We start from the raw sequence: 72,089 nt of genomic DNA, 5'->3' as shown, positions 1-72,089 counted from the left end.
GAGGTAAATGGAGTTTGTAAGCTACGGGACCAATCCTGGCTAGGATTTCGAAAGGTCCTATGTACCTTGGGTTAAGTTTTCCACGCTTTCCGAAGCGTATCATTCCCTTCCAGGGTGAGACTTTCAACAAGACACGGTCTCCAACCTGTAATTCCAAGGGTTTTCGTCGTTTATCGGCGTAGCTCTTTTGTCTATCTCGGGAGGCCTTAAGTCGTTCTCGGATTTGTAAGATCTTTTCGGTGGTTTCGCGGATGATTTCTGGACCAGTGAGAGTGCTGTCAGGGACTTGTCCCTTGACCAGCTGCGTGTCACCCAACTCAGCCCAGCACAGAGGGGATCTGCACTTGCGGCCATAGAGGGCTTCGAACGGCGCAGCCTTAATGCTGGTATGGTAGCTGTTGTTATAAGAAAATTCAACCAAAGGAAGATGAGTATCCCATGACGCGCCGAAGTCGATGACGCAGGCTCTCAACATGTCTTCCAAGGTTTGGATGGTTCTCTCACTCTGTCCATCTGTTTGAGGATGGTAAGCTGTGCTCATATCCAGCTTAGTTCCAAGAGCCTTCTGTAGTGACTGCCAGAACCTAGAAGTGAACCTGCTATCCCGATCGGAAATGATGGACACAGGTACACCGTGCAGTCGGACCACCTCTTGGATGTAGATTCGCGTGAGTTTTTCCATTTTGAAGTTTTCCTTGATAGGAAGGAAGTGAGCAGATTTGGTCAGTCGGTCGACAATTACCCAAATGGTGTCGTACCCACTCGGAGATTTGGGTAACTTGGTAATGAAATCCATAGTAATCATTTCCCATTTCCATTCAGGTATTTCGGGTTGTTGGAGTAGGCCGGAGGGTTTTTGATATTCGACCTTCACTTTGGCGCAAGTCAGGCACTTGCCCACGAAGGTAGCGATTTCGGCCTTCATATTTGGCCACCAATACAGTTTCTTGAGATCCAAGTACATCTTATCCGAACCTGGTTGTACGGAGTATTTAGTATTATGGGCTTCGTTCATGACAACCTCTCTGAAACCTCCGAACTTTGGGGTCCAGATTCGGTCCATGAAACAATAGACTCCGTCGTTCCTGATCTCAAGATTCTTATCCATTCCTCTCAGGGCTTCGCCTGACACATTTTCTGGTCTTAAGGCTTCCAGCTGAGCCTCTTTGATTTGCGCGGATAAGTGGGAATGGATAGTCATAGTCGAACCTTCAATCAAATCACTCACATAAGGTGAGTTCATACCCCTACAATTTACCTTTTTAAATGCTTTTAGGGGGGAATACAAGTAGAACACAATAGAATTGTGTTAACATTTACATGTGAAAACAAACAAACAAATGATTTCTTATGCTTTTTATAAGTTGTTAAAATCATTTCAAAAACTCTTTTAAACTATTTTAGATTGTTTTTTAATTAACAAAATCGTATTCACTTATATATTTATGTATAAGTATGCTTTAATGGACTTAGGACTATTGCTAAATACCCTGACTCCTGTTCCTTCTTTGGTTGTGGGCTTAGGGTAGGATCACTAGTCCGACTGTCGGCTAAATCATAGTTATACTTGCTAAATATATACATAAATATTAAACCCCATTTTCAAAGTACATACTTAACTCAGTTGCAAACATTGGGCAATTGAGTCTTTTCTCCAAATCATATACAGTTCAAACAAAATGCTAATAAACTACAATAGGTACAGTTTAGAGGAACAATACATGAATCAATACATACTAATTTCTAAAACAGAGGAACAATACATGAATCAATACATACTAATTTCTAAAACAGAGGAACAATACATGAATCAATACATACATACTATTACTATTCATTACAAAGTGTACAATTCATTTACAAGAACAGAAAGGAACTTACATACTATAACAAGAACAAGATAACTAAAATATGAGATACTATTTCATGGCATAGCAATATCCTTGCTATGTCACGTTTTATAACCAGAGTCTCCTGGAGGGAGAGCGTGAGTTTGTGTATAGATCTATACGGGATTGACCATCCTACACCTTGTTGCTAGCTACAGTGGGACCTGCAGGTCTACGGGTGACAAATGTCATACCATTTTTGACGCCTGAAGAACGTTGTGTTTTATACAAGTCGATCAAGCATGGTTATAACCTTATCACATTTTAACCTTAATTAACCAGTTTGGTTTCAATGTAGTTAATGCATCAGTAGTGTATTTTATACAATACTACTGTAAATCTTTATTTTCCATTACATTCTTACAATGATATTCTCACATGAGAAATGCATACTATTTTTCTAGTAAAGATAGCCTTACAAATATGGAAAACATACATTTATAGTATTTCAAGTACAAACATACATTTTACACTATTTTCAAGAGAACAGAACATACAAACAGTTGAGTCTTGGTAGAAGACTACTTTTCATTTAAGCAGAAAATATATGATTTTCTGGGAAGTATACAAACAATTTCACTAGCAAATACAAACTTTTCACTAGACAGATACAAACACTTTCACTAAACAATTACAAACATTTTCATGAAACAAATGCAAAAATTTGGCACTAAAATACTTATGAACTCACAAACTTAAATGTTGATACTCTCTTTCAAAATAACTTGTATTCTCAGGGAACCAGTAGGCAGGTACACTGGATCAGGTTTTGAGAAGACGGAGCATGTTCAAGACTCGTCTTATATTTTGTTATATACATTTTTGGTGTCCTACAACGATTCACATAACACACATGTATTAGCTATTCTATTAATGCAATGGATGTTGTTGCTTGTTTTACTATTGTGCATTGTTATGATACTGTACATGACGTCCTCCGTCCCCGAACGTTTCCGCCATTCTCGGTTTGGGGGTGTGACAGTTTCATCGAAGGAAAATAGAATCGTTAGAAGCGAAGCGCTGCCCGAGTTTAGAATCATCACTTTAACAAGTGAGTGCCTAGTTACTTTCATCTTACACATAGATATGAAGTATTTTATATAAATTACGTGCTATGTGTGCATATTATCTGTTCACTTGATATCTATGCTAGATGAACGATCTTATACATGTTTTAAATGATTTAAACTGTATATGTATTTTATATCTACAAAATATGTTGGGTAAAACATGGGTAGATGACTGATAAGGGATGAAAGCTGATATAGAGGAACATTAGCAGTTGTGGACATAGTGCCCTATAGGTGAACATTGGCAGCAATGGACTTAGTACCCTATAGATGAGCATTGGCAGCTGTGCCACAACCTGTAGATGTTTTGATCTACGATGTACTCTAAACAGCCTAGCAGCTACGCTCAAAGGACAATATCGCCAGCTGCGCCTAATAGAGAACATCATAACCCTGACAGTTGCGCCCAAAGGACAATATCGGCAGTTGCGCCTAATAAAAAATGTCATAATTCCGGCAGCTGCGCCTAAATGATAATATTGGCAGTTGTGCTTAATATATAATATTGACAGCTATGTCATTAGGAAAATGATGGACTTCGTGCCTATTCCTTAAGACAATCCTTAGGAATGAATGAGTGAATGATAAATGATTCTTAGGATAGATCTTTAAGAAATAAAAAAGATGATGTGGATGGATAATTGGGTTGATTGTTTAATGATTAAATATAATTATATTATTGTGGGTTGAAAACCCTATGTACTCACTAGGTTTCCCAACCTGACCCACTCAAGCTTAGTTGTATCACAGGTGTCGATACGAAGCTACTTTACACTGAGAGATTAAGGAGATGTAGATCACTAGTGTAAATGAATGTAAGGTTTGTTTATGTTTATGTTTCTGTATTGACGATGACATCCCAAAGTTTTAAAAGAAATGAAATATATTTCTTCAGAAATGCTTTGATAACACATTTATCATGTTTTTATAGGAACAAACTCCGCAACATTTTTATAAAAAGGGTACTCTGATTTTTAAATAAAGCATAAACAAATTGGTCTTTTTTGGCCGTGAAAATGGAGATGTCACAAGCATCATACAAACCATTGCAAGCAAATATGAATTACATCAATATCATTAATAAAGAACTTGACAGGCTCCATTCTATTCTCTATCTCTTAACTTCTAATTTCCATTTACCATCTTTACTCCTTAAGTACAACCTGGGATACATGACATTAAAAACAAATACTTAAGATAATAATGTCTCGTGAGATATGTGGTTTTCTAACCCAAAACATTTATCATATTTTCATCAAAAACATTTCAATGCATTTTCATGAAATCCATTTCATACGAACATAACATATTATATTGTATCATATCATACATAGCATAACATATCATCCCATTTGATTTCTTTTTCCATTTCCACGGCTAATGTGGAAATAACAATCAATCCACCAAGGCATCATAACTGACCAAGGTGGACAAAACCAAATCAGTCCACCAAGTTATCACAGATGGCCAATGTGAACAAAACCAAATCAGTCAACCAAGGTATCATAGTTGGCCAAGGTGAACATAACCAAATTAGTCTATCTAGGTATCATAGTAAGACATCTACTTCGCGATAGGGAAGGTATCACCCCAGTAGATTCTTCTAGTGCCTCTTATGAGGTAACATGGAACAGACATTTTTCAATATTTCTTTGCTTTCTTTCCTTTGACTTTCTTTTTTTTTCTTTCACTTTTCACATTATCAATACTCATATCATAATTTATAATAACATACGTTACAAGTAATATATAATTTGAAAATTCACATTTCACATATCAAACTATGACATCCTCTAATTTTCAGAACCAATTAAAACTTTTCTTTACACTTTTAAAATTTTATTTGTTGGGTTTTGAGCATCCTAACACTCCTATGGTGTACATGCAACCCTAGAAACCTTGGATCTATGTTTTACTATGAATACATGCAAATTTGTTTTTCTAAGGTTCATAACCTATCTAGCATGGCATGGGGAACTTTAACCATAAAAGCTAGAAGAATTACATATCTTTCAATAGTGAGTTGATTCCTTGGAGTTTGAGAGCCAAGCACCAATAATGTGGATGCCTCAAATGGAAATCACAAATCACCACAAACTTTGGAAAAACTGTGAGAGTGTATGTTTGCTTGTAGAAATCGGTCACCTTCTTACACACACACAACTAGCGCCATTTCAAGCATCATAAGCTCCTTTATATAGTGTGGAGGATTAGGGTTACATCCATGTAAACCCTAATACCCATGACTCTTCCTTTCCAAGGATCCATGGGTTAAAAGCTCCATGGACTATCCATGGACTCCCATGCATGCCAAACCCATTCCAAATGAGTATTAGCCCACACTTATATAAATACAAGAGCCCATATTTAATTAGCCACTTTTTTGATCACCAAATTAATTCTAAATTAATTTATGATCAAATACTAATTAAATAATATGATTTCATATTAATATATTATAACTTATAATATATTAACAAATCATAAACATACAATTCTCAAAGGTTTAACCACACAAATAGTTCGGGTGAAGTGCAACCCAAATGGACCATGCCGGGTCGGGTCAAGTATATACCAAATAGAGTTATGGACTTAGACACCTTATCCAACATTATTATCATTGATGTGGAAATTCCCAGTACATTTGAGAAGGTGATTGTCTCAATTTAATAAAACCCTAAGGATGTCATAATCGATACAGAAACATAAGTTACGTCGTAAAGACCTAATGGTCATGAACTCTATTGCAGACGTTCTCTTAATCATTCAACATCCTAATAAAGTTCTAGTAGCTTAAGTCTTGATACATGTGATGCATATAAATTGAGTGGGCTAGGTTGGGAAACCTGATGAGATACATAGAGATTTCAATCCCATACTATTTTCATGATAATATTCCTTAATTATTAGACGTGCAAAACTAATGGTTACCAAATAATATAGATAAGGTTTAAATTTCTATAGAACCCTCTACTCATCATTATTGGTCCTCACAGATCCTACTCCACGATTATCAGGAAGTTTTAGCTTACTTGATGAACCGTTTAAAGGGTCTGACTACACAGCTAAGGGTTTCCTTTTCAGTGTAACTCCTAAAGGCACATGATGTCATGATCCATTAGAGTATTTTGATAAACAGGATATTACCTTTCATCTACGTCTGTAGGTTATGAGCCTACACTAGCAACGTAATTCACCAGACTGCCTAGAATGGTCAAGTGTTGTCATCCTACATTAAGGGAGAAAGAAAGTATACCTTGAGCCACTTGATTTCTTAACAACTTGCACCAAATGAACCAATAAGGCTTGAGATCGACTCTTAGGGTTTCTTTTGAGCTTGAATCGCCATTTCACTTACTCCTTCATGCAAAAAACGACTGATATGAGTGAGGGAAGTAAGTGTTTATCTTATTTCCTTCATTTTTCACATGTAGTCCCTCTAGTTTGATTATTTTGTCAATTTCCACAATAAACTCATATTTATGATTTTAGCTTAAGTTTTGGCATATTAAGTCATTCTCCATCCATTATGTAACTTTTATAGTCCATTTTATTAATTGAGTCAACCCTTTGGTCAATTCACTTTGCCAACTTGACACTTTTGGCCCTTTAACTTTAATTTTTTTTTTTCACTTCTAACTTCATAAACTTCATATCAACTAATGATATAATAACCCCTTAACGATTTAACTATATAATTCATTTTTCATTTTTTTTTTATTAATTTAAGAATATAGTCTTAAATTTTAGGATGTTACACTACGGTAAATTTTTTTAGAAAAACGGCCTATGTGTAGATTTTTTTTCTTACAAAAACAGTAATTATGTTTAATAATTTTGTATGCTAGCAAATTTGGCCATTCTATATAAAATAAATTACAAAAATTATCCTTGTATTTTACAATAAACATCCCTGGTCATTTTGGTAAATAAATATACACATTGACGTTTTTTTGTAAATTACATGGACAATTTTTGTAATTCATTTTCTACACGCTGACCAAACCTGCCAACATACGAAAATCTTAAACATATTGATTGTTTATGTAAAAAAATGCACAAGGACCTTTGTAACACCCGCAAATTAGGGTAGTCAATTTGACTATTATAAGCGTTACAATTGACTCTTTGATAGAAGATTATTTAGGATAAATAATCTTCGCCAAAGTTATAGTATATATGACGAGGATTTCGTACATATAAACGCCCAAATCAGACTTCGAGTGAAGAAGTTACGACCTTCCGAAGTTTCGCGTTCGAACCATATGTCGTAAATAATAAAACAGAGATAGGTTGCTTTTTATCCCAAGTGATCCAAACAAAAGCCGTAGTAGTCATTAAACCAAGAGCGTGCATATAAAAAATGTCTAAATCTGACATCGTAAGAGTAAGTTAGGATTTTCACAAGTTTCAGTGCAGCAGTATACGGCTCAAAAACTAAAGTAGAGATCGGTTGATTATTAGTAAAATAATCTAAAAGAGAGTTGAAGATATAGTCGTCATGATTTCGTCAATATAAAGACAGTCGAGAACGGATATCATATGAGAGAGTTATGAATTTTTTACGAACTTTAACAGTCTAAGCCTGTTAAAAATATAGCTTTAAAAATAAAGTCAAAACTAGTTGACGGAGTCTAAATAAAAGTTGTAGATCTCATCGATGGCTACACGTGGATATAAAACCCATCGAAAACGGACTTCGTATGAAGAAGATATGAACTTTGTAGGGAATATAAATTCTTCGAGTGCACCTGCGCGCAACGACAAAGTGTGCCGCGTGCACTGACACTCTACCCAGAATGCGATACGTGGCACCATGCAGAAATTGACACGTCGTCACTTCCGACCAAATGTGCGGCGCGCAGGGGACCATGTGCGCGACGTGTAGTCCAAAATCAGCTATAAATAGGAATCAAAATTCAGTCCATTCTCACACCCTTCAAACATATCTCTCTTGATTTCTCTCGATTTTAAGTCCTTTCTCCCTTAAGTTCTTAGTCGGTGAAGCCATGAGGTGTCAGATAGTCGGTGAATAGAAGCTCCCGAATCAAAGTTTTGGCCGCATAATTCCCGGTTTTCATTAGAGTACTCTGTAAGTTAAGCTACACTTATTTCATTCAAGTGTAACTTTTGATTATAGTCATAGTCGTTATTATGAACCTATAATTAAGATTTATTGGTAATTCCAAGTCATTATACTGATTGATCTACTTACGGGAATGAGGTATAGCTTGGATTTAGAGAGGTGTTTAAAGTGAGATTTCCAAACAGTATGCTTTGTATACTAAACAAACCCTACCTCCGATATGATCATACTTGGTTGTTCCTTACTTGATAGATCTTGATGTAAAAATTGGGATTAGTGAGGAATATAGACTATCATTAGTCGCCAGGAATATTAAGCTAAGACTTAGTGACATTCGTAATTAGGTCACATTAGAAGAAAATTCAAGGAGTTTGGCGGAGCACTGCCGAATTCTCTAGTCATTCACCTAAGTCATGTGAGTACATAGTTACCTTCAACTTACATACACACACACAGATATATATATATATATATATATATATATATATATATATATATATATCAATTATTTAATTTGTCTAAATGCTTTATGTGCTTATTATCTGAGTTTATGATATCTGTGTTACATGAGATAATGATTTTTCTAAAATATCATATATGTATTTTACCGTATTCATAATGTATTGGGTAGGACGGGTAGAAAGAGATAAGAGAAATGAGATAATAGTTAAGGACAACAAGAGTAAAGATAACGGTGATAGACCATAAGAGAAAAGAGATAACGGTGATAAACCATAAGAAATATAGAATATTGGTGAGAGATCATGCCAGAGTTAGGGCAAAGAGACTATGCCCAACAAATATTAGTCATCAAGCAGAGTATTGATGGCGACCACAGACTATTCTAGACAGTCCAGTGGAACACTAGCAGACTTGCAATCTGTAGGTGTTAATGAAATCACACAAGCCTATAGTATGGATTGTGGATTCATTTAAGTACTCTATTTTTCCTTGATTACCTTACCAACATGTAACCCTTAGGGTAGAACCCGAGACAGAGAGAGAGAGAGAGAGAGAGAGAGAGAGAGAGAGAAAGAAAATAGTAACGGGAATAGGTAATCGGGTTAACTGTCTAGTGTGAGTTATATAAAGAGATAAATTATATTAGTATGGGTTGAAAACCCTATGTACTCATCAGGTTTCCCAACTTGACCCACTCAGTTTATTGTATCACATGTAATTATATATGATGATATAAGTATCTGCCGAGAGATTCAAAGGACATATAGACTATTAGTATAAATAGATGTTGTAAGTCTTCATTTATGCTTATGTTCATTGTATTGACAATGCATCCCGAGTTTTATGAATAAAATACATTTATTGGATATGTCTTGATAATATTATTATCATATTTTTGGGACAAATTCCGCAAAGTAAATCTTTTTAAAAGGATACTCTTATTTAATAAGCATAAACAAATTGGGCTTTTCTGGCCGTAAAAATGGGGATGTCACAGTTGGTAAGAAATGATTGTGAGGAGAGCGTTAAGCAAACTAGGAATTTTAGGAAATTTTTAGACTTAAACTTATAATGCTAAGAAATGATTGTGAGGAGAGCGTCTATTTTATTTTAGGTAGTATACCTAAATAGACACGAGGGCTAGAATACTTTAGGGAATGTGTATTAAGTGTTATTATGTGCTAAATGATTTATAGAATTTCTTAGGCTGCCTATGTAAGTTGCTATTATTAGGTAGAATTTAAGGTTTGTTGCCGACCTGGGAATTAGGAAATTTTATGTGTTCAGGTTTCTAAACGTTTAAAGTATTACAATTGGCATATAACTTTTCGGAGTGATAAGGAGAATCATGTGTCAAAACCTTCCTTATCTATATTCTCGTCTCGGTACACCAAATGTCTGCTTTGGTGTATAGAAATTCATGGTAAAGACTAGTAGCAGACTAAGCAAATGGAGGAAATGAGAGGGCTTATGATAGTGAATGATACCTATCGGAAGAATATCGTAGGTAATACCTATAGAGTGATATCTTGCCTTTAGAATACATAACAGTACGATGCGTCTGAATTACACCTTCGATTGGCGGGATGGTAGAACTTTTGGTGTGATTCTCGAAGTCATCCCATCATCTGGCATTTCCACCACCAACCGAGTTTGAGTAGAATTACTATTAAAGATACGTCTGAAAGAAGTCCTACTGGAGTCTAGGAAATTTTTTATGATTTCTTGGACACATTCGTATGTGTTAAATTGTTTTGTAATTTTAGAGCTTGGGGACTATGAGACAAATTTTAGGACATGTATGACTAAGTGTGGAAGGTAATATGGGCCCGTACTACTGGAACACAAGATTCATACTTAAACCAAGATAATTCACAAAGTTACTAAAGCACAAGTGATTGACTTTGGTTTGTTCATGTATGTCGTTACCATCATTTTGGTAATGACTAAGAGGATGAATGTATTCCGACCCTAGTAGTCATATCGAATCGAGTCTGACTTGAGAAAAAAGTTTGCAGAGTAAGTTAATTGGTTCAGAGAACCATGATCGGGGTAGCATCCTACTTAAGTCAAGAGATTGAAGGAAACAATAATAAAAGAGATCGATAGAGGTATCATAGTAATCGTTGAGATAAAGCAACCTATAGCTAGAAGTATCATAGTCATCATTGAGATCAAACAACCTGTAGCTAGAAGTGATACACGCTAGAATGTGATTATATCACATTAGAACATAAAGGAAGGTATCTTTCATTCTGGAGTCTGACTTAAAGAGACCGGAGTCTAACCGTTGCAATGTACGATAAGAGGACATTAGAACATGACCCATCGGTCTGTTACGATAATCAAAGTAGATGGAGCAGGAGTTTCCGATGAAGATCAAACTTAGAGCATGTGCAAGATTGAGCACCGCCAATAGTCAAAAGTCTAAGAGTTGGAAACTCTATAGAAAAGAAATAAGAATTACGGTTATTACCTAGGATGGAAAGGTAACGTGCGGATTCATTATACAATCCTTGTTTTGTTGATGAAATCGGGACGTAATCATCCTAAGGGGGAGATAATTGTACAACCCGCAAATTAGGGCTAGTCAATTTGACTATTATAAGTGTTAAAATTTACTTTTTGATAAAGGATTATTTGTGACATCCCCAATTTCACGGCCTAGAAAAAGACCGATTTTTTATGCTTATTTAAATCAGAGTATTCTTTTCAAAAGAGTAATAATGCGGAATTTGTTCCAAAAAATATGGCAATGTCATTATCAAAGTATTTCCGAGGAAATGTATTTCATTTATATTTAAAAACCTTGGGATGTCATGGTCAATACAGCAACATAAGCATAAACGTAATATTACAGGCCTTACAATAGATTATTATTCTAATGGCCTATTCTCCTTTAAATATCTCTCCAGATTTAAACTCATCACATATGTGCTCTTGTGCCGCTACCTGTGATACAAAGAGACTGAGTGGGTCAGGCTTGGGAAAGCATGGTGAGCACATAGGGTTTTCAACCCACAATAATTAAATTTATTAATTTCATCACATCAATCAACCCGATTACCCGTTCCCGTTATCCTCACTTTCTGTCCCTAAAACATCTAATTTAAGGGACCTAGCCTAAGGATTTTTCATCGGGGTGACAACACTGCGTAGGGGATTCCTCAACACTATATGTCAAAAAGGCAACCATGAGGGGGATGGAGTACATCGGTGAACACATCATTCACAAACACCTACAGGTTGCGAGCCTGCCAGCGTTCCACTAGACTGTCTAGAATAGTCTGTGGTCGTCATCTATACTCCGCTAGATGACTAAGTCAGCTTAAACATTGATGCCTCTCATCATTTTAATTCATCGCTCATCATTTATTTCATCATTTATAACATCTACCCATCTTTACCCATCATAATTATAGGTATAAAATACATATTCATTTTAAATCAAATAAAGAATGTATATTTTGTTCATCAAGAACACAGATAATATGCACACGTAGCACGTAATTTATATTAAATACTTGATATCTATGTGTAAGATGAAATTAACTATGCACTCACCTGACTAGTTAGTGAAAACTAACTGCTATTATGGCTCCAAGCTCAACGCTGCTTGTCAACTTATTATATTGCCTAAAACATCTAATATGTAAGTGATATCCAAAAATAATTTCTTGAAAGACTTTCGTCGATATATGAAAATAATTCAAGATGTTGCTATTTATACTAAAATTCAAACCGCCTATCTCTTATCTTTCGTATGGTTTAAAATGCTTACTCATTTAAAATTATTGACACATATAACTCTAGTTACAATAGTCAATAGAAAAACAAAACACGTATACTTATACTTTTTTATTAAATGAAGTTGTACGATCACATATTTAAACAACACGTGTTATTTTTAATTAATAAAATATTTGTTACATGGTATGTTGTATGTTGGTTTGCAAATCACAAATCAATTATAGTTACATTTATGATCCCTCAATTATTCTTGTATTAACATAATATATCCTTCAAGTTACACTATAGTCCCTGAACTATTTATTAATAAAATCATTATACCCTTTATAATAAAATCTTATCCAAATTTATAATCAATAACTAACGTCGTAAAAAGTACTCGGTCAATTATTATCGAAAAACGGGTATAACGGAAAAATTATCGTTTCACTACTTGGGTTCACCCTTAAATGTATTTAGACCAAATACATCTTATAACATATAATTTGTAATTTTAGGTTCGTTACAACTTTCGTTAAGATTATTTATTTTAAATAATTTTTTTATTTTTAACGTTTGTTTTAGCCATATTTATTAAGTTTTTAAAATAATTTTTTTTACAAAAATATTATATACACATAATATTTGTCAAATGTCCACGCATATAACATATACTCGAATAATTATCTTTCACTTATTCTTAAAAGGTTACAATCGTCGACCGACGTAAATGCATATTTTATAGGATATGCCTAGCAAGAAACGTGAGCGTTACATTATTTATGATAAATAATCTTAGCTAAAGTTATAGTATATATGACGAGGATTTCGTACATATAAACGCCCAAATCAGACTTCAAGTGAAGAAGTTACGACCTTCCGTAGTTTCGCGTTCGAACCATATGTCGTAAATAATGAATCGGAGATAGGTTGCCTTTTAGCCCAAGTGATCTAAACAAAAGTCGTAGTAGTCGTTAAAACCGAGAGCGTGCATATAAAGAACTTCTAAATCTGACTTCGTAAGAGGAAGTTAGGATTTGCACAAGTTTCAGTGCAGCAGTATACGACTCAGAAACTAAAGATCAGTTGATTGTTAGGAAAAACAATCTAAAAGATAGTTGAAGATCACGTCCTCATGATTTCGTCGATATAAAGACAGTCGGGAACGAATATTATATGATAGAGTTATGAATTTTTAACGGGCATAGTCTAAATGAAAGTTGTAGATCTCGTCAATAGCTACACGTGGATATAAACCCATCGAAAACGGAGCTCGCATGAAGAAGATATGAACTTTCTAGGGAACATAAATTCTTCGCGCGCACTGACACTCCACTCAGAATGCGACACATTGCACCACGCAAAAATCGAAACGTCATCACTTTCAACCAAATGTGTGGTACGCAGGACCAGGTGCCCTTTCTCCCTTAAGTTTTTAGTCAATGAATCCCTACGGTGTCAAACTGGTATATAGACAATAAGTTAGCAACAAAATCTTTTCGAAGTCTAGGGTATCGATTTCCATCCAATCGCAAGAAATCAACAATAAAATCGACATTTAAAGGTTTTCATCTCTTTAAATTATACTTATTGCATTGTAGGGTATGTGTTCTTAATGCTTATAAACTAAAAATTTATGGTGGAATATGATTGTTTGGTACTTTGGTATGTATATTACAGAACTATAGAGTTAATTGCATGCCAGAGTGCATTTAAAAGACGTTTTTAAATAATTACGTAATCAATATGTGGCTCTGGTTTGGTACTCTTGAGTGTGTTCTTGTTGATCATGTTAATTTTAAGTTAAAAATGTCATCACAGATTATAAAGAATATTAAAAATTTAAGGCAATTTGTGGCCCTAGTTTAGTAGGTTCAAATTGCTCTCATAGTCCTACACTAAACTATAGCATTCTAACCTAGAAGTGGTTCCAAATTTATCTCCAATTTCATATTTAAGAGACTACTCTACATAAATTAAGGTGCTCTTTAAAACTTTCTATTTCCAACATCTAAAGAAATAAGCAAACAAATGTTTATATATGTTTGAATTTTGATATAAAATGTTTATATATGTTTGAATTTTGATGTTATACGGCATAATTTTTGAGTTTCATTTAAAATAATAATTTTTGACAAACAATGAGATCGTACTCATTAAAACTTTTATGGGCTTGTGTAATTAATTTTGTTGGGCTTGGCAGGCTCATTTTGTTAACAAACTCAACCCGACACTTATTAAGCTCGATTAGGATTGTTTGTCAAATGACCCCCCTAGTGGGGTCTTTACACTTGAGGCTCGGAGCGAGATGCGCTAGAGTTTGAGCTTTATATATGTTATGCGAAAATAAAAATTGTGTTGCTCCTAAATTTTTGTTCTGCTTCGCCCATGTGTATAATAATGAGTTTAAAAATTATAAAAATATTCTTTACCTAATAGAAAGATATTAATTACAACCCCGTAAAACATAGACAATAGAGTAAATTATTGAAATCGTCCCTATGGTTTGGTCAAAATTACACGTTTGGTCCCTAACTTTTATTTTACACTCAAGTCGTCCCTGTGGTTTGATTTTATTGCGTTTTTTGTCCCTTACATACATAAAGTTAGGGACCAAACATGTAATTTTGACCAAACCATAAGGACGAAAAACACAACAAAGTTAAACCACAGGGACGACTTGAGTGCAAAATAAAAGTTAGGGACCAAACGTGCAATTTTGACCAAACCATAGGGATGATTTCAGTAATTTACTGTAGATAATATCTCCCTATTTAACAATAAATAGTTTTCAAAAACGAAATTATAAAAAATTGGCTATTTCTTACCAAACATGAAAGCCAATAAAATTGAAAAAGCAAGTAGAATGAAGTAATTTTGCATCATAAAAAAAAAAAAAAAAAAAAAAAAAAAGGTCGTGAACGTTATGTTTTTAAGAGGGGCGACTAAATATTATGGAAGCGGATCCTTATACAACAAGATTTTGCCATGCACAACAAATTTATGCGAATGGACAATTATACCCTTTCATTATTTTACATTTTTTACCCTTCTACTCTAAAACCCTTCCCTACGTATAACCCATTCTCACGATCACCGATCAGATACAGCTTCAATTCCATCATCGTCCACTGCTTGCTTCACCCCGTCGCCGCCTCCGGCTTGCTCCACCATCGTCGTCGCCTTCGGCTTGCTTCACCGTCTCCGCAGCCTCTGACTTACTCCACCGCCGTCGTTCATCATCTGCTTCAGCCTTCAGGCTTGTTTCATAGGTACGCGCTAATTTTCGTTACAATTGGGATTTTGTTTCTAATTTTGATCGTTTCCCTGTACCAGTGTGTCTCTTATCTTATTTGCAAAAGCACTAAGTTGGAATTGTGAACTAATTTACAATCATTTCTTCTAAAATCATGAACTGATTTTGATTTGGTTAATCATGGATTCAATTTTTTGATCGTTCCCAGTACAACTGCAACCTGTATCAATGTGTCTCTTATCCAGTTTGCAAAAGCACGAATTTGGAACTGTGAACTGATTTCAAATCGTTTCCTATATAATCATGAATTGATTTATAATTGCTTAATCATGATTCTATTTTGTGGTGGTCCCTGTACAATATCAATGTTCTAATTTTTTATAGTTTCTTGCACAATATTGTATCAGTCTTTTGTTATCAAATTGTCTATTATGTATCCAATCTTCAAATCCAAACATCAATGTGAACTGATTTGGAGTGGAGTTCTAGTTCTCTGATCGTTTACTGTACATCTTTGTGGCTTCACAACAAGATAACTTTTGGTTACATTTGAGTTCCATTTGATACCTTCTTGGTTTCATTTGAGTTGAATGTTATTAAATTTCAGTGTATGTGTGATTATCTAGCAGATGGGTTCAATAGAGTCAAAAAAGAAAGAAAAAGAAAGAGAAAAGAAACATATATGGATAAAGAGGTGTTTCCCCACAGCCTAATCCACCTGGAAAGTCTCAAGCGAAAGCCATAAGTAATTCAACAGTATCTTTAGCAGCCAAGTCTGGAAATCTGGAAATGATTGGACTCAGTCCAATACTAGATCTGCAAGGCACATTGCAAGATTATGTCACTGGTTCATATATTTGAGTTGAATGTTCTTAAATTTCATAGTTTTTTTTATTCAAATTGTTGTTTGGTTTTCTATTTAGACGGTTTTTTTATCACATTTTTTTGGTAAAAGCTTTGTGAAATATATACTGTTGTTTTGAATGGCTAGTTAAAAATTTAAATGTTATTATCAAGTGAAATATACTGTTGTGTTTGTATTTTTTAAGTTTATGCATGACAAAAAAATATAGGACAAAAAATATATATTTGTTAGTGATGGGGGGGGGGGGGGGGGGGATAGGGAGGGTAAAAAACTATAATGTTTGGTCAAATAGAGAAAACCTAAAGTTGAAATTTTCCAAAAAAAGAAGTTATATATGGTAGATATAAATATATTTATATAGTCAAGGGGTAAAATGTAAAATTTGGTAAAATAGAAGAAAGGGTAAAATTGTCTATTTATAAAAATTTGTTGTGTCTGGATAAATCTTGTTGTGTACGGATCAGCTCCCAAATATTATTACCCTAAACTCTTAATAGCATAAATAGATTGACCCTTTAACATAATTAAAATAAATAGATTGACCCTTTAACATGGAAACATTAATCCATGACATTTATGATTAACATATCCTTTAATGTCTGTCTTCTCCTCTCAAACTATAATGCACCATATGATAGGTTTTTATTTTTTATTATTATTATTTTTTTTAATACATATGATAGTTTTTATTTATTTTTATTTTTATCTTTAGTCATCTTGTTGTTTTTTTTTCATTCTTTTGTTTTTTTATTGTCTATTTGGTATTTCTTAAGGTGTATTGTTATAATTAAATAATAAAAATATAAATTATTTAAAATAAAAACAAATAATAGTAATAAAGTATAACTTTTTTATAAATTATCTGGTATATCAGCAATGTTTATATTAAATTACTGTATGATCTATTCGATGGAATGTATGTATTTAATTGACTGTTAACAAGACTCGTCAAATATAATATAGTGATATGTGGATACGCCACAATGATAAAACGTTAGACACTGAATGTCTTTCTTGTAAATCAACGTTTACAAACACATGAACATACATAATAATTCCTAAAATTAAAAATACATATATATATATATATATATATATATATATATATATATATATAATACTCTTTTAACTAATAATAATTAAAATATATATATAATTAGTAAAAAACTAACAAGAACAATAAAAATAATAATAATAATAATAATAAAACAATAAAAGTACAAATAAAAAAGGTTTATTAGCTAAAAAACACCTAAAAAACATTTAAAAAAATCATATAAATGGGTGTATGAAGAAAGAAGAAAATTATACGTTACATATAGCAAACACTCTTGTATTTTTATTGTTCCCAAAATACTTTAATTGTAAACCTAACTTAATTTGGTATGTGTATAAATTAAAATTTATTTTGTATATGTCTTATCATTGAACTTAACTGTCATTATAACTCATTATTACAAGTTTTATTGTGCACATTAATCTTTTTATTTTGTATATATTTAGTCACTAATCTTTTTTTTTATACATGTTTAGGCTTGGTGAGGGCTTCTTGACAACCCCATTGGCGAGAGCTAGGGTCTATGTGATGCGTGTGTAACAACGAAAGTGGCGAGGCTTAACACTTTTCATTCTCTATAACATTATTATATCGTGTTGTGGAACGTGGACTTATGAAAGTTTGATATGGCTTGTTTCCTTTTGTTGATTATTACCATCATGGATAAATGCATGAATATGTGGAGTTTCTTTGGTGTTAATTATCGAAATGACAATAGCAGACAATGTTATATTTATTAAATTAAAAAAAAATCATATAACACGTTACTAGCGAGACAATTTAATAAAAAATAAAAGATTAAAGTGGTTAATTGTAAAAATAAAAAGAAACAATATGAAAAGAAAATCTTAACATCAAACATCAATAAAACACCAACAATCTCGCTAAATAAACTTATAACGAGATGAAAGACAAACAAACAATAAGTTGCGTCACTATTACTTTTTAGATTGCAAAACTAACTCTTTAAAAACTACATCCACCGATATTGGGGTCGTAACATTAGAATGCATGACCCGTTGTACTCGTTTAAGGACCTTCACCGCTTCTGGTGCTAAGAAACAAAATGTATCAAAAGTCTGGCATACACGAATTCATAAGTGGGATAATCCGAGAACAAAACCAATTCGAATTACATGCCTTTTAGAATTGTGAAACACAAAATACATTTGTTTGATGTGTTGTTTTAAGAGACAGAAAGACTGAATGATCTATTTTCGTTTGTATATGTTCCAACCGAATTTTGGAACTTTGGTCAACATTATATATCAATAGAAAATCGGTTGAAAGTTGGTTTACGGGGTTACATCCATTTTGGCGCAAAAAAATGGTTGAAATATGGTTATTTAGACATAACCGAATCTTACATCATCATGATGTTACAACCTAATTTTGGCGAGAATTTGCATGACTGGATTCTTTTCTGATATAGAAATGCGTTTAGGTTTCGAGGAAATGCTCCTAGACTCCGCCAGGGGCGCTGCCCCTTGGAACCCTGTATCAAGGGACGCTGACCTCAGACCATGTATAAATGAGTTCACGTTAGACTATCTGAGTGTGCACCTCGTACCTCCAATCTCAGAAAACAAAAAGAACTCAACATGTATCACTAGCAATACTAACTACACTAAAACTTGTTGATTATCAATAGAAGCTTTTAAAACAGTTTGTCATGCAGGAAAACCTTCACTTCTCAAACTCATTAGATATGAAACTCCTGTTAGATCCACATATACAAGTTTCTCTCAACCAAAATGTTCACCGTTATGATATAGATTTTCCTTGAAAAAGAAAAGACATTTCGATAAGCGAATGAGAGCACGCGCTTTCTCGTGCGAGTGAAATGTAGCTCAGGTTCAAAGCCATATCCTTTCTTCTAATCTCATAATTCTCGATAGTCTCAATGATAGTAGCCGTGTGATCCATATCATGTATCCACTATTCCTATTGACTGTCACTTCCACAATATCACGGTCCAATAAAACTTCATCCTTTGGATACATTGTGAAATTCTTCCAGGTGGCCTTTTTTAAAGGGTCACAAATCCAATGTTGCCAGCCTGCCACGGGATTTCCATTTCCCGATGTCATCTTTGATATATCAAGATAATAATAGAGTAAAATACAGTTTTGGTCCCTTTCGTTTGGAATGAAGCAAAAACTTTAGGAAAACACAACTCTTGTTTTTTTAATGCGATCAATATATACGATTTTATAATAGGACATGGAATTCGTGGAACAACATTCAGAAATCACATGAGTATTTTATAATATCAGATGAAATTGTGATTATTTTGATATATTAAACTTCCATTTATGGTCATTTTAGCATATACATGTTGTCTTATTTTATAGCAGAAGTTTTGATCCATATAAAAAGCCATAACTTCATATGTTTACATAAAAGCTGGCTAGTGGATATGAACTTAACATCTCAAACTTGTCAATGTTAAGGATATATAATTTGGAATGTCTTTGAATCTTGATAGCTAAATTATAGAAATTGACATTTACGTTTATTTGGGACAAATTAAATCTATTTACGCATTGTGATTTATATTTTAAAAATCAAAATCAATTCAGATATTCCAGCTCACCACGTACCCTAGTAGTGTAACCCAATTATAGACATGCATGTCTAATGCATGTCTTGAACCCAAAATGGATCAAAAATGGGAATTATGACTTAAACTCTATGCATGGCATCCAAAACTTGACTAAAGGCCAGATCCAGGCTACTACAAGGTCATCATGACCTGGAGGTTCATAAAGTTGCAAACTTTATGAGGTCCTTCCATTGCATCATCCAAGAATAAGGAGAAAAATGGACAAAACTCAAGATCTAGCTACATAGAGGAATAAAAATTGGATCTTGGACACATACAAAGGTCCATAAGAGACTCAAACTGAAGATGAGAGCTTCACTTGCTAGATCCTTGTTTCCTTCTTCCAACTTTATTCTTCTTTTGCTTCAAAATGTCACACTAGTTCACAATATGAGAGGGAATGATGATTAGGGTTCACAAGGGTCGATATAAGGGTTTGGAGGCTGATAAAAGATATGCCTTAAGGACTTAAGGAGGTTATATAGGGTGTAAACCCCTAAAATTTAGGGTTTATCATCCAGCCATCAACACGCTGAGTTCCCCTCACCAACTCGCCGTGTTGGTCCATAAAAACATGCGACCCTAAATTCTTTCAACACGCCGTATTGAGGCTACCAACACGCCAAGTTCAAATGGAAAAACATGCTTAAGGAAATAAATCTCATACCTTAAATAAATCTGGATGTTACAGCGGAGTATCTTCCCGGTGAATGCCCATGCACCATCATGCACTCTGACTTCCCTTGTGTGGCTTTCTTCTAAAAGTGATTGTCCTTCGGGTGGGTGATGCACTTTAGCTATGTTATCAGGTATCCTTTTTGTACAATTGTATGTCCCTTACAGCAAATTGTGGGACCTTGACCTAGACCTTCCTAGCCTATACGAGATCATCCAGGAGGACCGCATGTAGGAGGTAGTCTATAAAGGGTCTGATCCAATCTGGAGTTGTTGTTATAACATCTCTCTAGGAGAATCTCAACTAAGACTTCCTTGGTTAGATGATCGAAAGATGTTGAGGCCAGTTTGCATAAAGCATCGGCCCTCGTGTTTTCTCCCTGGGGGATTTGTTTGATTGAGAAGCTTTTGAATGATCGTGCTAACTCTCACACTTTGTCCAAGTACCTTTGCATTCTTTGGTCTTTGGCTTCGTAATGATCCGATTGGTGATGAGGAGGGAATCATTGAGGACTGCAAGGCGTTTCGCTCCGACTTCTCGGGCTAGTCGGAGTCCTGCTAGAAGTGCTTCATACTCAGCCTCATTGTTGGAGACCTGGAAGTTGAATCACAAGGCATACACAATTTCATCACCGTTGGGGTTCTTAAGAGTTAGTCCTTCCCCAAACCCTTCCTTACTTGCAGACCCGTCAGTGTGTAGTTCACAAATGTCTTAGGTGTTTCCAGGAGATATTTGGCCCATTCGTATGTTTCCATCGCACAAGCACTAAATCGACCATCTTGCGTCGCAACTTCTTAGTCTTATGGTCAACGATTGCTTCTGGTTCTTCGATTAACCTCTTGCTTTCATCCAACCTTAATTCAGAAATTGGAATTATGTCGGGAACATCTCCCGTGAACTTCCTCAAATAACACACATGGAAAGTGTTATGAATACCATCTAGTTCTTTTGGTAATTTTAGCTTGTAATCTTGGTTCCCAATCCTATGAAGAACTTTAAACAGTCCAATAAACCTTGGACTCAACTTTCTCCTTTTACCAAATCTTATAAGTCCCTTCCACGACGAGACTTTAAGTAAAATCGAATCTCCAACTTTGAATGTTATCGGTTGTCTTTTCTTGTCAGCATAGCTCTTTTGACGATCTTGAGCTGCTGACATCCTTTCCCTAATCACTTACAACTTTTTAGAAATTTGATGAACTATCTCGGGTCCCATAAACTGCTTTTCCCCAGCTTCAAGCCAACATGACGACGTTCGACACTTTTGTCCATACAAAGCTTGATAAGGTGACATGTTGATGCTCGAGTGAAAACTATTATTGTAGGAAAATTCTACTAGAGGTAAATGTTCATCCCAGTTACCTTGTAATTCCAGGATACATGCTCGTAGCATATCCTCCAATGTTTGAATCGTTCGTTCGCTCTGATACCAACTGTGACATCCCCAAATTTCTCGGCCAGAAAAGACCGATTTAGTTTATGCTTTTAAAATGAAATCAGAGTAATCTTCCAAAAGGTGTTGTGGAATTTGTTCCCAAAACAAAATATAATAAAAATTTATCAAACCATTTCTTAAAGAAATGTATTTTCATTATATAACAAAACCTCGGTATGTCATGTTCCGATACAGACCAAAAGCATAAACAGCACATCATAAGCTGTAGTGGTGTTGATTATGATGGCATGTGCGGAATAATAAAAGATCTAGTGAATCATCATGTAAACTCAAGAACACAAGGAGTAAATAAATTTGTGTAAGCTCATATTAGATCTAGAAAGGATATACAAATGGGTTTGTACAAATTTCTCTCTCTATTCTAACACTCCATAATTATCAACTCTAAATATAAGTGTCACTCACTTCCTATTTATAGGAAAGACAACTCATTTACACATCAATAAGGGTAAATCACAAATACATCCAAGCGTGACTTTGCACCCTAACATTCTCCCCCTCAAAGTTAGGATTGGATGCCCGACTTCAATATCCAACGAGCTCGCGTGATCAAGACTAAACTCCCCCTCGAAGTAACACCGGTCTTCAAATCCGCAAATGAATATCCGACAAACCCGCTACGAATACCCATCATTCTCCCCCTTTTTATAATCAAAAAATGATTATAAAACCCATTAAGGGTGAGAAGCGTCCGAGAAATAAACTTCACAATACTCCCCCTTGATGTGTACCAAAAATATATAACCAAAATCTTGCACGGAAAAACAATCACGAAAAAGCCTCAAAAAATTTCCAATTTGTGAAATTTTTTGACTTTTTGAGTGAAAGTTGCAATATTTTCCAAAATTCGGGTAAAAAATGTAACTTTCTGAATTCTGCAGGGATCCATTGCGCCTAAAACAGCCAAATATGCGAAATTCTCCCCCATTTGCGAAACTGGGTAGAAAATGTTAATTCGCACGAACTGCAGGGATCAGAAATGAACATTCTTCAATTTCTCAGAAAATTAGCCCAATTTCGAAGTTGGGTATTTGTTGCCAACTTTTCGAAACTTCAGGGACTCATTTCAAAACTTCTGCATTCTTCACTTCCAAACTTTCCAAAATAAGTCCAACTTTCGAATATGGGTATAAACTATCAAACTTTCGAAAGTTGCAGGGACCAATTCGAAAATTCTGCCTCCAAACTGTCGAAAATTACCCCAAATGTCGAAATGAGTATAAACTGACAAAGTTTCGAAACTTTAAGGACCAATTTCGAAACTTTTGTTTCTTTCTCTGATTCGTTCCAGATAACGAATGTCTAAAAATCTTCGTTTGTCAAAACCTTCGTTATCAAGAGTATAATTCGTTAGCAAGCTTGTTCCATCGACTTTGATATATCGACTCCAACATTCCAATCGTGAAACATCATCGTTTCGCTACTTGACCATCTACGATTCACACTTCAACTATCGATACCAAAATTGACATCAATCGACAATCCAACTGATTTCAAATACATGCTTCAACCATTCGTTATCAACCATATAACCTCAAGTAGAATCTGATTTCGAAATCAATTACCCCAAGCAACAATCGATTCCAAAATGTTCCTGTTAACCACGAACCCAAAAATGAAATCAAGTTGTTCGCTTTTCATTCAACAGCAACTCAACATCACGAACAAAAATCAAACCCAGACTCCAAGCCTTCGCTTTTTGTTACAGTGACCCCAAAATCCAACAGTTAGCCATCAATTCCAAATTAATGAACATAGACTCCAAGCTTTAGAAATCAACTTATAATCCTTCGTTCATCATTCCAAAATCAACCGTTTGATTTCAACATAGCCTTCAAAATCTCTCCAGTATCCAAAATCGACAGCCATTCTCTCATTCGCTTTTTATCAACAAACCTTCCCAGTGGAAATTCCAAGCAGTCGACTCTTCGCAATTGATTTCCCAAATCCAGTCTATTATCCAAAAGCTAATCATCAAACATCGACTCCGAATCCTCGATTCTTTACTCCATCTCAAACTATTCGAAATTGATACCATGTAAAGGACCCTCATCACACCACAGATGCGAAATCATCCAAAACAAAACGAAATTATTCACAGATGAGAAAGTGATTTCGCCCCAAATCAATTTTCCCAATCGATTATTGTTCATCCCTAAACCATCGACTGTGAACCATTGAAATCAACCCTTCGATTTCAGCACATTGAACACAACACTTTCGATTCGTCAACATCAATCTTTTCAATTCGATTTTGATTCCTTAATTGATTTCGATCGTTACATGTTCGACTTATACCCAGACGTCGTTTCTAGATGCAAACAATCCACTTCAGCAATCGAATCTCAATTCCAAATCAAACGTTGACTCGATTGAACAATGAACACATCCGATTACAGTTGATTCCATTTCCAAATGACGTTTTCAGTATACAAACCAAATCAATTTCCGATTTTAACTTTTTATCTTCGACCATCGGAATGATTCATCGACACACAATGAAATCATCATTCTCAATTCAAAATCAAATCACAATAACCAATCCTTCATTCGACATCCATTATTAAACACTACTAAAAAAAATCGATAGTCCAAAACGAATTTGATTATATGATGCTCAGATGAAGGATCGATGAAGAACATATGCAATTGTACAAACAGACAAAGCAGGTGTACAAGTCAAAATGTGAACAGCTATTGACAAATCGATCGAATGAAAACATTTGTGGATTCACACACAAAAAAAAGATCAATAATCGGATCGTATATGAGATTTTGGGCTCAATCAAGTTGTGAATAGTAACAAATTATTAGAATTGGGCTTCGAATAAGAAAAAAAATCCAAATGGGCTGAATGAATGAACAGTACTCGAAATTAAAAAAAAATGAGTTTGATTATGGTTTTGATCTTAAACAAAAATATAATCGGATCAATCAACGGGGTTGAAACGGATTTGATCCAATGAGGCAAATCGATCAAAAATTGAAAAACGTAAAATATGAATCGAAATCATGAACGTTTTGGAATCCATTTGAGACTTTGAGATACCTTTTTGACGAATCGAGATCCATATGCAACGAACAAATCAAATTTAGAAGATCTTGGTTCTGTTGTTGGAACGAGAAAATCTCCAATTTGAATATTATACCGCCCACTATGCGTGATGTACAACTCGTTCTTCGTGTTCTTCAACGATCCAAGAACATCTTCAAAAGAACCACCAACACTTTTGGGTTTTGACTTCAAATTCAATGCAACACTTGGAGATTGTTGCGTTGGAACCCAAATTTGTTTCACGGATTTCAGATTCACAACAACATTTGACGATTTTTGTGAATAAACTCGTTTGTTCTTCCGTTTAATCTTCTTCTTCTTTTTCTTTCTCATCTTTTTGCATCTTGAAGACTTGATTTCATGAACAAACCCGCTTTCCACAACTTCAACTTTGTGAGTTTAAATCAAATCTTTTGGAGTTTGATACTTGTGAATTTCTTGGATCACCGGCTTCCGATAAGGAATCATTCCTTCAAACGAGTCACAAGAACACAAAATATCATCGGTTTGAACTCCAATATAGCAAAAAACTTTTTCATCATGAGAATCAACTTGAATCTTCTTATCATTAACTTCAAGAACATCAACAACATCACATTGAACTCCATTGTCTTGAACTTCAACAAACTTAAGAGCACGAAGATCATTCGGGTTTTCAATTAGAGAAATGTATTTCTTATTAAACAAATCTCTTTCTTCACATTCCTTTTGATTTCTACTACGAACTAATATGGACAAGGCAATTTTATTCAACCATACAATCTTACAAAGTGGTTCAAAAATCAAGCTTCCATTATCATCCTTCAAATCTCCATAAGAAACCATATTACCCCATGAAATCAATTTGTTTAACACCAACCCATAAAATTGATCTTCATTAACTTTGTATTTGATATATTCAACGATCACAATCCAAGAATCATATGGCAAATCCACCATGATTACAAGATCTTGAAAATTTCTAGAGAGAGAAAGTGATTTTGAATGGGTTTTCTAGAGAGAGAAAGCAAAAATCACTTGAATTCTAGTGAAGAAAATCGAATTTTTAATAGAATCAAAGATGAATTCGATTTCTAGAATCCAAAAACTCTCTAAAACACGAAGATCAAAACTCAAAATGAAGAATCACCAAATGAAGAAAGCCACCATGGATCTATTCTTGATCAAATCAAGAACACCCGCTCTGATACCAATTGTAGTGGTGTTGATTATGATGGCATGTGCGGAATAAGAAAAGATCTAGTGAATCATCATGTAAACTCAAGAACACAAGGAGTAAATAAATCTGTGTAAGCTCATATTAGATCTAGAAATGATATACAAATGGGTTTGTACAAATTTCTCTCTAGTCTAACACTCCAAAATTATCAACTCTAAATATGAGTGTCACTCACTTCCTATTTATATGAAAGACAACTCATTTACACATCAATAAGGGTAAAGCACAAATACATCCAAGCGTGACTTTGCACCATAACATTTATTTACAACAGTTATTTACAACTACTGGCCTATAATCCAAAAATCCCTCTTCATCATCCAAACTATGCTCTGGGTCCACTACCTGTAATATAAAAAACTGAGTGGCTCAGGCTTGGGAGCTTGGTGAGCATATAGGGTTTTCAACCCACAAATAATAAATTTATTAATTTCATTAACCAACAATAAATTTATTAATTTCATCAACCAACAATAACCCTGATTACCCGTTCCCGTTATCCTCACTTTACGTCCCTAAACACCTATCACAAGGGACCTAGCCTAAGGATCATCATCGGGATGGACACTACTGCTAAGAGGATTCCTCAGCCATACATGTCCTTAAGGCAACCATGAGGGGGATGGAGTACACCAACGAACATATAGTTCACCAACACCTACAGGTTGCGAGCCTGCTAGCGTTCCACTGGACTGTCTAGAAAGGTCTGTGGTCGTCATCTATACTCCGCTAGATGACTACAATAACAACAACAACAACAACAACATCGAGGTCTCTCATCATTTTAACACACATCAACTATTTCATTTACCCATATTTTACCCAACATATTTGTAGATAAAAATATATATACAGTTTAAAACTTGTATAAAACATCTATTAAACACCCATCTCAAATAAACAAACAATATAATTACACATATCACATATTTTATAGAAAATACTTCATATCTATGTGTAAGATGAAAATGACTACACACTCACTTGATTTAACGATAATCGGGCAACACTTCGTTTCTTAAAACGATCGTTTCCGATGAAACCGAGAGCTTTAATGAAAACCGGGCCTTGTGAGGGTTGAGCTTCAAATCGAAAAGATAAATTTCTCAGGGTCTTCGGACACTTCGGGACGTTCTTCGGGTGTTAGGTATGATCCTGGAGCTTCGGGGAATGTTGGAATAGCTAAAAAATGGATTTAGGGGAAAAAAGTGTGAAATTTCCAAACTAAATCGGGAGGGTTCGCACCTCCCTTTATATAGGGCGAAGCTTCGGACCGAAGGGGGAAGGGACACGCGTCGGATGCGAGGTCGAGGCACGCGTCAGCAACGAAGGCGAGGACACACGTCGGCTTCGGACTGGACCTGCGCTTCGGATGACTCACCTGATCGGACACGGGGCGACTCTCAAGGGAAGGGCGACGTGGCTCGCTTCCGTCATGCTACGGACCGGACACGCGTTTCGCATGCGAAGCTTGTACGTGGCCGAGTCCGAGCCTAGTATGCGAAGCTTCTCGGATTTTGTGCCCCAATTTTCAAAAATTCATAACTTTCGCATACAAGCTCCGTTTTCAATGTTCTTTATATGCACGCATAGGCGAGATTATACTCTACAACTTTCGTTTGGACTCTGTTGGCTAATTTTGACTTTATTTTTAATATTATTATTTTTAATAGACCGGGACAGGAAAATCAGTTAAAAATTCATAACTTCTTCATCCGACGTCCGTTTTCGTCTGTCTTTTTACCGTTGTACTACTATTGACGAGACCTTCAATTCTCGTTTAGGTTGTGTCGGTTAAAAATCACTCGATCTAAAATTCGAGTTTTTAGCTGTTTACTGCTAAGCTGAAACTTAGAAAAATCATAACTTCCTCATACGAAGTCAGATTTTGTCACACCCCCAAACAGAAACGGCGGAAACGTTAGGGTGTGGATGACGTCATATGTAGTATCACAACAATTGCATCATAGTAATCAAAGTAAACACAACCATTACATTGAATATAGATATATATATATATATATATATATATATAAAGGTATTTACATCTGTTTGATTTATATTTATATACATCAAAAGTAATAGAAAGATAAAGACGTGACTCTATTTGCTCCGTCTTCTAAAAAGTCTGCCGAGGTACCTGTCTACTGATTTCCTGAGAATACAAGCGGTTTTGAAAAGAGTATCAGCATTAAGCTGGTGAGTTCATAAGCATGTTTTTGTAATGAAATCCTGTTAATGAATCAGTAAACAAATTTGTATGTTTTCCAAGAAAATCCAATATTTTCTAACATATGTGTTTGTTACAGTGTTCCATGAAGTATTAGTTTGAATGCCTGATTACCACCATATGAATAGTATATTACGGTTTTGAATGTAAAACCCCTTTTTTAGTATGAAAACCCTGGATAACACCAATTTGTATATTAGTCTTATTAATTAAAATAAAACCGTGAATTGAAATTCCTGGAATCCTCCAGTTGTATTATGAAATAGTTCTATTAATGAAAATAAACTAAAGAAGAATGAAATCTCGTAAACAAAAAGATTAGTTTATACTATTGTGAGTCGTAAACCATGCTTGATATGACCTAGAGACCATTACGACGTTCTTCGAGTGTCGGATATATGATATTTGTCACCCCAGGCATGTCTGCCTAACTGTAGCTAGCAGTTCAGGTGTGGGATTGTCAGTCCCAAATAGATCTATTCACCAATATCACGCTCTCCCTTCAGGAGACTCTGGTTATACTATGATAGGATTTAGTTCAGTACACCAAAGGGTAAAATTTTGAAGTAGAGTCTCACAATCCTGTATAATCTAGTTTACGTGTAGTTCTGTATTGATCTATTGTATTTAAACCCGTGTGTATACTTTATAGAGTAATAATTATACTTAAATAATTATGTAATAAAGTATCCTTGTTACCCAAGAATATCATAAACTAAGTCTGTCATAGTTTATATGTTTTACAATGTATAAACTCTGAATTTGTGATGCTGTATTTTGAAACCCCAAACTATACCTATTATAGTTTGCATGAATATTATGTATTTGGTTCATGAATTGATCTGAAAACTATGCAATTTGGCAGTAAGTCGAAAACGTCCGTTATGCTCAACATAATACAAAAGGGATAAAGTATCTAAATATTTTATGAATTGTGGAAACCGTATGACTATATCCATTGCGTCAGTTTTAAGTGTTTTGAAATCTTTTTGTATAAATTCACAAAATCATTTGTGTTTGGCTTGTACTCTCCCCCCTGAAAACATTAAAACCATAAAAGTATAGGGGTATGAACTCACAGTTGGTTGCGTGAAATGTCGGACAACAAAACTGGAAATGAAGACCCTCGGGTTGATGTACGCGGCACTTAACGGGATCCTAATAACAATTAAATACATATATGTATTTTATTAGCGAAACCATTATTTATACTGTTGGAAAAACACTTGCTTTTGGTTTAGGAATGTTACTGGGACTCGATTTAATCGGAGAGAGCGGGTTTTTAGCCAAGTTCACCACTTAGGAAGGTTTGCGGCCGTGAAAGGGATTACGGCCGTGCACTGTTCTCGGCCGTGAATAGCCCCTTGAAGGGTTTACGGCCGTGAACGGTGTTCTTGAAGGTTTGAAGATTTGAAGGATGTACGACCGTGAACTCAAGAACAACTATGTTTGAATCGACGAAAAGGTTGGTGTTAGATGCTCCCAAACGTGTTTTAAGGTGAATGGAGTGTTAGATGAAGAAAAAACTTGAGAAATCTCGGGCTTTTGGGAGGGGGTTTTTAGAGAGAGGAAGTGTGTTCGCAGTCAGAAAAGTGTAAATGAGGGTAGGGGCCACGTATATATAGGGGGTTTCATGGTCGGTGGTGGGATCCACCACCCGTGAACTGGTTTACGGTCGTGAACACCAGTCAGGCCGATTATCGATGATTTTCGAAGGAAACTCGGGTTTCTCGCGCGATTTTTGGTTCCGACTCTTATATAAATTTCAATTATATAACATAAATGGTTTTCCAAACGATAGGAATTTAACGGAATAAATAAAATATGAATTTATTTAACGGAAAACGGTTTACTTTAACGGAAAAAGGTTCGGGTTGTCACATCATCCCCCCGATAGAGGGAATTTCGTCCTGAAATTCAAGCATATAATACAAATCATGGACTCGGAAAAAGTTGAGGATACTTCTGTTTCATTTGATTTTCGCGCTCCCAAGTGAATTCAGGTCCCCGCTTGGCATTCCAGCGGACCTTCACTATCGGTATGCGACTTTGTTTCGTTCTTTTGACTTCTCGATCCATGATTTCGACTGGTTCTTCCACGAAATTAAGGTTCTCGTTGATCTCGATCTCGTCAAGAGGGATCACAAGGGTTTCGTCGGATAAACACTTTTTAAGATTCGAGACGTGGAAGACGGGATGGATATTGCTAAGCTCTTGGGGTAAACAAAGTTTGCATGCTACAGGACCGATCCTAGCGAGGATCTCGAATGGTCCTATGTATCTCGGATTCAGCTTTCCATGCTTTCCAAAGTGTATCATGCCTTTCCAGGGTGAGACCTTCAATAGAACACGGTCACCAACCTGGAACTCCAAGGGTTTTCGTCTCTTATCGGCGTAACTCTTTTGTCTATCTCTTGAAGCCTTTAGTCATTCCCGAATTTGTACGATATTTTCAATGGTTTCACGGATGATTTATGGGCCAGTGAGAGAGCTATCAGGAACTTGACCTCTAGCTAACTACGTGTCACCCACCTTAGCCCAGCACAGAGGGGATCTGCACTTACGGCCATATAGGGCTTCAAACGTCGCAACTTTGATTCTAGTGTGATAGTTGTTGTTGTAGGAGAACTCGACCAAGGGCAAAAAGGTGTCCCATGACTTGCCAAAGTCTATAACACATGATCTCAACATGTCTTACAAGGTCTGAATGGTCCTCTCACTCTGCCCGTCTGTCTGAGGATGGTAAGTTGTGCTCATATCCAGCTTAGTTCCAAGAGCCTTCTGCAGTGACTGCCAAAATCTCGAGGTGAATCTGCTATCCCGATTGGAGATAATGGACACGGGTACACCATGCAGACGAACTATCTCTTGGATGTAGATTCGTGTAAGTCTCTCCATCTTGAATGTCTCTTTGATTGGCAGGAAGTGGACAGATTTAGTCAATCGATCGACAATTACCCAGATTTCATCGTACCCACTCGGAGACTTGGGAAACTTAGTGATGAAATCCATCGTAATCCTTTCCCACTTCCACTAAGGTATTTCCGGTTGCTGAAGTAAACCTGAGGGTTTATGATATTCCACCTTCACCTTGGCGCAAGTCAGGCACTTGCCCACGAAGGTAGCGATCTCTGATTTCATGTTTGGCCACCAATAAAGCTTTTTGAGATCCAGGTACATCTTATTTGAACCTGGGTGAACAGAGTGTCTAGTCTTGTGAGCTTCGTTCATGACAATCTCCCTGTAACTGCCGAACTTTGGGGTCCAGATCTGGTTCATGAAATAGTAAACTCTGTCTCCTCTGATCTCTAAGTTCTTTTCCATTTATCTCAAGGCTTCATCCGACATGTTCTCTGGTTTTAAGGCTTCTAGCTGAGCCTCTCTGATTTGAGCGGACAGATGGGAATGGATGGTCATTGTCAGTGCCTTCACTTTACGACCTGAATATTCCTTCCGGCTGAGGGCATCTGCTACCACATTGGCCTTGTCGGGATGGTAGCGTATTTCACACTCATAATCACTGAGTAACTCTACCCACCGTCGTTGCCTCATGTTCAACTCTTTCTGATCGAATATATGTTGCAGGCTTTTATAGTCGGTGAAGACAGTACACTTGGTTCCATAGAGATAATGTCTCCAAATCTTTAACACAAAGACCACTGCTCCCAACTCTAGATCATGAGTTGTATAATTGATTTTGTGTGCTTTCAGTTGTTTCGAGGCATAGGCAATAACCTTTCCTCGCTGCATGAGCACACAACCTAGGCCCTGAATGGACGCATCGCAGTAGACAACGAAGTCCTCCGTCCCTTCAGGCAGAGACAAGATAGATATGCTGCATAGGGTCTGCTTCAATTTTGAAACACAGTGTCTTGCTTTTCTCCCCAACTAAAGGGTACACCTTTCTGAGTTAGGGTGGTTAAAGGCTTAGCAATCCTGGAGAAATTTTGTATAAACCTGCGATAGTAGCCAGCGAGACCCAAGAATTGACGGATTTCTGTGGATGTCTTCGGTGCTGACCAATTCTCAATCGCCTTGATTTTGGAAGGGTCCACGTGTATGCCTTCCTCGCTAACCACGTGACTAAGGAAAATTACTTTTCTTATCTAGAATTCACACTTTGAAAATTTTGCATAAAGTTTCTCCGCCCTTAGAGTTTCTAGCACTACCCTCAAGTGTTGTCTATGATCTTCCTCACTCCGAGAGTAGACAAGTATATCATCAATGAACACTATTACGAACTTGTCTAGGAAAGGGCGGCACACCCGATTCATCAGATCCATGAATACTGCGGGTGCGTTGGTTAGACCAAAGGGCATAACTATAATTGATGGTACCCTGATCGCAGGTCTATTTTTGAGAAATAGCCGGCTCCTTCAAGTTGATCGAAGAGATTGTCAATTCTGGGAAGAGGGTAACGGTTTTTGATGGTAAGCTTGTTCAGTTCATGATAATCTATGCACATCCGAAAGGAACCATCTTTCTTTTTCACAAACAAGACCGGGGCTCCCCAGGGCGAGGAACTTGGTTTGATGAATCCCTTGCTAAGTAGTTCATTGAGCTGGCTGGATAACTCTTGCATTTCTGTCGGTGCTAGACGACATGGGGATTTAGCTACGGGGGTAGCTCTAGGAATTAAGTCGATTCGGAACTCGACTTGACGCTCGGGAGGGATTCCGGGAAGATCTTCGGGGAAGACATCAGGAAAGTTGCAGACTTCGGGGATGCTCTCGAGGTCTTTAACTTCCTATTTCTCATTAATGACATGGGCTAGGAATGCATGGCACTCCTTTCGCAAATATTTCTGGGCTTTGATGCATGAAATGATACAAAAGTTTGAGCTGAGTTTATCACCGTAGACTATGAGGGCTTCGCCTGAGGGCAGATTGAGGCAAATGGATTTTTCATAACAAATGATATCAACACGATTGGGGTTCAACCAATCCATGCCGATGATGACGTCAAAGCTTTTTACGGAAACTGGCATAAGGTCGATTGGAAAGGAATGGTCGTTTAGGGTAAGGGTACAACCGATGAATACGTCGTTAGTGCTCTCTTTCTTTCCGTTAGCCTTCTCGACGGTAAATGTTTCGGTTAGATGTTGGGGTTTATGCTGGAGTAGATGCTTAAATGTATGACTAACAAAACTTCTCTCCGCACCAGAATCGAAAAGAATGCATGCATAAGAGTTGTCGAGGAGGAACGTTGTGACATCCCCATTTTTATGGCCATAAAAGACCGATTTAGTTTATGCTTTTTTTTAATAAAAATCAGAGTAACTTCTCAAGAAAAGTGGTGCGGAATTTTGTTCCTAGAAAAAACATGATAAATATGTTATCAAAGCATTTCCGAAGAAAAATATTTTTATTCTTTTTAAAACCTTGGGATGTCAACGTCAATACAAAAACATAAGCATAAACAGAACTTACATTCATTTACACTAGTGATCTACATCTCTTTAATCCCTTGGTGTAGTGTAACTTTATATCGACACCTGTGATACAAATAAACTAAGTGGGTCAGGTTGGGAAACCTGGTGACTACATAGGATTTTCAACCCACAATAATAAAGTTATTATGTTTTATCATCAAACAATTAACCAAACTACCAATCCCCATTATCTTCTTTAATTCCTAGGGATCTACCCTAAGAATCATCTATCACTCATTCCTAAGGGTTTTCCTAAGGAATAGGCACGAAGTCCATCGTTGCCAAGTTTTATACAACAGGCAATAAATCCATAGCTGCCAGGGTTCATCCAACGGGTGCTAAGTCCATACCTCTCATTTATCGACAGTATTATCTGCGGGAGTCCACCTGCAATACATGTCAATGGGTTTTTAGAGTACACCGGGTGAACATATCGTTCACAACACCTACAGGTAGCGAGCCTGCTAGTGTTCCACATCTCATAATCTATATCACCTTTTATCTCATCCTCTAACACATCTTTCATCACACACCAACTATTTCATCTACCTATATTTTACCCAACATATTTGTAGATATAAAATACATATACAGTCCAGATCTGAAGAAATAGTTTAGATCTGTAAAGAAAATACATAAACGGTTCAGATCTGAAGAAAAAGGTCTAGATCTGAAAAACAAAGTTTAAATCTTTCATCATAACTTTCAAAGCATAAAATACATATACAATCTAGATCTGAAGAAAAGTTCAAATCTGGAGAGATTGAAGTTTAGATCTTTCATCCAGAACAGATCTCAAGTACAAAATACATATATACAGTTTAGGTCTAAAAAGTTTAGATCTGAAGTGAGAAAGTTTAGATCTAAAGGGAAAAGTTTCAGATCCAAGAGAAAAAGTTTAGATCTGGAAGATAAAGTTCAGATCTGAAAAGAAAGAAGTATAAATCTTCATCCAACATACATCTCAGGTAAATAGGTAGAATATATATACACATAGCACGTAATTTATATAAAATATTTCATATCTATGTGTAAAATGAAAGTGACTATGCACTCACCTGATAAGGAGTGATTCGGACAACACTTCGCTTCTTAAAATAATCTCCTTTGACGAAACCGTGAGCTTTGCTTGAAAACCGGGCTCTGCGCGGGCAGAGTTTCAAACCGAAAAACTCATTTTCTCGGAGACTCCGGACTCTCCTAGGCTTTCTTCTAGTGCTAGGAGGTTTTCCTAGGCTTTTTGGGGGTTTGGGGGGGGGGGGGGTGTTAGAGAGTGTTTAGAGAGAGAAAGAACTGGGAAAATGTGTGAGGAATGAGGCAGGCCCTGCACCTCTATTTATAGGCTTCCTGGAGCGACTCCACGCCATGGTGCCTCTCTCCACGTCGTGGTTTCGCGTAGGCTCCAAGGCTTCGCCTGGTGCTGACACGTGGCGCCGAACACAACAGGTAAAACAACCAATCTTTAAAAATTCATAACTTTCGCATACGAGCTCCGTTTTTGACGTTCTTTATATTCACACGTAGGTAAATACAAGATCTAAAACTTTCCTTTTGACTCCATTGGCTAATTCTCGACCGATTTTAAATTTAACAGCATGAGAAGATTATAGTCATTATACTGTTAAATGACTGCGTAAGATTCATAACTTCTACATACGGACTCCGTTTTCGTCTGTCTTTTTATAGTTGAGATCCTATTAATGAGATATTCAATTCCCATTTAGGTTGCATTGGCCAAAAATAGATCGATATAAAATTCAAATTCCAGATTGTGCAATGCTATGCCAAATCTTAGAAAAATCATAACTCCTCATACGAAGTCAGATTTGGGCGTTCTTTTTATGCACGCTCTCGGTTTAATGTATACTACAACTTTCATTTAGATTCCTAAGGCCAAAAAGTAGTTTATCAAAAGTTCACTTTTTACGTTACGAGTGTCGTGCCGGTTCTGTCCCGAAACTTCGACAAGCCATAACTTCTTCGTTATAACTCAGATTTCGGCATTCTTTATATATCCGGAATCCTTAGCACGACCACTACAACTTTCTTCATCGATATCGGGCTTATCTAACATTTTATTTTTGATGCTTATTTTTATCCTTTATTTTTTATATTATTATAAACCAGTAATAAGCACACAAAAGCACATAATTCAGATAATATTCAAATAATCCATCTTTATTACTTTAAAACGAGTTACAATGGTTGACCTAGACTATTACAACATCATTAGTGCTTAGCCCAGAAACACGGACGTTACAAATATACCCGTAACAACGGTGGGATCAACAACTGCCTCTTCCTGGCCCATCGCTAGCACTCTCCCTATGTTGCCAACTGTTGTTGCTTTTGGGCAATTCCTCTTGAAGTCCCTGTGTTGCTTTTGGACTTGTGTCTTGCAGAAACGAGCTGTGTGCCCCTTCTTGCCACAACTGTTGCACAAAAATTCACGGCACGGTCCGTGATGGTGGAAATTGCACTTGTCGCACCTTGGAAGAGTACCAGCATATCTACTTGCAGGTGCTTGGGCGGTTGGAACAGCAGCAGGAGTGGTAGTAGCATGAACTGCCACCGTTTGTTGTTTCTTGGAGGGCTCCTGTGAAGACTGTCCCTTACGCTTGTTCCAAAACTTTTTCTTCCCACCACTCACCTTTGGTGGTTCGGGAACGGCTGCCACTGCATCAAGATCAACCCCGCGATCTATAAGAGTTTGCGCTAAACACTTGGCGCTGTTGAATGTGAGAGGTTTAGCAGCCAAAACATTTCCTTGAGTTGGGGGCGTCAATCCACAAATGTACCTCTCTATTTTCTTGCTTTCCGGGGTGACCATCCCCGGACAGAGAAGAACCAGATCGCAGAATCTAGCTGTATAGGTAGCGATGTCGGAACCCTTCATCTTCAGGTTCCAAAGCTCGTGCTCCAACTTATGCATTTCGCCTCTTGGGTAGTACTCAGCAAGCATAAGTTCCTTTAAACTCTCCCAACCCAAGACATTTGCTACCGGCAGAGTTAGGGATTTGACCCGGCTATTCCACCAAGTCAATGCTCTATCGGTGAAGGTGCACGCGACAAACTTCACCTTGCTGGCCTCAGAACAAGCACAAATCTCGAAAATCGATTCGATCTTCTCGAACCACCGGGTTAGGGCAATGACTCCTCCATTGTCGTCGAAGGACTTTGGCTTCGCATTCATGAAATCTTTGTAGGAACACTCCTTCTGGTGTCCCTGACTACCCTCAAGATTTTGGGGATGGGTACCACTTACTGATCCGCTAGAGCCGCCAGAATTTATCTGCGACATCGCGGCAGCCACAACGGATGTAACTGCTGCCTAGAACATGGCAGGATCGAACTGAGGAGGTGGTGGCTGAGGATTTGTCGGAGGGTTACTGCTCTTTTTGTTGAGTCTCTTCCTGGGAGGCATCTTTCTCTAAAAGATACAAGGGGAAGAATGACGATAAGCCTACTATACTGATCAAGAGTTGGATATTTTCGAGCAAGATATATCTAAATCCTACAGCGATAATAGAGATCTACAATAAAGGTTTACTAACATAAACAAGGAATTGCATGTCTTTCATTTATGAGGATTTGTACTACTAGTGATAACTCTGTGCAATGTTATAGACCATAAAATACTCCTATAGTATTTTAACTATGTGCTTGATTTGTATATGATTTGGTGAGTTTTAGACTTGTCGCAACACCACAGTCACTCCCAAACACATGTTGGTCATATCTCGGACAAATATAGTTGATCAGGTTATATTGGCCCCACATATGACTACATAACTATTCAGGTTTAACCGTAGTGTCCAATTTGCCCTAAATACTTTTATGTAGTTCTTACTATGTTATAGCTTCTTGTACATATGTATACTTGTATACTTTTGTAAAATACTTAAAATTTTAAAGTATACTTTTAGTTTCAGAGCGCTTCGTCCCTTTAGTGTTTATAGTTGTATACCATGTAAGGTTCAATATACTTAGTTCACTATTAACAATAGCTCTGATACCAATTTGTCACACCCCCAAAACGAAATTGCGGAAACGTTCGGGGGTGGATGACGTCATATGTAGTATCACAACAATTGCATCATAGTAATCAAAGTAAACACAACCATTACATTGAATATATATATATATATATATATATATATATATATATAAAGGTATTTACATCTGTTTGATTTATATTTATATACATCAAAAGTAATAGAAAGATAAAGACGTGACTCTATTTGCTCCGTCTTCTCAAAAGTCTGCTGAGGTACCTGTCTACTGATTTCTTAAGAATACAAGCGGTTTTGAAAAGAGTATCAGCATTAAGCTGGTGAGTTCATAAGCATGTTTTTGTAATGAAATCATGTTAATGAATTAGTAAACAAATTTGTATGTTTTCCAAGAAAATCCAATATTTTCTAACATATGTGTTTGTTACAGTGTTCCATGAAGTATTAGTTTGAATGCCTGATTACCACCAGATGAATAGTATATTACAGTTTTGAATGTAAAACCCCTTTTTTTTGTATGAAAACCCTGGATAACACCAGTATGTATATTAGTCTTATTAATTAAAATAAAATCGTGAATTAAAATCCCTAGAATCCTCCAGTTGTTTTATGAAATAGTTCTATTAATGAAAATAAACTAAAGAAGAATGAAATCCTGTAAACAAAAAGGTTAGTTTATACTATTTTGAGTCGTAAACCATGCTTGATATGACCTAGAGACCTTTACGACGTTCTTCAAGTGTCGGATATATGACATTTGTCACCCCAGGCATGCCTGCCTAACTGTAGCTAGCAGTTCAGGTGTGGGATTGTCAGTCCCGAATAGATCTATTCACAAATCTCACGTTCTCCCTCCAGGAGACTCTGATTATACTATGATAGGATTTAGTTCAGTACACCAAAGGGTACAATTTTGAAGTAGAGTCTCATAATCCTGTATAATCTAGTTTACGTGTAGTTATGTATTGATCTATTGTATTTAAACCCGTGTGTATCCTTTATAGAGTAGTAATTATACTTAAATAATTATGTAATAAAGTATCCTTGTTACCCGAGAATATCATAAACTAAGTCTGTCATAGTTTATATGTTTTACAATGTATAAACTCTGAATTTATGATTCTGTATTTTGAAACCCCAAACTATACCTATTATAGTTTGCATGAATATTATGTATTTGGTTCATGAATTGATCTGAAAACTATGCAATTTGGCAGTAAGTCGAAAACGTCCCTTATGCTCAGCATAATACAAAAGGGATAAAGTATCTAAATATTTTATGAATTGTGGAAACCGTATGACTATATCCATTGCGTCAGTTTTAAGTGTTTTGAAATCTTTTTGTATAAATTCACAAAATCATTTGTGTTTGGTTTGTACTCTCCCCCTGAAAACATTAAAACCATAAAAGTATAGGGGTATGAACTCACAGTTGGTTGCGTGAAATGTCGGACAACGAAACTGGAAATGAAGACCCTCGGGTTGATGTACGCGGCACTTAACGGGATCCTAATAACAATTAAATACATATATGTATTTTTATTAGCGAAACCATTATTTATAGTGTTGGAAAAAACACTTGCTTTTGGTTTAGGAATGTTACCAGGACTCGATTTAATCGGAGAGAGCGGGTTTTTAGCCAAGTTCACCACTTAGGAAGGTTTGCGGCCGTGAAAGGGATTACGGCCGTGAACTGTTCTCGGTCGTGAACAGCCCATTGAAGGGTTTACGGCCGTGAACGGTGTTCTTGAAGGTTTGAAGATTTGAAGGGTGTACGACCGTGAACTCAAGAACAACTATGTTTGAATCGAGGAAAAGGTTGGTGTTAGATGCTCCTAAACGTGTTTTAAGGTGAATGGAGTGTTAGATGAAGAGAAAACTTGAGAAATCTCGGGTTTTCGGGTGGGGGTTTTTAGAGAGAGGAAGTGTGTTCGTGGTCAGAAAAGTGTAAATGAGGGTAGGGGTCACGTATATATAGGGGGGGTTTCATGGTCGGTGGTGAGATCCACCAGCCGTGAACTGGTTTGCGGCCGTGATCGGGTTTACGGGCGTGATCGGGTTCACGGCCGTGAACACCAATCAGGCCGATTATCGATGATTTTCTAAGGAAACCCGGGTTTCTCGCACGATTTTTGGTTCCGACTCTTATATAAATTTCAATTATATAACTTAAATGATTTTCCAAACCATAGGAATTTAACGGAATACATAAAATATGAATTTATTTAACGGAAAACGGTTAACTTTAACGGAAAAAGGTTCGGGTTGCCACAGATTTGAGCATTCTTTTTATGCACGCTCTCGGTTTAACGAACACCATGACTTTCGTTTAGATCGCTAAGGATAAAAAGCACTTTATCGTAAATTCACTTTTTACGTCACATAACGTCATGCCTGTTCTGTCGCGAAACTTCGAGAAATCATAACTTCTTCGTTATAAATCGGATTTCGGTATTCTTTATATCTCCGGAATCCTTATTTCAACCACTACAATTTTCTTCATAGATATCAGGTTTGTCTAACATTTATTTTCGATGTTTATTTTTATAATTAATTAAATTATAATAATTAAGCATAAAACACATAATAATCAATAATACATCTTATTATTTCAAAACAAGTTACAAAGGTTGGCCTAGACTATTACATCATCATTAGTGCCTAGCCTAGAAACACGGGCGTTACACGCCGTTTGCGATATGTATGGTTGCTGTTGTGAGATCATTTGCATGCTTTGCTGCAACTATGAGCTCCATCCTGGCTGTTGGAGCATGTGAAGATTCGGTCTCTGCGACTGTTGTGCGGAAGGATTGAGTTGATATGTTGATGCTTAGTGATAATTAGGCTCATACGTTGGTATTGTGTTAGGGTTAGATCCATGCGATGGTGGAACGTGGGGAATTGATACATGTAGCTGCTGGATGTAGGGATTGAACACCGGTGGTTGTTGTGCGAAGAACGGAATATGCGACATGCTTGCTTTGGGAGAGAATTGATAGTTCGATACTGGGTGTTGCACAGAGGACAACATGGTTCTTGGAGACCAAGTTTTCATCCCCGCTTGTTGCGATAACGGTTGTGGCTGAGAAGTCGGTGGTTGTGACAACTGAGGCACCGTTATCTGTGGCGTCGTGGTCGTGGTTGTGACCAGATGCTCTGTTGTGATGGGTGGCGGTCGCCATAAGGCGGCTATTGATGCAGCTGCGGTGTCCTCTGTGGAGCCCGACGCTTGCGCGAATGGCGTTTGGGTGAAGGCTTGTCCTTCTGATGCAGATGCTTGTGTGCCGTCGGGTGATGACATAGATCTGAGTGGGTTTATTTCTCCTCCGTCGAGTGCCACATGTCCTTTTCCCGTCATTGTTGACGTCTAGTGTCGTATCAAGGTTGTGTAACTCTGAGTACACTCCCTAATGACGCCAAATGTTATGATATGTGCTAGGCGCTTAACGCTGTATCATGCTGATTCCGAATGGGTTGAGCCCTATGATCACAACAATAAAGAAAGAACGTCAGTCGACGTCCGGGAGGTAATCCCGAGACGAAGCTTCGATGATTTAGTTAGTATGAGTGTATGTGTGGGAATATGGAAAGTTTTTTTTTCCTTTCAGAATAAAACGATCTCTTCCCCTAAAGGAGAAGGATCTCTTTTATACTTGTCTCTTTCTGAGCATGATCCCAACAATATCCTTTGTCCCGTCTAGCCCGACAGGATGTGGAGGAGTCCCATTGGTGGATCGTGCATCACTAGTGGTCATATGCTAGTAGTGTAGAGGAGGTAGAGGACAATGTTCTGAGCGTTACACTTGTCGCCCTGGGAAGTGACCAACTGTGTTTTAGCTTATTATAGACAGGGGATTTATCGTTTGGAATTGAACCTGGGCGCAAGAGCGCCAAGTACCAAGGCCCTAGTGCAAGACCACAAGGGTGAGGGTCTGGGTCTGACGCTAGGTCGGGAATCGACCCTTAACTAGGTTGTCCTAAAGATAACAATTATGTTATCTTTAACATATTCCTAGAAGGATATGTTAACACCATGCTCTAAATCAGATCAAACTTATATCACAATCTAAAATCTTTTTGGTGATCAAAACTAATCTCCTTATTCTAATAAATGAATAAGTTTATTCTCCTATTGACATGTGTCACAATATTAGAAATCCTCATTAATATTATATGTCACCTATCATGTCATATGTCAACCTATTAATTCTCTATTTTAAATTTTAAATTTTTCACTCTAATTACATTAAATTAATAATTGATTCTTCATTTCAAATTTCAAATTTCACACTCTAGTTACATTAAATTAATAACATTATAATAACTAATAAAATAAAATTAATATATATTATAAGGTGATATAATTTAATGTATTTATTTAAATTAACGATTACAATTTTGTATAACTAAAAATATATCTCTTAATTAATAATTTATTTGAAATAATTGAATAATTTTGAGTTTTTACTATAAAAATTTTATTAATTTTATAACTGTGGTTTTCACGGGTTATAAACTAGTATCATATTTTAAAGTCTTCTCAACGAGTAGGGGAAAATCAAGGCTAAAATTATGAAACCATCAAATCTTTCACACTGTTAAATACATACAAAAGTATAACATTTTACAATGTTTAATAAGAAAAAAAAATTTAAAATAAAACAAATAAGGAAATAGAACTCCAAGTAATATTAGAAAAAACTTAGAACCATTGATTTAAAAAATCACCAAAAATTTCAAAAATTTGACAAATGTTTGTTTGATTCCAACCCCAAATCTTGAAAGGACCGAAACAATCACATATTTTGGAAGTGGGCCGTCATACATATCATAACACACAAACATACATACATATAATACACAAACATACACACATAACACTACACACATTAATAATAGACTTCTAATTATATCTATTGCTCATTTGCATCCGAAACAGAGCTAATTAAAGTTTTAATGCAAGTTTAAAAAAAAATTTGTTTCTTATCATTTGTATAAGATGGTATCATAATTTTGACAACAATGATACTAATCAGAACACTAAAAATGAATATCACTAATACACAAGATGATTCAAATTCACATTAAAAAAAGGCTGATGATTAAACTCCGGAGATGATAATTCAAAATCAAAAGACAAAAATAGAAAATAAAACTAAAGAGAAAAAAGTTGAAGAACCAACCAACAACATCAAAGAACCAACGAACATCAAAATTAGTCGTCAATCGATGTTAGGGTTCAAACACTTCCAATAGCAATATCGAACGTTGTGAGTAGATAACATAATCGTAATTATATAAATTTTTAGAATTACTTATGAAATCCATTTCTTTCCTTAAATATGGGGATGTTACGACTCAGTTAAGGTTTTTCCCTTACATAATTGTTGGTTTAGCATATCTTGGTTAGAAACTCCTAATCAATAAACATGGAATGCGATTGTGCCGTTAAGGAATTAGAAAGACGGTAAATTTGATATTGGAGGTAGATCTTTTGGAATTCAAATTTCTTGATTGATTTTTTGGGATATAATTAATGGTTACGTAAAAGATTCATATATAACAATTTTTCTGTAGAGCCAACCGGGACTAGCCGGTTGGTAGAGACAAATGTCTCTTGGAGTAAAAGCCCCGGGTTTGAACCGGGCAAAAGGAGTTTTCTTAACTTTGGAGGTCCAATATCTAACCAAATGATCTGCTGTTTAATTTTTTTTTTTTTTTTTTTTCTTTTCTTCTGGGGAGCTGATTTGTAAAAGATTAATCGGGATAATCTGAAGCTAAAGTGGAGGAACGGAGCAGTCTAATGCCATATTGCCATGAGAGTTTTAAATGTGTATTTTTGGAAGTTTAAAGGGGTTGAGAAGAATAGAAGATTACACGTGAGAACAAATGGAGTTTTTTTTTTTTTTTTTTTTTTTTTTTTTAAATTTTTTAGAGTAGGGAAGGAGATTTGGTTTAAATTCGAAACCAAAATAAATATGATTTTTACCAACTATTTGCCAAAAATAAAAATGAAACATTTTCGAGTTTTCCCGCGCTCGAAAAATCCACAAAACCCACTCACAACTTCGTCTGCTATCCAACTACGGTCGCGCCACCATGACGAGCGCCACCGCCAACCACCGTAACAACTCACCGCCTCTCACCCCGGACGACATAATCCGCTTAGCTCAGTACCACACTACTGCACCGCTTCATCCTTACCTCCTCTCCCCAACTTCTCACGAAACCCTTGTCTCCCACCTCCACACGCTCCCTCCCTCCGCCGTCTCTGAATACACATCGTCTCTCCTCTCTCTCCTCTCGCCATCTCCTTCTGTATCTACCCTACTCACATCTCTTCTCAATTCCTACTTAATCCTCTTCACTTCCAACAAAATTCCTCATGATCGGCGTTCTCTTAAAACCCTGGAGCTCTTCTCTCCCCATCTAGAGAACATCCCGATCAACGAACTACAAACAATCTCCGATACAATCGTTTCGAGTATCTCACAAATCAACAGAGATCCAGATGAAGCGCAGCTTCTCGACTTGCTTCCGAAGTGTCTCCACATCATATTTAACTCTAATGAGATCGATAAACCCCAGGATTCAGTTGATGCGGTATTTGATCGTATCCTAGATTGTAATTGGTCAAGGATTTTGTTAGTGAAACTGGTTTCTATCATTCACGAGTTCAAGTTTGTTGGTAAGGGAAGAGGTAAGCTGTTTGCACAGAAGGTGTTTGACAATATGCATTGTGTTGAGCTGCAGGATCTTCCTTCATTAGTTTACCAGTTACTTGTTTTGGCTTCGAAAGGGTTTAACAAAAGGGAAATAATTGAAGGTATTGTTATGTTCTTTGGAACCAAAATGCATTCTAAAAAGGCGAGTTCTAATATCATCAGGGAAGTTGAAGGGACTGTACTGTTGCATGTCAATTTCGCTGTAAAGCAAGATCCTTCACTGGGGCAGGAAATTATGGGGCTTGTGAGGTCAAATCTTCAGGCAATTGATCATTTTGTTGTTGGGCTATTGTTGTCAATAGCAAGAATTAGAAGGTACAGGGAGAACTCCATGGGAACACTGAAAACAGCTCTTATCACTGCTTATAAGGATTACAAATTTTCAAGGTACATGCCTCAAGATTACATATTTTATTGTCTTCCTATTAGTGTGTTACATTCATTTTGTTGTTCTTATCAGTGGCCTGTTCTATGTACTTGTGCAGACATTGTAAATGGCTACCTGATGGCTTAAAGGAGGAGTATCTACAAAATGCCATATTGACAGAGAAAGCAGTGCTTAGAATTGTATTTCACCTCTTTTTTATTGCAATTTTTCCTCTTTAGTTTATTTCATATGACAGTCAACTCATAAAGCAAGCAATCATATATTTTTGTTGTGTTTTGGTTAATAATTTTAGGTTAATGAGAGTAATCATGGAAGAGAACATATTGTTCCTAGCATAGTCCACTTGGGCTTTTTGTTTCTGGAATCAGGGGAGGAAATGAGCCATAAAGAACTTGGAAACACAGGTCTTATGGGTTCTCAAGAGCTTGGTATTCAAATGCTAAAAAGTTTATTTGAGGTTCATGATATGGCAAGAAATGAGGTTAATATAAACAAAAAAATAATATTAAAAAACCGAACATTCACATAGAATCTTAATGCAGATTTTTATTTTTTTTATTTTTTGCAGATCATTGAGCAATGTAAATTCCGAATCCTTTCTCTTAAGCCTGAACAAAGTTTAGCAATCATAAGGTATTCAAAACTCAAAAGCCTATCTTATGTTTTCTTATGCAGATTGAAATAATCTCGTGTCTGATTATTTTTTATTATTTATTTTTTGATAGGTTACTTGGTAACCTAGTTCAGAACTACCCATACCCCATGTTAGAACATGTGTCACATCTGAAGGAATTGTTGGATTATTTTGGTTTTATGCACAGCAAAGTTGCTTCCCATTTGATTAACATTCTAGTGCCACTCATCAAGTTCAGTCATAACCTTCAGGTCTGCATTCTTCTAACCATTTATTCAGTCAAATAAAAGGTTCAAGGTTGTAGTCTATGATTATCTGAGGAATGTATTTGATCACATAATAATAATTTAGATTATGAGCTTGTTTCTTTTTATAGAGACATACATGACTTAATTTGGCTGAATATATGGCATTGTTATTTTTTACTTGATATAAATAAACCATTAGACATGGTAGGTGTTGGAGGCTTTATGAGATGAGAGTTGAGACATCTTCTTTTACCTATATGCCCTTCTTTTATTACCTACCCTCTTTTCACCTCAACATCACAAACCCATGGTTTGATCCCCATCTAAACAAAAGGGTAAAATGGTCATTTATCGGACATCATTAATCCATTGAGCACTTAATTTTGGCAGGACTACATCATCTTGGTGGTGCGAAAGGCTATGTTTAGACAAGAAGATCAAATCCGCTTAGCTGCGGCTGGAGCCATTATCGACTTAATTCTTGCAGACAAAAAATCAAAACAAAATATGCCATCTTCTTATCAAGAATCCTCTAGCCAAGCTAGCAGCAGTCAACAACCTCAAATAACACGTGGAATTAGCAATGATCTTTTCAAAGAGCTCAGTAGTTTATTACAACGATGCCTCTATCAACAGGTTCCTTTATATCTACCCCCAACACACACACACACACCAGAAAAAAGTACATGTGCTTATTGAGGCTTTGTTGTTGTAAGTAGGCGAAAGTGAAAGAGGTTGTATACCAGGGACTTGTAAAGCTTGTGCTGGTTGATCCATTAACAGCAGGGGAAGTTTTTGATTTTCTATGGCCTCACTTTCTACAGTTTTACAAAGAAGTAAGTACTCCTGGATAATTTTAAAAAAAAAAAAATATATATTATATATATATTCATGTTTCCGTTTCATGATTGACTTTATGCTTTTGGTTTCAGGATGGTCAACTTAATATAATCCAATGCATTAAGTCTGAGAATAACAAAGCTTGTATAGTAGAACCACTTGATGATCTTCTATCTTGTGTCTCATGGATTCTTTCACTTCAGCCACAAGAAAAATCTGAATCATGGGCTTCTTTCGGGTTCTCACTTACGCAGGAAAACGAGGTATTAAATTTATAAAAAATGAAAGTTTTGAAAACAGTATTTAATTATATGTTGTGTCGATACTCAATACTGAATATCAGCATTCAGCAGGCAGGAGGAACAGTTTCTGGTGAGTCGTTTTCCAATGCTTTGTCAAGAATCCGGAAGCTTCTAAGAAATGGAAATTTGGAAGGACAGTTAGGTTTAGATACACCACAAGAAGGAGAGACATACAAATATAGTGCTAAGATTATGTCGGGTGTTATTGAGGTGATATTGAATACACTTGCTACTGAATTGGAAAAGGCAAGTAATGATACAAAGATTGATTTAGAGAAAGAGTTGATTGATCTTGTTGATCTACATGAGTCCTTATGTACACAAAACAATGGTGCTAGAAAAGAAACACCTCGGTCTACTGCTCCTGATCTAACATATAAAAACGAGTCAGACAACACAAAGTGGTGTAAAGAAACAACTACTTTCATGTCAACATCAAGCATTCATCACTTGTTTCAAACATTGTTTCAACTCTACAAGTCATCAAACCAGCATTCTAAACTGTTCTATTTTGTGTTAAATGCCACTTTTTGCAAGATAAAATCTTGTTCCAATGTGGCAAAAGATGATCCATTGAAGAGTTTGATGTATGGGGATATAAAGATCCTAGGACCACCATTGTTGAAAGTGATCTTGTTGCTCATGCAACCAGATCAAAAGAAAAAGGAAGCTAAAGGGAAAAAAGATGAAGATGATAAAAAGGGTCTCGTTCTCTTGGCTTTAATTTGCTTGAAAGAACTGTTAACAATCTGTTCTCAAAGCCCAGATGAAATGAGAGAAATTGAAGACATGTTGTCAGATTCTTTAGTTGAGGATGAACCACTGAACATTCAAAGGGAAGAAGTCTTCATTACAAAAATTGTTAAACCTCTGTTCTCTAAGCTTCTTCAAGCAAAGTTCTTCCATGAAATTGAGGTAAAAACATAATTCTTTTTATTGTTTTTACTTGTAGATTATACAATTTTGACTTGAATAATACTGTTATGTTATCAGGTGCTGTGTGATATTGCGAAGATTATTGGGTGTAAAACTGTTGGTGATTGGGCAATAAGAATTTGTGAAACTAGTAATATAGCAAACACCAAGATTGCAAAAAGTGTAGTGAATCTAGCACTATCATGTACTCAAGCTTCAAATGATTTGGCTGTTGCTCAAGATATGGCACTGGAGTTGATAAAAACAACAGGATCAGAAACATACAGAATCATAAACAATTCAACGGAAACTGTTGTATCATCAGTGATCTTACAGTTTCTTGAATCAGTTCTTGCTGACATGGATCGAATCAGTATGAAGATGAAAACATGTTTCACTAGTGCTTATAAAGGAATAGTGGTAGATGATGATGATGATGATGATGGGATACACAAGTCACATTTGACATTAGAAGAGACTCTGTACCAGAGGGCTGAAGCTGTCATGGAACTGTTATCTTCTTTTGTGGTGATGAACCTCAAAGGTAAATTAAATTACTCAATCTTTATCTACTTTCTTGGATTCTGTAAAAAAGTAAACTTTTTAGTGATAGTGTGATGCACCCTAAATTTACAGATCTTCAAGGTGAACATGTAGTGAGATTGGCTGCTAAATTCTACAAGAACTTAGCTAGGGTTTCAAAGTTTCTTATCGCACCTAAAGGTTGCAAGCAGATTTTACCAAGTCTCAAGTTTCAAAAGCTTGTGGAAGTGACTTGTAAGCAGCTAACAGGCCCTTTGTACATTTTCATGGAAACAATGCAGCAGGTTTGAACTTCTAACTTTGTATTCTTGATTTGCAATCTAGTCTTGACTTAATTAAACATATGATGATTGCAGAAACAAGAAGCCAGTAGTAGAGCAAGTAAAGGAATTTTGAACAAGATTAAAAGGGAGAACAGATGCATCCCAGATTTGATATTTCAGATAGAAGATTATGAGAAGTATCTGATTCTACTTGGCAAAGCTTGCAAGATGAACTTGTTGAGGCACGCAAAACGTAGCACTGCTAGAGATTTTAGAATAACTGGCCCACAAGAACATGAACATGAACACGGGAATAATCAGGAACATGATGAAGTTAATGAAGTTGCTGCTCAAAATGATTTGGTACAAGACTCTGAAAATGGCGAAGAAGATGATGTATTATTACCTGACACAGGTACCCCATTTGCTGCAGAGGATTCCGAAGAAGATGACAATTTGATTCCCAGAAAGAAGAGTAGAATTGTTGAAGATTCAGACGATGAAGCAATAAATAGTTGTTAGATGTGATGAAAGATTATTTGTATAGTAAACAACATACACACATGTCAGAAACAATTTCTCATCTTTTAGCACCAACAAAAATCATCGAATCTGAACAAGAAGCGTTACAGTTATTATTATTGAAATTATTATCTATACAGCACCAGAATAGCCCACCAAAAAAATGTTTTAAGCAGGGGATGATAGATTGATGGATAGATCATCGCAATTAACATGAAAACTACTTACGCTATATGAGATCCCGAAAATTGCGTAGAATTTACCCCTTTTTCACTACCTTTATTCATTTCTCAATATTAATATTCGCGTCGTCATCGTCATCGTCATCCTGCAGATCCGATGCTTGAACACGATTACTGTGAGCTGTTTGTGTCAATGGTCTATTTGTTGCTGTATCGACGAACGTCGCAGAAGACATCTCCATTTGACATATCCTAACTGCTCCAAACAACTTCTCCGGTAAATCCTCTTCTTCCTGAGCTTCAACTGCAAACCCCATATCGATTGTCACAGCCGTGACGCACCCCAACGCCAAACGCAGAATCGCAGTGGCGACCTTCGAGCTACCGATGTCGACGTCAATCTCTAGGTAATTCGGGCCGCTGTGGTAGTGGCAATTCAGGGCTTTTCCGAGCAGGCAAGCGGAGTAGTTCCCGACGGTGGCTTTCACGATCCACGGCCCTTTGACGATACGGTTCACGATCTTAAACCGCTGGTTGCGGAAGGCGTCGTCGCCGTGGATGAAACGATAGAGAAGTGAACCGGAGGGAATCGGATCGTCTGTTGCGAAGTAGAACACAGCACTATGATGATCCCTACCTGGAACCTGTAAGTTCACGGCCAATACGAAACTCTTCGCAGTGCTGCTTCCTTCGCACTGAGACTTCCTAAGCGCGTGCATCACACGGTTGTCGGCGCGTGATAGGACGTGGTCGAGTTTAGATGCAGAACGGAGCCAATCGACACCTGCAGGATGAAGGAGCCATGGACCGGAGGGGCACTTCTGCTTCTTGGTGAAGTAGTTACTGCCGCGGAGAGAGAATAGATCACCGGGAGGGGACGCCCAACCATTGGATCCAGTATCGAGGTCTACAAGCTTGAGAGATCCACCGTTGATTGCTTCTTGCCTCCAGTCTCCGTCTTCCTCTGAGGAGGCCGAAGAGGCCTTGTCGACGACGGTGTACGCGGCGGAGGAGCTCCTATGCTTTTGCTTATGCTTAGTGGAACACATTCTCTTCTTTCTCTCTCGGCCGCCTCAGGGAGTAGAGCACCGGCTAGAATCAGACGCGTTATGGATGGGGTGGAATGGAAAGTCTTGGATTTGTAAAGGAGTTTCGGAAGAACCCTTTTTTAACTCGCGTTATCACTATATGGTTAATTTGTTGGGGGTTGTTTTGGCGTGTTTATGTATACTGTATACTTTTCCCTTCCAAATAACAAATTAATTAATCGACATAAAATACCTACTTTTAAGCAAATAAAATTAAGGGTTTCTGTAAGTACTCTCCCTTTTCCAATTTGATTTTTTGATTTGATTTTGTCTTTTGTTGTTTTTTGTTTTATTTTTTTCCTATTTTATTTTTTTTTGTTGTTTTTAATTATTATTATTATGATTATTATTATTATTATAAATTTCGAACAAAATTTTATAATTCGGACGACGTTATAAAATTCGAACGACTATATAAAATCGGTTTTTAATTAATTTTTTATTATATATTACTATTATTATTATTATTATTATTATAAATTTCGAACAACATTTATATATCGGATGACATTATAAATTCGAACGACTATATAAAATCGGTTTTTAATTCTTTTTTAATTTATATTTTATAAATCGGTTTTTAAAATCCGATGACATTATAAATTCTGATGAAATTTTAAAATTCGTACGACATTATAAATTTGGACGACATAAATTGGTTCGTTATTACATTTGCGTGGTGCGTTATACTATATATAAGTTTGTTACATTTTTATTAATTATATTTAACAATAAAAAATCGTTACATTTATGACGAGATAGTGTGTCATCTTTGTTTTTTTTCTAAATAGAAAATAACAATAACTAAAAAGCTAAGATTTGCTGATCATGTAAATAGATATATAAATGGACTAAAGATCAAAAAGAAATAAATAGTTTTATTTTATACATGAATATTGTATGTTTTTATGGATACACACATCCATGTAATCATACATCTGTATCATAGAGGGCAACAATCATAAGCCTTACGATTGATATATTAATTATTTATTTTCAGTTTTACAGAAAAGTGTAATATAAGAATTAAGAAATAATATATTATCTGTAAACTTGATAGTGACAAAAATTGTGATGTTGGCACACTCAATAAGACATAACATACTACTCCAAATGGAGTGAGAATATACAACCTAACTCTTGTCATTTCTTAAATGATTGTGATCGATTTATTTTTAAAATATTACATTTGTATATATATAATACAAAGAAAAAGTACATGGACACAATAAACAGGGAAGAGACATGGGGATGATGGTCAAATTATCAAGTGTTTGGGATTATTATTTATAACGTATGTTTTTTTTTTCTTTATTTAATAGAATATGTATTAGTTTTTTTATGTGATATAAAATACAATTAAAAAATAGATTGACTTATATAGTTTGTTTGTTTGTTTTTTATTATTTTTTTTAACAATTTACACACACCCATACTATTATACTCACAAATCTAAACTTTCCGTATACAACGGGACTTGAACCTGATAGATACATATCCATCTACTCTTGTTATCGTTAGACTAAAGGCTTTTGACTTATATAACATTAAAACTTATTATTATATAGTGTTAAAACATAAAAATGCATCATTTTTAGTGTTCGATAAATTCCATAAGATAACAAAAAAGCATCCTTATAATATTATTGATTTATTTATTTTTGTAAGTATAAATGTTTATTTTTTTATGTAAAGGGAAAATGACACATTAACCCAACAATATATTTCGAATTTGCCCATTTAGTCCCATAACTTATTTTTGTGTTTTTTAAGGGAATAAAATTGTTTTTGTCGGGTCTAATTGGTCACTTTGAACAAAATGAAGGGGTAACCTGGTTACCCCTTTGTCACATAGACAATTGTTGACATCGTCCTTTGAAGATTTGGAAAATCTAGAAATATTTGGTCAAAATTAAACTTTAAAGTCAAAATTAGGGAAATCCACAATTAAACTACCTTTGCCACATAGACATATATTTCTCCTCCTTCTTCTTCTCTCTTAATTCTCACTCTAACCCCATTTCCTACCATTCATTGTCTTTATCTTCCTCACCTCCGTCATAAGTTCACAATAGTTCTTGACTTCCGAACAAACTACCTTGCTTAATCTCAAGCAATAATGGGGGAATCCACAATCACTAGCAGAATGGAACTCCACCTCGTCACCTTGCAACTGACCGAAGTGTAACATCCTAAAAACCATAGTAACATTTTTCATTTTCAAAAGATTTTTTTTATAAAACCCATAAGTCATCCAATTCATTGTTTCAAAACATAATCATAAAATAAAAGTATCAAATAACATCTCTCAAACATAAATCCACAGAATGATGTGTACACTTACGCTTTTGCCTTCCCCCGATCATCAGAACTACCTGAAACATTTAAATCCACAAATGTAAGCTAAATCTTAGTGAGCTCCCCAAAATACCCCACACAACAATGCACATACAATGCATGCACACATGATCCTTCAGTCTGACTGGAACGCCTCACAAGGCCTACAATACACCTGGCCGCTCTCCTGAGCCTACAACATGGGGTTGGACCGCCCTCATTGGGCCTACGGTATCAATTGGACCACCCATATATCTTGGCCTACAACATATAGCAGAACCATATCAACCCAACCACAATATGTCAACATATGCAAATAAAGAAACAATAACCAACAAACACATGTAATCATAATAGATCTACCAAACTAACAAATCACTACAACATAACAACATCCTGCACACAATGTGACATCCCCAAATTTATGTCCAATTAACAACTTTTTCTTTACGCTTATTTAAAACAGAGTATTCTTTCATTAGTGTGGAATTTGTCCCAAAACGTTATTAATGTGAAATGATATAAATATCAAAGCATTTCCGAAAAAACATTCTTCATTAACATTTGAAAGCTTGGGATGTCATAATTGATACAAAAACATAAGCATGAACTAGTCTTTACAGGCCTTACATCAATTTATTTAATGACCTAAAACTCCTTAAATCTCTCGGCATGTTCAAACATCAATATCTCTGAATCTTCGTACTGTTACCTGTGATCCAAGGAAATTGAGTGAGTCAGACTTGGGAGTCTGATGAGCACATTGGGTTTTCAATCCTTTATATATATATATATATATATATATATATATATATATATATATATATATATATATATATATATAGGGAGTGGTTCAAATGAGAACCCAAAAAAGATTAAGAACCCTAAGAACCATTTTTAAATGTTTTTATTAAAAACATTTTTTGACAAATCCAACATTTATATTGTATTAAGCAAACTATTATATTCCTTACTTTACAAATTACTTTCCATTTGTCGTCGGACCACCGCCATACCATCGACGGACTAACATTAAATTCAGTGTCATTTTTGGCATTTTTCTGGTCGTATTTACAGTTTAACAAAACCAACATTGTAGCTCCTTTTTCTTTGGTAATACTTTTACTTTTCCAGCCAAAACATACAAAATTTTAGTACAAAAAAAAATAGAATTATGACTTGAAAAATTCAATTTTTTTTTAAATTGTAGATTTCTTTAAAAAAAATATATCGTGTATAAGAAATATTCACAGTTTAAAATACATTATTCACAAATTAATAAACATAATAATTTACTAATACACAATTTAATATTTTCATGCATACATTCATTTATATTTTAACACAAAATTTATATAAAATATGAAACTTAATACAATCCATTTTTTAATTTAATACATAAAAATCACAACATACAATCAATTATACATTATTCACATATTTAAAAAGTCAAATCAAAACTCTACCAACACTACCAACTACTACTACACACGCCACCATCAACCACTTATGCCACTATCGCAACCATCTATTATTTCAAATCAGATCTGCATATAAAATTATTGATTGACAGTTTTAATACTATATGCACAATTTAATATACCAATTAATTCCCTTATTCACAGTTTAATGCAAAACAGATATAAAAACTAATACATTCTTACAAAGTTATACAACACCAAAAAAAATATATTCACAAGAAAATTAAAATTTATGTTTTTCATTGAAGCTATCATATATGTGTAAATATCATGCATTAAAAGCTTAAAACTTATGTATTTCGTTGAAACAATCTGATATGTATAAAAATCATGTATTTACAGCTTAAAACTTATTAAAAAAACCATGTATTCACAGTTAAAAACTTATAAAAAATCATGTATTTACAATTTAAAACATATATTTACTTATTGATAACAGTTAAAACTAACATTAATATAACTAAACAATAGATGAAATGTTAATCATAATTTTAAAACACTAAATTAACATTATTTGAGAAAACACTAACATAAAAAACTATAAAACTTCAAAAAAATCATATATTCACAACATTTACAGTTTAAAATTTATGTTTTTCATTGAAGTAGTTAGGTCTGTTTAAAAAAATAATGCATTCACAACTTAAAATTTATAAAACCATGCATTCAAATCATAAAACTTATGTCTTTCATTGAAATAATTAGATCTATATAAAAAATCATGCATTTACAGCTTAAAACTTATAAAAGTTCACACATTTGTAGTTTAAAACTTATAAAAATCATGCAATCACAACTTAAAACTTATAAAAATTAATGCATACACAACTTAAAACTTATATTTTATTATTAATAACATTTAAAAGTAAAAATAACATAACTAAAAAATAATTGAAACATTAAAACATCCCAATCACAACTAAAATAAACCTAATTTTTTTTCTGGAAATACTAACATAATAACAACATCTAAATTCAATTCACAACAAAATAACCATAAAACATAAACTGTGAATAACATGTTTTATGCAAATATTATAACAAATAAGAAACCAAACTTGGATTCATAACTTAATAGAAATTAAAAAATGATTAACAAAAGTAAACAACAAATGAGAGATTAAAATATTAAAAACAATAAAAAATCGATATACCTGATATATTTTACCTATATGCATATATGTAAAATACTAACATAATAACAACATATAAATTCAGTTCACAACAAAATAACCATAAACCAATATTTTCTCCGGTAAAATACATACAAATACCTAAAGTAAAAAAAATACAAAAAAAAACACAATTTAGTTTACACATTCCACAACTTAATACACTTATTCACAGTTTAATTGACATTATATTCACAGTTTCATTCACATTATATTTTCATGCATTCTTTCATACCTTAATTTACAATATTCATTATTTAGACTTTAAAAGAAAACTCCATTGTAGCATTTAATCAAACACCTTATGTGCATCTTTTTTCCATAACTTCACTTTTTAAACTATACCACCAGATAACAAATCAGAGAGAAATATATCAAGGAGAGGAGGAGTACATATATGATGAACAAAAAAATGAGTTTTGAAACAAACCAGATAAAGAAAAAAACAAGTTCTGGAGGAAAAACGAGTTCAAGAATAACACCTTTATGTTACGATGATGAATGCTGAGATTTATGTCTTGTGATGCTCCGATGGCGACACAAATGGCAGGAGAACAAGTCTGATGTCGATCGGAAACGGGTTTAGATGGTTGCTCGTCAGAAATCATAGATCTGGACCGGACTCACAGATCTGGACGCCGGTGGTGGCGAAAATCATAGATCTGAACTTGAGCTCGCATATCTAGAAGACAAAACGACAGATCTAGCGTTTTTGACTCCATATCTGAGATCAGTGGAGTCCGAAGGTAGATCTGAAGCGAAAAACATTGGCTACTTGACATTCAGACGACGGAAGGTGGTAGAATACGACGATGGTAGGCGGCAGAAATCACAAATCTGAACTTGAACTTACAGATCTGGACGACATATCTGGTAGTTGACGAAGAACAACGTCGATCTGGTGGTCACAACTCCATCAGTGGAATTTTTTACTCCAGATCTGAGATCAATGGAGTTTAAAGGTGGATCTGAAGCGAAAAACCTTAACTACTCATCATTCAGACGACGGAAAGCATCAAATGACGACGACGGTAAGCGGCGACGGTAGGCGGCAGGTGGCAGAAGTAGGTGGCAGAGGTGGTGTTGGGTTTTGTGTTCTTGAGAGAGTTTGAGAGGTTTTAGGAAAGTTTTTTGTAAGAAATGTTTGAAAATGTTAGAAATATTGTTGGATAGTAGACAAAAATAAACTAAAATTAAATGGTTCTTAGGGTTCTTAACTTTTAGGGGTTCTCATTTGAACTTATATATATATATATATATATATATATATATATATATATATATATATATATATCCCGTCAAACAAATAACCCGATTACCCATTCTCATTATTCTCACTCCCGGATCCTAAGATGATGATTTTGTGGGACCTATCCTAAAGGATCATTGAGTAGACAATACTGCTTAAAAGATTCATTAAAAATATATGTCAATAAGGCAACCATGGATTAAATAAAGTACCCATATGAATGTATAGTTCATTAACATCTAAAGGTCGTAGACCTGCCTATGTGTGGTTCATTTATCACCTACAGGTCGAACACATTCCCGCGTATGGTTCGTTTAACATCTACAGGTCGAAGACCTACCCATGTATGGTTGATTAACACATACAGGTTGTAAACCTGCCCGTGTATGACTTATAACCATCTACAAGTTGCAAGCTTGTCCATTTTTCACCAAACTTGTCTAGAATAGTCTGGGGTCGTCCTCTATATCCTACTACATGATTAATCCCTAATAATATAACTGTACAATGTTGGCTACAACCTCACATCATATTTTACTTTCGATAACCCTTCACTACCCAATATGCTTTTAGGTATGATAAAATAAATAGATTAACAATTTATCAACATATAATTTAACCAAGTAAGCCATTGAGCACAAGTATTGTAAATACAGATAATAGGCACAAATAGCATTTAAACAGTTAAATACTTCATATATATATATATATATATATATATATATATATATATATATATATATATATATATATATATGTGTGTGTGTGTGTGTGTGTGTGTGTGTGTGTGTGTAAGATGAAAGTAACTCTGCACTCACTTGTTAGAAGTGGATGACTTGCGATTAGGGTAAAGCTTCGCTTAACACCTTAGTTTTTTCCTTTCAAAAGACCTAGGTATAAATATCACTAAGTCTTAGGTGCTATTTATTTTTTCGAAGCGAAAATTCATGAAGTTTGTGGACCACCTCTACAACCCTCCGCAGCATAAGAGGTGGACCAAACGGCTACAACCTATAATAAGAAGCCTGTTTGTTTTTTAGTATCTGCAAAATGTTGCAATAAAGTAAAATTTAAAATAACTGATTTTACAAACTGAAAATAGTTCTCAACACCGAAATTATAATAATTCTAGTTTTAAAACATTGAAAGAATACTAAAAAGAATATGTAAAAAACAAAAACATAAAATTTCAAAAAAAAAAATCTAAAAAAATGTAAAAGAAGCTATGAGTTTTTTTTTTGAAAAATTATTTTTAAAGAACATAAAAAAAGAAAATTATAAAAAAAAGTAAGAAAATATTGTAAACAATTGTAATATCCCATTTAAATAAAATAAAATTAATTAATTAATTAATTAATAAATAATAAACCCTAAAACCCCGAGATGTATTTTTATATTTTTCTTTTAGCCTAAATCCTTAATAATTTATCAGAGTGTTAGGGCAAGGAGTTAAATGTTATAAATTCTGGAAATCGGGGGTTAAAGTGTAACTTTCAGACAAGTTATGAATAGAATTGTGGAAGTTGGGGGTTGTTTGGTAATTATTGGGCTTAATTTGAAAATGTTTGTGGCAGGGGGGCTAAAAGTGGAAAAATGGAACTCAAGTTTGAAAGATGGAGGTGGGACTAAAACCCGACACCCCTCCCCTTGTCCTTTCATTTAAAACTCCACAACAAACCCTAACCCTAAATTTTGTTGCAACCGCCACCTTATCCCTCCACATCTCCAACCCCCGCCATCACCTTAGTTACTGCCTTGAACCGCCAAACAACCATCGTCGTTCCTGCTGCCAACGAAGACGAGGATCGATAAGACCGAGGTTGTGACAGTTGGCGAGGTCGGAAGAACGGAACTCATGGCCGCTGTTTCCTCTCTTTGGTAAAGGCGCAACCCCGTCCCACCCTCCCCGCTTCTTCTATTGCTTCATCGCGTCCCGCCGCCGCCGCCGTTCCAAGCGGATGTCCCTTTTTACTATCATTTCTCCGACTGTCGCATGCCACCACGGGGGTGGCTGTGTTTGTGTGTGTGTTTTTGCATGTGTGTGTGTGTGTTTTAGTGTATGGTGTCGTGTGGATGTTGCTTGGCCGGATAAACCGAAGAAAACCCACCACCACCACCATGAGGTGGTGGCTGCCACCTCCTGCCACCGTCTACCACCATCTTGGTGGTTGTATTGGGCATTTTTGTGTTCTTTTTTGGTACTAGTGGGTGCATGTATGATGTAGGGGTTTTTATGTGTGTATGGGTTTTTGGATTTATCACTCGAGAACCACCACCGCCGCCGTGAGTGGGTGGCTGCCGCCATGGACCGCCGCCGACCACCATTGCCCGAGGTGGAAATGGGTGGTGACCGACTTACTAAACACTAAATGACCCAAGCATCTAATATTATACCGAGTGGAGCATGTTTGGGTTGGAAACCCTAACTAGGGTTTAGAAAACCCTAGTTTTGGAGTTTTTTTGGGACCCACATTGAACTGTTAATTGGAATATAAGTTGTACTCGATAATGCCCTACGATTAACTTAATGAAGTATTGGACTTAATGAATTAAGTCCTTAAGGAATTAAGTGTGTAATTAACCCTAGTTATCATTTTATGTGGAAACCCTAAAAGTGGGAAGCTCTATTTTGGACAATGATCGAGACACATATTTGAGCTATTGCTTGGATTATTATTATACCCAAGAATGACTTGGTCAAACCTTTATCAGTCCTACCCTTAGGTAGTTAAGTCCTTAATAGGTTAAGTGTCCTTACTTAACCATAATTGTCATTTTATGTGGAAACCCTAAACGTCATTTCATGTGAAGTAGTCACTGTTACAAGTGACCATGACTTGTGATTGGGGATTAACTCAAGTATCTATCTGTAAGTGATTTGAAGTGAGTTGAATCTGGTAGAGTTCTTCGTTACTATGGTGGTGACCTACGCGCATATCGAGGTGAGTTTCGCCTCACTGTACCCGTGGGTCGAAGGCACCAATGCCTGCCTACTAGTTTTGGTTATATGTTAGTAGAGGGATGCCTTAGGGACTGTATATTGTAATATTCGTAATTTGGTAAGTTTCCTTTTATCTCCTTAATGCATAATCCTTTTCATTTTGGTCCCTAGCTAGTACGCGGGGCGTACTCTATGAATACGCTTAGCGTACAAGCTCTTTTCTGGTCACGGGCTTCACCCACGTACACTGGGCGTAGGCAAGGTTTGGGCAAACCCTAATTTTTAGGGTTTGCACCCTATTTAATCAACTTAGACCACCTATTGGACATTTATTGACCAACCTCCATCTCTTTATGCCCTAATATCGAAACTGTAACATCCCAAAATTCAGAACCAAAAATTTCATTTTTGAAAAAGTAATTGTAAAGACCATTAGTTCCAAAAGCATCAATAATGTCATCCAAAATCATAATCAAATCCAAGTGTCCAAAACCACAACATGTCATAGGAAAACAATATCAGAGTACAACTCCCAAAGATCTCATAATGCGGAAAGTCATAGTGTGATGCGTTGCGATCATGCTGACTCCTTTCCTTTTGAAGAAGAAGTACCTGAAACCAAAACTGAAAACCGTAAGCATGAAGCTTAGTGAGTTCTCCCATCATACCACATATCATACAATAGACATACTGTCAGGCATATCTGGGTGCCCGACCTACCCTGCTGAGCATACCTGGGTGCTCAACCTACCCATGTCAGGCATACCGGGGTGCCCGACCTACCCCTGTCAAGCATATCTGGGTGCCCGACCTACCCTCCGGTTTATTTCAACCGGTTATGGGGTCTATTTCACCCCTACCACTACCACATAATAACATAGCATAAACATACTGTCAGGCATATATGGGTGCCCCACCTACCCTCTGGTTTATTTCAACCGGTTACGGGGCCTACTTCACCCCTCCTACCACTAACACATAATAATGTAGCATACATAAATCTCTACAGATAGTGGCATACCAGACAATTATCACAAAGACAATCATCTCTACTATAAACAACTACTAGTGGGCCGGCATTGGTGCCTTCGACCCACTCATACAGGGAAGGTAACTCACCTCACACTACTGAAGTCCTGCGGATAAAACTCTAGCTGCTGGATGACAGATTCCCGAACTGTGTGTTGGATTAATGTCTAAGTCCATAACTATATTTGGTATGTACTTGACCCGACCCGGCATGGTCCATTTGGGTTGCACTTCACCGACACAATTTATATGGATAGTCTTTTGAGAATAGTATATTTATGATTTATATTAATATATTATAAGTTCTAATATATTAATATGGAATCATATTATTTAATTAGTATTGATCAAGAATTAATTTAGAATTAATTAAGTGATCAAAAAGAACTAATTAAATATGGACTCTTATATATATGGAATGGGCCAAGTTCATTTAGGTTGGGCTAAGCTTTCATGGATGGTCCATGGAGCTTTTAACCCATGGATCCTATGTAAATGAAAGGTCATGGGTATTAGGGTTTACATGGATGTAACCCTAATCCTCCATAATATATAAAGGGGTCCTTGGCTCACAAAATTGGAACAAGTGTGTGAAAATAAGAGTGGACCGATTTTAGTGTGCATACATATTCTCTCAAGTTCTTCCAAGGTGTTTTGGTGATTTGTGATTCCATTTGAGGCTTCCACACTATTGGGGCTAAGCTCTTAAAGCTTGAAGACATCAAGCTACATCAAAAGGTATGTCATCTAACTAGAACTTTGTAGTATAGGTGCTTCATAATATGCTAGTTAGGATGAAACCTTGGAATAGTTAATATTTGCATGTATAATAGAGAAAACATAGATCCAAGGTTTATAGGGTTGCATGTACACCATAGGAGTGTTAGAATGCTCAAAACCCAACAATGGTATCAGAGCCATGGGTTGTTTTCTGTTATATTGATGCAAATGTTTTATTTTCAAGTTGAAAAAAAAAGGAAAAAAAAACATGACGTTTGTCAAATTTTAAGATAATTACTTGTTTTGTGAAAAACTAATTATTTGTAAAATTTGAATCATTTGCTATATGAGTTGAATTAGGTCAAATTTAGTAAAAGATAAAATGATATGATTATTTTATTAGTTTTAAAAATTTGATCTAAAGAGTTTTTTGAAACATCCATAAGTTATGGATATGAAAAGGTTTTTAAAAAAATTGATTCAAAGTTTTTTATGGAGTTACAAAACTTGGTCTTAATGTTTTAAAGAATTCCATAACTTGTTCTTAAGTTATGGAACATGAAAAGTTTCATCATAAAACAAGTATTTAACTCCATAAGTTATGGAATCCAAAAGTTTTCAAGAGTTACAAAACTTGCCCTCAAGTTTTGGAATTTGGAAAAAGTTTTTTATGATAAAAAAAAAGAATTGAATTCTAAAACTCTTGGGTTCATAACTTAAACAATTAATTAAATGGTTTTAATTTTGAATTTAATAATTGGAATTATGATTTTTTATTGAATAATTCAATTAACTCTTATGGACTTTATTAATAGATAATTAAAGGTGTTTAATTAAAAGAGAATTAATGATTCCATAATGACATGGTTTAAATTTAATTAAATTAAGAGTATAGTTTAATTAATAGATTAAACCACCAAGTATTTTAAATGTCTAAAATACACCCTTATACTATTATAATATTAAAAGTTTAATATATTATATGTATAAGAGCAAGTCGTCTTACCATTAGTAGGCCTCATTCACGAAGCCGGTCTATAAGGGGGGTATAAGGTTACTGCCTATAAAATGGCAGTTTAATGGGTGTCCACTCTCACTCACCGCTTCCTTGACCGGTGGAGGGTCGTTAGCCGAACAGGTAGGACAAGGACTATAATTCTCCCTTCATTATAAGTATAATGATAAATACTAAGTAACTAAACACTTATAAAATAGTTTGTTGGGTCCTAGCCTTAATATATCATATTGGGTGTTATATTAAGGACTTAAATCAACTTTACGTGAATTTCTCCCATTGTTGATGTCTGGTTTAGACAACAATGATCTTCCCAAACCATGCTTTTCTAATGAATATGACTTCCCGAGTTTGGCTCATGGAAGTCATACTTCTCTTCCTCCACATCCTCTAATTATTCTCCCTAACCCACAAGTTCAAAGGTCACTCAAGCCCTAATGGCAAGCAAGGTCTATGTGTGATCACATCTTAGAGATGAAGTCACATATTGACAAGCCGGGAGAGTTGGGTGTCAAAGTCTTGAGAAAGTTGGATGTTCAATCACTTTCTAAGTCACATAGTGAGTTCCTTTGGGACTACTATGAAACAGACTATGAAATGAACCTTAATGATCATATCTATTTGCTTGGTGCTGCTGAATCAGCAATGATTTGGAACGATGGTAAAGCAAATTTGATTAGAAGATCAACTTCCCAAAAAATTTTATGGACAGTGACAATGTTGACACTGGAAATCCAGAAAAAGCATTCTCTTCCCAATGGAAAGGGATTGGCCATAGTCAACCCGGTTGACCAAATGGTAAAGAGAAAGGCTAAGTCTGAGATAGTCCCATTACCAAAGGGTCCATATGTTTATTTTGCCAAAGGAAGGGGCGTTGATTGCAAAGCTGCCAAATTTACCTAAGGATGTTAAAGTCAATAAGTTTGACTCTACATCAGGTAGAGCCCATTATCTAACTCTGTTAAGTTCTATTCTGAGATCCTCATTACATGATGTGACTGGGTCACATGTTGATGTTTTAAGAACCAAAGAATAGAGAGAAATCTTAAAGGAAGTATATGCTGATTCTGATCGCGAAGGTGGATTTCGATCGCATCAGAATTTTGAGCAGTTGCTTAAGAAGTTATGATATATTGCTAAGGAATAGATAACAACAATTTTCCATGTGGATTGTAAGGATAAGTTTTTCCGCAAAGTTGTAAAATAAAAGAAAATTGTTTAATTTTATTTATTTGAAGTATCCTTACAATGGCATTTGTGGAAAATTGTTGCTTATATGATTCCACTGATAGCAATATTGGAAAATGGATTTGATTCTTTCATTTGTGGTAGTGTCTAAATTTACCAAATCAGGAAAGTTCCTCATCGCCCAAGTTTCAATTGGACCGAAACTTGGAATCATGCAAGTTGAATAGTATGATGAATGAGAACTTTCAAGCATTGGAAAATAAAGATTAAGTACTTGTTCACATGGATGTGTGAGTCAAGTGAAGGACTAAAGGGATCGAGTACACATTCTTGTGCACTGGTCATGTCCACCACAAAGCTCGTTAAGACTATTTGATTTACTAAAGTTTAGTAAATATGGTTATACTTACAAGTTTAAGTATAATTCTGAAACATTGGAAAAGTCTCAATGTATGGCAGAACGAATGGGAAGAATCAAATTAGGTAGAAAGATAAAAGTTTCTCAAATCTGAAAAGATGGGAGAGTACTTTAGTATCATGTTTGTGATCATCTTAATGATTTAGAAATCATATCACAATTAGTCCTCTAAAGGTCATCTTAGTGCATTCTTATGACTAAGAAGAGGAGTCATGAATTGTTGAAATGGTTAGATCAGGAAGATGAGTCATACTTCGTTCCAAAACAATTCTTAGAGTCATACTCCAAGATTGTAACTTGAGTGACATATCTTAAAGAAAGGTTTAAAACACTTGTCAAATGTAAGAGTAAAAGTGTCATACTCTTGTACATTTGACATTGGTAAGTTGTGATGTTTTGGATAAAACAAAGACCAACTAAGGCCAATTGTGTGAAGTGTTTGTCTTGATAAAGAATTTGCACTATCTCTTGAATATTTGGCAAGATAGTCTTATATGTCAAGAGGATAGTGGGAGTCTTAAAGATCCTAAAAAGAATTTCAAGAACTAATCAAGAATAAAACCTGAGGTTCTTCACTAGCACACGACTTGAGGTTTATAACCTATCGTGTTGACATATTTTGTGCCCATTCCAGTTAAAGTTGGCTTTGCATAGGAGTTCTGAAAGTTCTCAATTGGTTGCATAACAACTTGGAAGCAATGGCAGGCCCTGTACTGCCAGGTGGCAAGAAGTTAAGATTGCATAAGTTCAGTCCATATGAGTTTGGATTTGTCATTATCCTTGTCTTGTGACTATGGTTTTGACGATTCACATGGATAAGAACACATACACCATAAAGTCTAAGGGTCATAAGGTTTCTCTCCGATTCATGAAAATGATGGCGAGGAAACACTTCCACCAAGTAGATTTGAAGCAGATGGCAAAAGGTCTAAACAATTGAGACTATGATTACGGCATCCCTTTTCATAGTTCTGAAATTGTTTAGACACACATGCATGCTATCTAAGGAAAGGTGTATGATTTTGATAAAGTTTTATCAAAGCATCTCGTATCAGAAATCTGAACTTTGGTAAGAAAGTCAATAAAGTATTGATTTCTAGAAGTCCAGCTGATTTCTGAGTATATGTCAAAGCTAGTGGGAGCATAAGTGTTATGCTAATAATCATCATGTTAGTGGGAGCATGATAATTATTGTTAGTGTTGCAAGTTAGCAATGTTAATTATAGAAAACAAAAGTTTCAATTCGTGAGGCTGTAGGGATTGAAAAAGTTGTTTTGCTATAATTAAGGGAGAGGATATACTTCATTTCAGTTCTAAAGGCTTAGATTGAGACCTTAATCATCTTTAGTCAAGAATATATATATGAATTTCATGTTGGATTGGTTCAACTTAAGGAAATTCTATATATTGCGTTCTCAAAATTCGATTATGATTACAGCATCCCTCTTCATAGTCAAATTTTGAAAACATGGCAAATAAAAATATTGTAGCAAAAGACTGGTCTAGAATCATGTCTTTATGTGAGACATCATGAATCGTGTACCATTTGCTTTGGGTACAGGATCGATTGCATGTGCTATAATATTTGTCATTTCTAAATTTTTCCAAATGCCTAGAGGCATTAAGAAGGGAAAAGGTCTAGAATTGGATATGACTAAAATGATTAAGCAATTGTCGAGGACAATCTGAGGTTTACCAAAGATTGGTTGCTCAGGGACAGTTGGAAGTATAGTGCTAATTTTGGAAGGACCATATTGACGTATTCTGAAAAGAGGCATCTTTTATTCAGAAGTGATAGTCAAAATGAGAATATGGAGTTGTCTCCATAGGTGGAAGTTATATGTGTAAGATTAGAAAACTTAATGCAAGAAGCATGTCCAAAGCAATGTACTTTGAATATGAGACTTAGTTTTCATGGAGTTGATCTCCATTGGAATACCTTATAATGACTGTTGACAAGTCTTTGTGACTTTGTAAATATTCATTATAGGAGGGTCAGTGCATATAAGTTTAAAATCTAAACAAATTTCGATAAATGATAGGAATTTGAAATTCTCACATTTTTCGATAAGGATTTGGGAGTGTGAAATTAGAATCATTGAAATTATGTTCAATTGGTTTATTTCACAAAGTAAGGATCATAGACAAACATAGAGTGCATACTTGGTGTATGGCAAAGCTATTGTTTACGAAAAACATAGTGTACATGCTTGGAGCATGGGACAACTAGTGCTTTTAATTCAAGTATAAAGTTGATAAAACCGAAACAATGAATAATGAGTAATCAGTATGGTGATAAATAAAAGTGTTTATTTATATTCATAGGGTTTGATACCATATTTGATTCAATTATTCTTGTGTTTCACTTTGCATGTTTTGACTTCCAGAATAACTAAGTCGCTCTTCCTGAATGATTAAGTTATTCAAACCATCCACAGTCGGTCATATGTTGGAAGTAGATATGAATCAAGACTGTCATGGGTTGGTTTGTAGAGGTCCAAGTTGGTGGACAAAGTGGTGCTACAACACTCATGAGTGCTCATAAGTTCTGAGTATTGGATTCAACCCGCGCTCATTTGAATCACTTCATGGATTTTATCACTAGTGATCATGAGACGATAATATCTTATATTCTTCAAACCTAGAGATATGAGTTGTTACTAGGAGTTGGTTATACATTGATTGCACGAAAACGCATTTGGTAACTCGATGTTATAAAACGTGCCTTTGTGTATGATTCAACAAGTAGTAGAACAAGCCATATGAGTCGAAGTTTATCCATTCCTTTTACCTTCGGGATAAAAGCGATATCTGTGGGCCCCTTGATGATTTAGCGATGACACATGTGAGTGCTTGGCCAAGCCAGGACTGATTTGATTTGTTCAATCAGTCAGTCATCATAAATCGAAAATCGGGAAACAACAAATGGACAGAGAGAATGATTATAATCCATGTCTCAGTCCATATGATATCTAGAATGGAGGAATATATTATCCCTTATCTAATGGACAAGTCATTGACAAGGTCAGAGTTCGACAGCGGCTTTAAGAGCTACGATTGCCAGTTAGGTTTTGAAGTCATACTCAATAATAGTTTTAGACTTATCCAAGTGGGAGACTGTTGGATTAATGTCTAAGTCCATAACTATATTTGGTATGTACTTGACCCGACCCGGCATGGTCCATTTGGGTTGCACTTCACCGGCACAATTTATATGGATAGTCTTTTGAGAATAGTATATTTATGATTTATATTAATATATTATAAGTTCTAATATATTAATATGGAATCATATTATTTAATTAGTATTGATCAAGAATTAATTTAGAATTAATTAAGTGATCAAAAAGAACTAATTAAATATGGACTCTTATATATATGGAATGGGCCAAGTTCATTTAGGTTGGGCTAAGCTTTCATGGATGGTCCATGGAGCTTTTAACCCATGGATCCTATGTAAATGAAAGGTCATGGGTATTAGGGTTTACATGGATGTAACCCTAATCCTCCATAATATATAAAGGGGTCCTTGGCTTACAAAATTGGAACAAGTGTGTGAAAATAAGAGTGGGCCGATTTTAGTGTGCATACATATTCTCTCAAGTTCTTCCAAGGTGTTTTGGTGATTTGTGATTCCATTTGAGGCTTCCACACTATTGGGGCTAAGCTCTTAAAGCTTGAAGACATCAAGCTACATCAAAAGGTATGTCATCTAACTGGAACTTTGTAGTATAGGTGCTTCATAATATGCTAGTTAGGATGAAACCTTGGAATAGTTAATATTTGCATGTATAATAGAGAAAACATAGATCCAAGGTTTATAGGGTTGCATGTACACCATAGGAGTGTTAGAATGCTCAAAACCCAACACTGTGAACATCAAAACAACACCCAATTAATAATTAGGTTTCAAATACATAACCATAAGTCCATGCTTGGGGTAAAAAAGACTACTTTACCCCTAACCTAGCTTGATTCCAGCCCAAGGCCCAAACACACACTCTGAAGGCCCAAAAACCAATCAATGAACCAAGGCCCAAAATATGGCTCAATTTTCCAAATTGGACCCAAACCCCCCACATGGGCCTTACCCGAAATCCCATCCAAATTTCCTAGTCTATATACTTGTTATTAGATGGCCCATCAAGAATCCAAACATCTAAGCCCAACAGAAAAGCCCAACTCAAAACCCAACATAATTAGGGTTTTCACATAAAATGACGATTAGGGTTAGTTAAGAACACTTAACCCATTAAGGAATTAATCCATTAAGTCCATCACTCTACTAGGTCAACCATACAATGTGATCGGGCTTAATTCATAATTTCAATCCAATGGTCTAAAATGCGGGACCCGACAATTCCAAACTAACATATCCGAGATTAGGGTTGTCTAAACCCTAATTAGGGTTTCCAACCCAATCGCATGCCAATTAGTCAAATGGTTAGGCTTTTAGATCAATTTGGGTTTCATTAGGTCAATTAGGGTTTCATTAGGCCGAGCACCACCCACTGTTACCTCGGGCGGTGGTGTTCGACGGCGGCTCTCGACGGCAGCCACCACCTTGTGGTGGTGGTTATGATTCTAGTCCAAATCATGTATAAGCATCCCAAATAGCAATCCAATCACACACAAATGCACACCGCCCCCAACACGGTGGCTAGTGGCGGAAGAAGGCGGCAGCCACCACCTCACGGTGGTGGTGGTGGATTTTCCTTGATTATTCCGGCCACAAAATATGATTATACAACATAATATCCAAAAGAAACATACACACAATAAAACACACGCACACACACAGCCACCCTCGTGGCGACAGGCGGTGGTCGGAGTCGATAGTCACCACATCACGGTGGTGGTGATGGCTTCTCTTGTGAGGTTCGGCCAACCACCCACCTGGTGGCGTACAGCGACTTGGAATGGCGGGCAACAGCAACGCTAACGTCGGTGGCGGCGTAAACACTTGGCGGTACCGGTGGTGCGACTGACGACGGGACAAATGAGAAAGAAGGAATGATTACGACGGGGAGGTGGTGGTTATCCGTCACCGGAAACAACCGCAAACGGACAAGCTAGCTCGATCTTTCACTGCCCACCGGATGGACGTCGGCTTCGATGTTCTTGGTTTTGCCGGAAACAAAACAAAGACACTCGATTGGTGGTTCCCGGCTCCGACAGCGGTGGCAGCGGCTGGAGGAATGGAGGCATAAGGTGGCAGCTGTTGAAGAGCTTCTAGGTTTAGGGTTTGGTTTGGAGAAGGTGACGGGTTTATACCCACTCATATGAAACCTTTGCTCATAATACACTTTCAGCCCCTTCATGTCAATTCTTTTCAACTTAAGTACATAATTTACCATTCAACCCTCAACATTCCAAAATCCCTTCAATTTAAGTCCAATATTTTACCAAACACCCCCTGAATTCTGAAAATCTTTACAAAATAAATCCTGGAATTACACTTTAACCCCCGAAAATCCAGATTATATCATTTGGCTCCCCGAAACCAACACCCCGCTAATATTATGGATTTTAGGGCTACTATAAAATAATATAAAATATAAATTTACATCTTGGGGTTCAGGGTTTATTATTTAATTACTCAATTTCAAAAGGAATGTTACAACTCTCCCCACTTAAATTAGATTTCTTCCTCGAAATCATTCCTTACCAATCCTGACACGCCAAACAACTTGAGCAACACGACCACAACCACAACCACAAGCATACCTCAACCTTTCCAAGGCAACCAAAACCATCCCTCGCAGGGTTCTAAATCCCGAAGATGAACGAATTCCTCAAACACTCGAATAGAAACCGACCCACTTATCTGGAATCCAAAACCTCAGTCTCAACGGTCTGACTCCCTGTCAGACCCCTCATACCGAACTATTATTGCTGAATACCGCTCCCTCATCTCCCATGTAACTACTTAATTTCTAATAACTTGAGGTTCCCACTAGAAAACAGAATCATATGCCCAATTATCCCTGCATATCACTTATACTTGGCCAAGGCTCAGATAATCCTCCGAGTGGGAGACTTACCCCCGTAACGGTTAGACTCAGACGAGAACTGCGCAACAGGGTCAAATCAATTACTCTGAGATTATTTAATCACCCTGTGAGCGACTTAGCATAACCCAAGCAATCAGTTACTCCATCCATACATGAAATCCTAAAAGACTAATACTGCCCAAAACACTGAAACTGCCTGAAACAGCATGCTGCCACCTGGCTGCTTTCCAAAATCCATCGAGGCCTCCCTGGTCTCAATTCGTCTGCTAGTAATTTGAAATACTGAGTTCCTGTTGGATTAGTGTCTAAGCCCGTAACTATATTTGGTAAGTACTTGACCCGGTTGTGCATGGTCCTTTTGGGTTGCCTTCACCAAAGCAACATGATAGGATGATTTATGAAGAAAGAGAGGTTATTATGGTTTATTAATATATTATATGAATAATATATTAAAGGATAAATCATATAGTTTAATTAATATTTGACAAGAATTAATTAGGAATTAATTCTGTGACTAAAAGACATTAATTAAATAACGGGGACTTAAACTGTCAAATGTGTGATAGTTGAGTATTGGGCTGAGAAGGCTTATGGACTAGGCTTGGAAGAAATTAGGGATGTGTCCATCCTAATTTCGGCCATAGAGGCCCTATTCCAGAAGCTTCCTTGGACTGCTTAATCCCTAAGTTGTCCATTAAGGTTTTGACTGAAACCCTAGCAGCACCAGTATAAATAAGACCCCAAGGCATCCAATTTTCGGCCACTTGAAACCCTAGAGAGTTCCATAGCCGAATTTGTGCCTTTCCCCTCTCTCCAATATCATTCTCTTGCTTGTGTGGTGTTTGTAAGCCATTAGAGGAGTGACATTTGTGACTCTAAGCTCCAAGACAAGAAGATTCAAGCCATTGTAGAAGAGGTAATCATCTAGATCTGATTTCTTATGTTAATTTCGAAATATGTATGCTAGATCTAGGGTTTATAAGTCTTGGATGAATTGCATGTACAATAGAGAAACCTAGATCTAAGCTTTAGGGTTTGCATGAGCACATAGGATGTTCTTTTGGCTCAAACCCGTCAGTGGTATCAGAGCCTTGATTGGTTTCTATTGTATTTGATGCCTAGTATTTCATTCATGATTTAAAAATTCGTTTTTGGCCCTCTGACTGACAAACTCGACGAGTTCCAATGAGAACCCGACGAGTTGGAAGAACTCGACGAGTTTAACTGTCAGACAGAGGATATCTCGGGATTTCTTGCTGTTTTGTTGAAGGATAATTACCAAAACTGTTTTTAACTAATAAAATCCGATTTTATTGTTTTTATATGATTATCCTTACCAAAACAAAAGATAATTACCATTTAATTGAATAATAAATTCCTTATGTGATAAAATTTGATTATTTGATGAATTATCTTGTGATTAAAATAGAATAGATCAAATTTAAATAATCATTTAATTAAATGTTTAATTTATATTATTTGCTATTTGATCCTATGTGTTTTGAAAAGTTCAAAACTTGCCCTCAAATTTTGAAATTTAATTTTTTAATTAAAAGTTTAATTTGAATTATTTAAATTTCAAACCCTAGAACTTTACTAGTTTAAAATTCAACCTTATACTTTATAATATTATAAGAATAACTATTATATATGTATAACTTAAATGCTAGTCTTACCGTTAGTAGGCCTCATTCACGAAGCCGATCTATAAGGGGGGGGGGGGGTATAAGGTTATGACCTATAAAATGGCCGTTTAATGGGTGTCCACTATCACCC

The 72,089-nt window shown here is 35.9% G+C and overlaps 2 protein-coding genes and 1 long non-coding RNA gene across 4 annotated transcripts; 2 read left to right on the top strand and 1 right to left on the bottom strand.

Moving 5' to 3' along the window:
- Nucleotides 1-15,330: 15,330 nt before the first annotated feature.
- On the top strand, nt 15,331-16,514 carry LOC145122836 (uncharacterized). Its single transcript, XR_013714755.1, has 2 exons — nt 15,331-15,508; nt 16,122-16,514. It is a non-coding gene; the product is annotated as an uncharacterized LOC145122836 (long non-coding RNA).
- Nucleotides 16,515-44,124: 27,610 nt separating this feature from the next.
- LOC145118681 (fanconi anemia group I-like protein) lies at nt 44,125-49,592 on the top strand. Of its 2 annotated transcripts, none has more exons than XM_079054374.1 (12): nt 44,125-45,211; nt 45,310-45,391; nt 45,505-45,693; nt 45,781-45,845; nt 45,938-46,097; nt 46,485-46,730; nt 46,814-46,930; nt 47,027-47,197; nt 47,288-48,151; nt 48,230-48,695; nt 48,788-48,978; nt 49,051-49,592. In XM_079054374.1, exons 1-12 carry the CDS (start codon nt 44,199-44,201, stop codon nt 49,477-49,479), a joined length of 3,993 nt encoding a protein of 1,330 aa, XP_078910500.1. In that variant the 5' UTR covers nt 44,125-44,198; the 3' UTR covers nt 49,480-49,592. The 2 variants fall into 2 exon arrangements, with proteins under 2 accessions (XP_078910500.1, XP_078910499.1); XM_079054373.1 differs by having other exon boundaries at nt 47,285-48,151.
- Nucleotides 49,571-50,861, bottom strand: LOC145118682 (protein ENHANCED DISEASE RESISTANCE 2-like). The gene has a single exon (XM_079054376.1). The coding sequence runs from the start codon at nt 50,708-50,710 to the stop codon at nt 49,763-49,765; it is 948 nt and encodes a 315-aa protein (XP_078910502.1). The 5' UTR covers nt 50,711-50,861; the 3' UTR covers nt 49,571-49,762.
- Nucleotides 50,862-72,089: the final 21,228 nt, after the last annotated feature.

This window comes from Lactuca virosa, chromosome 6, assembly GCF_052849685.1.
Source record: "Lactuca virosa cultivar CGN04683 chromosome 6, Lactuca_virosa_CGN04683_v6, whole genome shotgun sequence".
Lineage (NCBI taxonomy): Eukaryota > Viridiplantae > Streptophyta > Magnoliopsida > Asterales > Asteraceae > Lactuca > Lactuca virosa.
The sequence above is the reverse complement of the archived record's forward strand: the minus strand, read 5'-3'. Positions and strand labels throughout refer to the sequence as shown.

Coding starts and splice junctions, on each gene's coding strand:
- LOC145118681 (XM_079054373.1), top strand. CDS start 44,199: ATGACGAGCGCCACCGCCAACCACCGTAACAACTCACCGCCTCTCACC. Junction 46,731..46,813: donor AACGATGCCTCTATCAACAG/GTTCCTTTATAT, acceptor TGTTGTAAGTAG/GCGAAAGTGAAAGAGGTTGT. Junction 48,152..48,229: donor AGTTCTTCCATGAAATTGAG/GTAAAAACATAA, acceptor TTATGTTATCAG/GTGCTGTGTGATATTGCGAA.
- LOC145118682 (XM_079054376.1), bottom strand. CDS start 50,710: ATGTGTTCCACTAAGCATAAGCAAAAGCATAGGAGCTCCTCCGCCGCG.